Source organism: Hippoglossus stenolepis, chromosome 16, assembly GCF_022539355.2.
Source record: "Hippoglossus stenolepis isolate QCI-W04-F060 chromosome 16, HSTE1.2, whole genome shotgun sequence".
NCBI lineage: Eukaryota > Metazoa > Chordata > Actinopteri > Pleuronectiformes > Pleuronectidae > Hippoglossus > Hippoglossus stenolepis.
The window spans coordinates 18,093,813-18,165,207 of NC_061498.1; the positions used below are offsets into that span (position 1 = coordinate 18,093,813).

Consider the following 71,395-nt stretch of genomic DNA (forward strand, 5'->3'; position numbering starts at 1 on the left):
CATCCGTCCCTCTCCCCTCCTCCCTCTATAAATGGACAAGCAGCACATCCAGAAATAACCGTATCAGCCACTTGGCTTCACCTGCAGCCCTCTCTCTGTGTGTGTGTGTGTGTGTGTGTGTGTGTGTGTGTGTGTGTGTGTGTGTGTGTGTGTGTGTGTGTGTGTGTGTGTGTGTGTGTGTGTGTGTGTGTGTGTGTGTGTGTGTGTGTGTGTGTGGGCATCCGAGTGTGTGGCGGCGAGCGGAGGGATGTGAGTGCTTAATGCAGTGAGTGGGACGTGCAGATGAGCAACCCTACGCCTCGACATCTCTCACCTGGCGGCGAGTGGAGATGATGAGCAGGTAGGTGGAGAGTCCGCTGGAAAAATCTCTGAGCTGGAAGCAGTGACCGTGTCTCTGCAGAAAAGCCTGAAGTCGAGGTGGAAAACACAGAGAGAGACTGTTTCCATTTGTCATTTGGCAGAATGTGGTTTGAAGTCATTATCCGACCATATACCATAAGCATGTGTCACTTTGTTTGGTTCAGTGGGAAAAGGGAAGGATTTGGGCCCCTGAAGTGAGCTGGAATCACAAGAGTGTTGCTCTAATTTAAAGCCATATGATGCTTTAATTGAAAAACCAAGCAGATTATATTCTTTTCTTTTTTTTCTTTAGCAAGAAAACAAGAAGCTGGGTTTTATATCCAGCGCAATTAAATTGAATTAAATTATCCCTCAGTTCTGTCTCCTGCAAATACTCTCACTGCAATAAATACATTCATTGTTGTTGTAGTTTCTATCTGTCAGATGATGGTTTTTTTTTTTATCGCCTGTCTTTTCTAATCTCACATAGAATGCACCATTTGGAAAAAAAGTCAGATCTCTCTGGTTTATTTTCCACAATAGGTCTGAGACTTGCACAGTGTGCATCTTGTGCAGTTCTGTCAGAATAACAAGCATGTCTGGTTATTATGGAGTTTTCTTTCTCTTCAAACAGCTTCTGATGGAAGTGTCTGAGAGGAGATTCCGTCCCGTCCCGTCCCGTCCCGTCCCGTCCTGACTGAAACAGCGTGTGCCGGGACGGTGGAGTAGTTTCAGACTCAGGGCGCTGCTGTTCCAAAGCGAGGGATAACCGCCCGAGTCAATGTAATTGCTTCGCTAAGTGTTACGTAACATGAATGGTTTTGTTGCAGAATCAGGCTTAGAGCCTCAGTGCTGCTGGATTATTCCACTATATTTCGTCAAGCTTATTCATTTCCACTCCTCCCTCTCTTATCCCAGTTCTCGGAAAATAGAAAATTTGGTGTCCGACATCGTTTGATCTGTTTATTGCAGCAGGTCAGGGTTGTGCTTTGGGACGATATATTTCTCACACAGCTCTTATTACTCATGCCTGGACAGAATACCTGCAATGAGACCTTTGTAAAACTAAGACAAAGGAGCTTTAGTTTGATTTTTTTCTGTGTTTACTTTGTGTACTTTTGGTCTGTGGGGTTGTTTTTCCTGGCGTGGCTGCAGAAATCTTCCTGCCACAACAACAACACACTGTATTAGACGACTCTTATTTCTCCATGTTTTGTTGCAACAGTTTGCCTCTGCCTGTTTGAACATGACTCTGCCCCTGTGCACAAACACATGAGTGAAATACCAAAACAACACTCACTATCATAATAAACCCAGTAACTGAAACTAAAAGCAACTTTCCACTAATAATCACTCTGTTTGACATTTCTAGGACGTGTTTCGTTTGATTATCTTTGTATGTTTGGTGTTTGTTTTTTGAATCTTAGACTCTTGATACATTTTCATGTCATATGAATCTTTTTTATTGAAAGTGATGCTGGTTTATTGGGCTACCAGGACGAAAAAAGCAATGCGTTAAAAATGTTTAATTTGATCCTGAAAGACGTTTACACTCTTTGCACTGACCTAAATGTTGTGCAAATAACACTGTTGTTGTTTGTGTGTGTTCGTGTGTGTGTCAATGTGCCAATGCATCACCCTCATTGGAGCAGCTCAGAGCATTTTTCTGTCACGCAGCCGACTGTGCAGAAAAAAAGATTCCGTGGATAAAAGAAAATTAGAGCCAATTAAGCCGAAGGTAGATTTTTAGAAAAAGCATTTTTGTCATGTGTAAACAGTGAAGTGTGTGTAATGTCGGCTGTATGTGTCGTTTAGGTGGAGACATGTGCGCAGAGACAGTTGTGTTTGTGTGCAGGTTTTTACACATGGTCTGAATAAAACAATAGTCTGAATAAAACACTGTCCTTTAAACAGCGTCCATTGATGACATTAACCTGAATAAGGTCATACACAGAATCTGCAATAAGTTGCATTATGTAGACGTGTATACGTCTTAGTCACATGGTAACGTCCTATTGGGGTTTAACAGCATTTCGTGACATCGACATACGACAGTGAACTGCTTGACGACACATGTCCTGGGTGTGAACATGATGAAAATAAAAGAGTTGAAGCTTTTGCTAAATAAGAAAGAAATCACCCTAAGTGATATACGGTAGCATCGTACATTAAACTGTTTCAGGTTGGAGTTTAAAACTGGGAAAATAACGTCAGACTTAATGGTCTAGTGGACACAATGACGTGGGACATAATTAGGCTACGCTCTCTTACATAAACAGGAAAATTAATATCTATGGAAAATTTTAGCAACTTGTGTAAACACCTTAATCAAAATTTTTGCAACTTTGGTTTTCATGTGTCCAGGTTTCTAGATATCCAACTCTGAAAGTTGTAAGAACATCCCAACACAATGGAGGTAAAGGGAAGATATTTTTTTCTACTGAACATGCTGCCCTACATATTCACAAACAGTACTTTCCATTGGCAGATGTTTGTCTCCTGTGTAAACAACTATGCCGAGGAAGACTAATTAGTGAGCAAGCTCACACTTCTCAGTATGAGAGAGCTTTTTGTTCACTCAAGCTGCAGTTGGCTAAAAGAATAGTCTAGTTTTCTTAAAAAACACAGCTCCTAATGTTCCCTAAAAGCTCTGACAATGATATTGGGTGAAGCTTTTAGCGATATTAGCAGATGAAAACTCTTGGATAACATACCGCTAAACTTTCTTGTAACCTTCGCTATAGCAAATGTGAACATGAGCACAGGAAAATGATCGCAGCTGATCTTTATCTGGCGAGGACGTGATCTTTTATCACTTTCTTGTAGGACTTTAAAAGGCCAAGCCACCTTAAAAAATGTCCTTTATCCGCACAATTAACATGAAACAAATATGAAGGACTACCACCGACACTGAGGAGCAGTTACCTCCACACACAACTCCTTGTCTACTGTTACAGTTTGAAATCAAATTTTTTAAGTGTGGTTCAATTTCTTTGAATTTGTCTTTATGTAACCTTGACTAACCCTGTTTCAGTGATCCCGGGTCACTCTGCTCCGTTCAGCTGAGCACTCTGATACAACACATGTTTTGTTCTGTTTGTACGTCACAATTCTCTCTTTTTTTTTTCTTCATAGCTTTTTTTTTGGTCACAGTGAAAAACACTTTGCTCTCGTACTGAACAAAAGCCCCATAGCTGCAGACGGTAGAATGCTCATCAGTTCATCCGTTCACCTGCAGCTGTTTGGGATCGGTCCAACCCATCGATACATGAACTCTGACCTTTATCTGTCTTCAGCGCAGCTTCCTTTGTTCACGATATTCTTTAAATAGCCGCAGTGTCTCACATGAGTCAATCAAAACCTGAAACTCCTCAGAGTCTCATCATCCTATGAATCTGATCGTCATCTCGAGAAAGGTCACCTCACTTTAACATTTTTGCCATATATTTCTATTCAATAATAATAATAAACTGTATTGATTTAGCACAATTCATATATAAAATGCAACACAAAGTAAAAACCAATAAAAAGAAGGTAAAATTTAAATCAAATCCGATGTAAACAGCCGGTAAGTAAATATTATCAACTACCACATGATAAAAGTGAATCATGAGAAAAGACCAGACTCCAAATGTAAAGGCACAATTGCTTCATTTCTAGTAATAAACTATTAAAATTAAAAGAATAATAGCAACATTAATAATAATGATGGTAAGAAAAATAAAGACTTTCTTTATAGCACCTTTCAGAACAATTACAAGCTGCTTTACAAGTTAAAAAACAAAGAATAGAAGGCATACAATAGGAAACAATTAAAAGCTATTTGAAGACCACACAACATGATTCAACATTTGGGCAGAAATATTAGAATAAAAATGTGACATATTATTTAAATATTTAACAAAAATACTCCAAACAACATTCAGTGATTCTGAGCCTGATCACATTAGAAAATAGCTTAAAACTAATAATGGGAAGATTTAACTGTTTTACTGATATTTCTCATTTGGCTGATATTAGGAGAAGAGTTGAATCAGTACAAGTTGATATTCAGGCTGACTAGTATGATATTCACCGTAGATCAATGAGTCACACGTTTGTTGATCATTTATAATGAAAAAATGATAAAAATAAGAATCACGAAAAACTGTGTGAGAGAAAAGAACAAGAGGCTGACGACATGTGGACTAAAACAAACATGTAGGAGAATGAACTATGAATATGTGAGACAACAGAGAGGCAAAGACGGATCATGTAAGATGATAATGTCTTTGAAAGGTTCCTTGTTCTTTTACCACTGAGCCTCAGATTCTTTCCTTGACTCTTTCCGCATGTGCTGATGTCTCAGTGTCCACTCTCAGTGTATTTGTCTCCATGAAACTCATTAATTTATTTTTATTTTCCTCCTCCCTGTCCTCTAATTTGGATCCGTATCTGTTTTAATTCAGCTTTTACGCAGGATGTGAGAATAAAAGCATTATTGTGCTGTGGAGAATTATAATGATCTGTAGAAAATCTATCTACAAACCAAAGATTGTTTTTTTGTGTCCAGTTGAGATCTGGTACTTTATTGTAAAATGTGCTGAAGTGTCACTGGTAGAAGAACAGTGTCTTTGTCCAGTGATGTGTTTTTATCTTATGTAACACAATATTGAATGGTTACCTGTTTTATGATGACAAAAGGAAACGATATATTCACAAAAGTTGAGTTTTCAGATCTTGCAGAAAGAAAGTTATTATTTAGATTTAAGAAGAATTGTGGTTCGCAACTTTTATCTTTCTCCTGCCCTTACATTTTTATTAATAGTTTAATAGTTCTGTTTATTCTTAGTTATTTGAGCATAAGCTCTGGATTGTGAAAAAAAACATTTAACCATGACCACCACACAACCATGCCACGTTCAAAATCCCCTTTCTTCCCCATTCTGATGCTCGGTTTGAACTTCAGCAAGTCGTCTTCACCACGTCTAGATGCCTAAATGCATTGAGTTGCTGCCATGTGATTGGCTGATTAGCTATTTGTGTTAACAAGCAATTGAACAGGTGTGCCTAATAAAGTGGCCGGTGAGTGTATATAGTAATGGTATAATATGTTTTGTCAGGATATGAAGTATGGTTCTTTATATAAAATAATCTGACATGTCTTTGTGGAGGAAGGTGCTCCACTGAATGTTGTCCTATACCTCTACCGAGGAGGCTGTGTTTCCACCCCTGTTTGTTTGTTTGTTTGTTTGTTTGTTTGTGAGCAGGATTACACCAAAAACATCCAAATAGATTACTACAAAACGTCATGGAGGGATGTGGTGTGTGGAATTTGGTGCAGATCCACCGGGGACTGGTATGTGCTATCTGAGTACCGTTCTAATTTATCTGAGCTCAGTATGACGTCAAATACCCTGATTAGATTTGCACCCAACTAGGTGGAAGGAAGCAGCATGGACCAGGGAAGAAACCACAACATTTTTGTGGATCCATTTGAAGGTGTGGCATCCAGGACATTTTTTCAAATTTCTTAGGAAATACTGTATGAATCTCATTGTTCGGTCTTGGCAGAGATGGACGCTCTACTGAGTGTTTTTGTGTATGTGATACCAGAAGAGGCTTTAGTCTGTTTGTTTTAGGTTTTATATACAGTCACATCTTATTATACTTTTTGGTGATGGGTCTAAAATATGTGGACTACAAGTAAAAACAGAGAATGGATTGAGACAGTGAATTACAAACACCAGCGTGAAGCTGCTGGAGAGTGTCATGAAGATGCAAAATGTCAAAGGCAAAATTCTAAATAGAGCAGTGTCATGGCTTAAAAGACAAGATCTGCTGTGACATTTTCCTAGGCATGGGGACAGTTTCAGATAAAGCAGTTTGTCCTAGTTTGGTTTGCATCCATGTCTACACAATCCTGTCCTTTCATTGGCCTTTTGTTATATCCTGCACATCCTCATGCAACTCGTTTTTTCCTCAGCTTGTCATTCTTGTCGCACACTATTTTGTGTGTGTGTGTGTGTGTGTGTGTGTTTGTGTGTGTAAAATAAGTGTTTCTGATGACACAGACTCATTAATCATTGAAAACGAGGAAACGGGCAGAGTGTAGCCAGGATTTATAACTATGACTCAGCCACTACTGTTCTCAACAGCATGAGTTTGCATGTGCCAGGGCCTGCGAAGATAGAATGGCAGCCTGACAACAACTACTGGCTGAAAGTAGGTCAAGTTTAGATTCACGTCATGCTTCGCTGTGGCACTACACTGTTTGCACCTCATTGCTCATTTACAGATTTACAGCGGAGGCCATGTTTCTAACAAAGAGAAATAGTACAGTCTCTGTTTGAAATGTGTGATACCAGTGGTGTTGGAGGAACTTACATATGCAGGATTGCAACATATCTCGCATGACAGAATTTACCAGAAATCTACGCATTCCATCTATCGCTCTATCTTTCATACCATCTATCGTTCCATTTTTTGTTCCATCAATCGTTCCATCTATTGTTCCATCAATCATTCCATCAATCATTTTATCTATTGTTCCATCTATCATTCTATCTTTTGTTCTATCTATGATCCAAACACATAAAAATATGTATTTTACACACAGTAATAAATGACTAAATAAAGTTGCAAATGTTCTTGTGGGAATGAAAAAAACATTCTTTTTTTTTCAAAAATTATTGCCACCATTAATCGATTATCAAAACAGTTACAGATTGTTTTTGTCGACTAGCTCATTGACTGATTAATCGTTTCAGCTCTTCAGTAAATTTTACGACAATACAGATATATTCTCTCTTTTTAGAGTTGCTTCTGTTTACGTTGTATTGTTATACTTATTTATTACCTGTATGTATTTCACTATTTCCTTTTCGCTGCTGTAACACAGCCAATGTCCCCATCGTGGGACAAATAAACATCTACCTGCTGATTCCACAACCATCTGTCTGTCCGTCTTGATGTGTGTGGTTTGCATATCTCACACACTGTTCATCTTATCAGCTTCACACCTTGCATGTGGACTGTGGATTCCCAGAGGAAGTGCAGTAACAAGGCTGTACAAATACAATTTGATTGATAGTTTATTGATAATACCGCTACGACAAATACTAATACATATATTATCTTAACTTTTCCCTTTAGCATCTTTAATTGATCAGAAACGGATATTTCCTCCACTACCTGAAGGCAGCATGTTCCGTGCGGCCGCTCAGACCTACGAAGCTTTTTTCGCTAAGTTCCGTGAACGCGTCTCCCGCAGCGCCCCCACCCCCACCCCCACCCCCACCCCCCGCCCTCTCGCTGCCGTGACGTCAGCGGCGTCCGTCCCCGCACATGGAGGCTGGAGCCCCGCCGCGCTGCCTCCGCCCTCCCGCCGCAGATACCCGCCCGTCAGCAGCGCCCCGGCCCCACACAGCAGCCAGCCGCTCTCCGTCCTGCAGCACCGCGGAGCTCCGTCTGCTCACCGCCGGCTCGCCTCTCTTCTCACCGCGCCCCCCCCACCCCCCACCACTCTCCCAGCAGCGAGGGCGGTCGCGTCTCTCTCTCTCTCTCTCTCCGAGGCGGGGAGCGTCCGAGTCTTCGCGAGCGTTCTTCTCCATCTTGCCCTTCGAGACATATGGAGAAAATGGCCAGACCTCTCCCCGTCCACCCGGCGTTCCTGCCGCCGACCCACGGCGTGCTGAAGTCCCTGCTGGAGAACCCGCTCAAGCTGCCGTTCCACCACGAAGAAGGTGCGTGTGTTTGTTTTTCTCCCGGGCTGACGCTTGACCTGACTCGGCTTCTCTGCGCCGCTTCCTCCGCGGACAGGTAACGCGCGGTGACGGGTGAACTGAAGCAACAGGCTGTGGCTCCTCTTCACACTCTACGATCTTTGTGGAAGACGAAACAATGTAATTGTTATTGGTGTGTAGGCGGCAGAGATGAAATAAAAAGACAGATGCTGCTCGTCTCTGTTTACCGTGCTCCACTGACAGCTGGACGTGAACTTCAGCTCAAGCTAACGAGCTATTTTAGCTTCTTCTTATCAAATTAGCATCGTGCACGGCGGTTTTCATGCGTGATTATTGTGACTGCGCTGTTTTTAACTGCCAGGTGCGTTTCTAACCTTTTAAAGCCTCTAGCCTTCAATGGGATTTACATTAGCGATAGCACTAGCTACCGATAGAGGGCGTGTTTTCTGCGCGTCAGCTGTCAGTGCATGCAGTCCGCCCACTGTTTGCATTGTTGAATGTATTGAGTGTCTTTACACCGTCTGTTCATGAATGGAGACCTGATTTCTCATTCACCCAAATAACAAAATGTTTTCCCCGATTAGCCACGCAAAAAACTGTTTTATTTTGAGTGTTCTGACGAGGTGGATGTAGAGATATCACACCAGCACCTCTAAAGACATAATGAACTCATAGTTTTTCGGTATATTAAATTTAACCTTTAAGGTGAAACCACAGTTAGTCTTTCTATTTCTGCCCGTGCACTGACCCGTGATCGTCCTCTGCTTTGAGACAATGAAAATGACTGTGTGCAAAACATTCACAGGATTTGGGAAAGACAAGGAGAAAGAGAAGAAGCTGGAGGATGAGAGCAGCAGGGCCAGCAACCCACAGTCGGCCTTCCTGGGGCCGACACTCTGGGACAAGACCCTGCCCTACGATGGCAACAACTTTCAGCTGGAGTACATGGACCTGGAGGAGTTCCTGTCAGAGAACGGCATCCCCGCCAACACGGCCCAGAGCCACCAGGCTGAGCAGCGGGCGCAGCCACCGCAGGCGCCCCACCAGCAGGCCTCGCCGCCAGCCCCGCCCGCACCTTCCGTGGTGGACCTCAGCAGCCGCGCCACCACCTCGGTTCACACGGGCATGGCGCCTCAGACCAGCCTCCACAGCCCCAACACAGCAGGTAGGAAGCACATGCAGCGGAGCCTGATGTGCACCTGAAGTCACACCTGCACGCAGGAACACATGGGTTCACACACTTGTTTCACGCCCCTACGGTGGTCTACACTGCTACACACACTCACGGCTTCCATCCACCATCAGAGTAACTGTCAGCCTTGAGAGGCTAAGAGAGAGCACAGTCCTTGTGGTTTGTGTCCTGAGTCCCTGAAGGCATGAAGCTGAAAGCAGATTTTTTCTTTACAGACGTAACGTTTCAGTACAAAGTTCCAGTGTTTCTGTGATCAATCAGAGCCCTTTGCTATGGAAAATCTTATTATAGTAATGAACTGACATTAAGTGGCATTTAGACTGTACCCTTTAACTGTGTATCTGAGTTTGTTAGACTGATGCCAGAGGACGTTCAGGTTTTCAATTCACAAGACACCAGAACCATTTGAGTCATTAAAAAAGGGCAGATCTTCACGCTGAACATGAACAGAGCGAATTCGAGCGCAGCCACGCCACTGCACACAGTTCGCGTTTAACAGCCGTACTTGACACTAAACACCTCCTGACAAAAGATCTGACGATATGTAAGAGATGAGCAGATGGGGTGTTTGGATTAAGTGTGTGTGTGTGTGTGTGTGTGTGTGTGTGTGTGTGTGTGTGTGTGTGTGTGTGTGTGTGTGTGTGTGTGTGTGTGTGTGTGTGTGTGTGTGTGTGTGTGTGTGTGTGTGTGTGTGACCTGTAAACACTGAAGAGGTGGGCTCCTGGTGTAAAGCCACATGTTAAACATTCAGACCACTTCACCTCCAGTCGGATTAACCCTCTGTGCTGCTGTGTATTGACCCCAGAGACGATTAAAGACTCGACAGTTTGAATGATAATGGAGGATGAGTGGTGATTCATCACTGTCCTGTTTTCAAGGACTCATTTGGACCTGATCAGCCGCCCCCCCGCCGGTTCATTTATCATCTTAATTACATGAAATGTGACCGATCCTGTTTGCTCGTGGTTGTAGAGTCCCATAGCGTGAGCACATTTAGGTCTGTCTGTGCCAAGCGCTGTTTGTAGATCTCCACAGCTGGTGTTCCCCCACCACACTTTGTGCGATGTGTCTTTAGAGTTTCAACATTAGGAAGGAAGGAGCCTTGATAAATATGACACCCAGGCTGTGTTTATTATAGAAACCATGTCTTACTAAGCTCCATTTATTTAAAAAACATTTTTTTAAAGAATATTCAGAATATTCACCTGTGTTGAGACTGTAATTAATGAGACGTATCAAGTCAGTGTGTTGATATATCACATTTACAAGCAACAGAGTGGCTAAAAAGTATGAATAAATGATTAGATTGAAAAGTAAATAATTGAACTGCTCAATGCAAAAAACTGTTCAGGCACATTTAAGAAAAAGTCAGATTTTAAGTTCATAATGAGGAAGAAAGCAGTAAGAAAAACAATTGGTTCCTCATATAAGAGTTATCGATTGATTGGTTGGTTGTTGGCCTCTCACCTGCCCAGCTCCACCCTGCCAAAGAAAACAGTACAGTCTACAACTGAGTCTGACAAACACGTTGGTGATTAACTGCGAAAGATTGAGACAATGCCCATCGCAGGGTCTAAGAGGAAATCAGCTTTCTGAACTGCTAATTTTGTCCAAATTTGAAAGAAATGTCTTTATTCATGCGCTTCAGAGGAGCTGCATGTGTACAGTAGTGTTTATTCCAGAGCGAGTGCACATGTGGGTTACAAGCAGTGACAGGACTTCAGTGTTCTGTTTGCGTCTGTCTCCTCACATTTCACGTGAACGCGGCTGGGGTTTCCTGCAGTGTGCCCAGCCATGTGACGGACACATGCAGGAGCCTTGTGCAGCACTGAGCTTCAAACAGGAGCTTGTCACGGCATGATTCTGCCTGCCTCTCTTCTCTCCTCCCTCCCTCCCTCCCTCCTCCTCACTCTCACTTCACCCTCCCTCCCCTCCCCACCTCCTCTCCCTTTAACACTCTCCGCTTCCCATCCAGTCTTTCGCCCCTCCCTCACTAAGCTCGGCTCCGACACAGCCTGGACTCAGAGCCAAGGCACAGGCTGTACCCTGCAGAGATCACATGGACTCGGATGTGCTTTTGTCACGTGCACACAATATTGTTCCAGCTCGCTGAGCCGCGTCTCGTCTAACCAGCCACTCCACCACCACCACCACCACCACCCACAACAAGCACAATCCCTCTGTGCCTGCTCTCTGCTTGCAAGCAATACAGCAGGTAGTGTTATCACTACCAACGGACGAACGTAATTACAGGCGTTTGCAGTGTTTTCTCAATGTGACCGGCCCCCAGAGACATTCAGGGTCAGGGTCGAGTCGGGAGGTGGCTGTGTGCACTGTTGGCAGGGGCCAAAGGGGAAGTCAGGTGGAGGAGGGGTCAAAGGGCGTGTTGTGGTGTTAGTCAGGGAAAGGTGCCTCAGAGAGAAACGTAGGTCAGCACATTTTGAAGAGGTAAACATGGGGGTTTGTGTTTTTATCAACAGGTGGGAATAGTTTATTGTGTTGAAGCAGGAAAAAGCCAGAAGTTATCAGACTACTTATCAAAGCTGCACCAAAAACAACAGTATGTTCTTTAAATTCTTATCTTTACCTTTGTTGTTGAGGCAGTTTCCTCCGGAAAACCGAGTCGCCTTCCTCTCGAATGAGCGTCTGTATCAAGTGGCTCAGGATCAGCAATCCTGCTCATGATAAACTAAGAAGCTAGTTTCTAATTTCTTGTAAGGACCAAAACCAAACAAAACGAAGATGTAAATCATAAAAATGTAGATTCATATCTTAAAAAGGCTCGGCCATTTCCTGACACAGCCGGGCACTGTAGCATTAAATCAAACGTTTCTCATACAGGAGGAAATGGTGGATTTGTTGGGGACGTTTTTTTCAGCAGCAGATAAAAACACATTGGGTATTTTGGGCAGCACTTAGGGATTTAGTCAAATTCAATTCAACAATGGAGCAATATCATATGTCAATATATTTCACACAAAACGTCTGTCAGGTCAATTCATTGTTAGTCTTTTCATGGGACTTATTGACAAACACTTAATATAGAATATCTGTGATTTTCATTGTGTGAATGTGCCAGAAGTCATTCTTAAACTATTTTAAATCAATTAACCAGAGAATCCTTACGCCTCTGCGGAGACTTTGAGAGGACGATTTGGCCATTGTTGGTCCCGTGCTACACTCAGGTTAAGGTTCATCCGCTTTGTCCCCGCACACAAGATACGACCCAACAGCTCCTTTTATCACCAACTGTAACATTCCCGCTCACACGGCAGGGTGATAACACACTGCGACTTCGATGTGCTCATGTAGCGCTAACCCGGTTTGCAGCGGGCGATTTGTGCAAATAGATAAAACGCCCCCGGGGTCAGATAGAAACGGGTTCCACAGGTATTTCAATCAAGAGACCTGAGCATGATCCAGTCTCTGAGCACATCTTTGTAGGTCACCTCTGGTCTACCTCTTCTGGCCTGTTATTTTTAGATTTCCTATTTAAGAAGGCGGTTTTTCAACTATTTCCTCTTACCTGGAATGTGTTGTTCATTAGTTAAGAGGTCAAAGAACTGTCCTGTACCTTTTACTTTTAGCCCAGTGAGATCAAAATTAGTCGTAAAGGTGATTAGGGCAAGGCGGGCTATTTTCACGTTTGTGACAGATTGTCTGAGACAGCGCCCAGTTTTAGTCGGTAAGGAGATTGCAGTCTGCCAGTGCTCGGTGTGTGAATGGTGGGAGGTCAAGTTAGGATATGTGTCCTAACACATGGACTAATTTACCTCTGCAATAAAAACATGTGATACTCTTGAGCTGGCAGATCTGTGCAGGCAGTTATTTTCATCTTGGAGCTTTATCGTGACAGATCTATGAGGTGTTTCTTCTACAGAGACAGAACATTGTTGGCAAATACAGAACATCGAAAAGTCCTGTTTTTATCCAATCAACATTTCTAGAACGCAAAACATTCAGTACTCAGACTCGAGTTTCTGGATCCAAGAAAAATGTTTCATCAGCGGCAACTGACGATTATTTTCTATTATGAATTTTTCTATCTATTTGTAGTAGTTGTTTTATTCAACCAACATTCCAAAGCCCAAATGTTTAGTTAAATATTTTTTTACTAAAATGATGAATTACGTATTAAAATAGTTGCAGATTAATTATGTTGATTGATTTTAATCAATTAGGGAAATATTTGTTTCCGTTTCCAGATTTGCTGCTTTTCTCTGTTTTATATAATTTAAAAGGCAATATATTTATGTTTCAGACTGAAAACAAGACATTTGAAAATAAAAATACATTTGAAAATAGAAACTGATCCATCTAGAAAATAATAAGTAGTGGTAGATTGTTCAGTAGCACAGATAACCTTCCTTTTTCGGACCTTTTTGAACGAGTTATTTGGGTTCTGGGAAAGTGTGATGTATAATTTCCCCTGTTTTCTGACTTTAAAATGATAAAACAATTAATAATTCCATCTCAAGAATAATGGACAGATTGTTCACGTCTGAAATTAATAGCTGAGATTAAAGTTCAGCACAAAGTTCAGCACTTGATAGTTGTTTTATTGAAAATCCCTGTTGCCGTTTCTTAAAATCAAAACGTTATCAATAAAGTTATTGTTTTGTCATCTGATCGAGAAACTTCACCACAGCCGGTCCTGCTTGTGTGCAGCGAACCGTGACTTCAACATCTGTTGAAGGTGCGTGTATGAGAGAATCGTTGCAGTTGTTATGTTCTCGTTGGGGATTTTTTTGCATTTGTGCTCAGTTTTATGAGGTGATAATTGGAGGCTTTAATAGTTTGTGCATAGTTTTTTCGAAACGCACACTGTGTTCAATCTCAGCAGAGAAGTTTTCTTTACCTTGGCCTCCGTTTAAAATGTGAGGCACCGTGGCAGACAGCGTCTCCTGACGTACAGACTGTCTCGCCGTTTGTTTCTGATTTTCACACAGAAAGCGGTCAGAGCTGATTGAGACGGGTCCCTTCTCAAATCTCCACCGCAAGCCAAAAGCAAAGAGTGGCTCGGCCATGCACACTCTGAACGAAAGTCAGTGGCAGGGCTCTGATGGCAGGCTAGCAAGTTCCGAAATCTAGGTCATGATGTACAAGCTGTCTGAGGATCAGCAGTGAGGGAGAATGCCCACTGCACTCTGCTGCTCTGTCCTTTCCTCACAACGTGTGGGTTTGGGAATACGTGTTTGGTCCGAAACAAATTGGTGCGAATCTAATGAATAACAGAGTAATTTTTCCTTCTCAGCTGACAGTTAAACTCAATCACCCTCCACCAGGCGACACATTCAGTTAGTGAAGGAGATGGAGGTGAAGACGTGCAGCAGCAAAATCTGGTGGTTTGAGATCAGGGCGGCTGATACCTGCAGAGTGTGAAGATGAAATATAAGTGATTCATTGTTTACCTGTTTTTCAAGCTTGTGTGATAGCACCACCTGCTGGTCAGATTCAAGACATACCTCTCTGAACAGGTCAAATGTTGTTTTTCTAGAAAAGTTATGTCACCTGCTCTTGAGCTTTAATGTCGGTGCAGACAATCAGGCCTGACATTTCTTCAAGGATCAGCCCTCGCAAACACAAACATGTGAGCTCAGAGGGAAGAAAGGCAGCATTCAGCCCCCAGAGGCCTCTCAGCAGGAGTAACCTCTGCTGCTCCTCCTCTGTTCTCCTCTGTCCAGCTTTCACAGCGTCGCAGAATCGATTTGCAGATGCGGACTCAATCATAACGCCACCTGGAACTTTGACACAGTGCCATTAAGGTGCTCAGCGTGTGGTTTATTTAACCTGGAATCCTGTTGAGATGGACAGCAAATGAAACAAAGTCACAAAACAACATACACAGTGAATAGACTGAAGCACGGACACAGAAACGTTCAGGAAATCAATGTCAAAAATGCACAAAATAAAATAAAATGCACATGTTGAGGTTTACACCTTTTCTTCTTCTCCTCAGCAGCACTGCCCTCAGCCCGGGACAGCCCCAGCCCCATTGACCCAGAGTCCATTCAGGTGCCCATGGCCTATGAGCCTGACCCAGCGGACCTGGCGCTGTCCAGCGTGCCTGGCCAGGAAATGTTCGACCCCAGGAAACGCAAGTTCTCTGCCGAGGAGCTGAAGCCACAGCCCATGATCAAAAAGGCCCGGAAGGTCTTCATCCCAGAGGGCCTGAAGGTGACGCAGGGCGGGGAGTAGGGGAGGGGTTCATCTCACTTTGGGACCTCTGAGGCTGTTAAACCCTGAAGGCTGCGTTCTCTAACATTATGAATGGATTAAGTGTTTAAGTCACAGGAGAGATGATTTCCTTCACTTTTAGTTTCAGTCATCTCTAGAGCCTGACAGGATTTTGAAGTATAACGTTTCTGATACCATGTAATATAATATAACGTGGCAAAGATTCATAAGATGTCGTTATCAAACCCATGACAAAGAAATGTAACATTAATAACTATAACTATAAATAAAACCCAAATACAGCTTCAACTAAGAAAATATACAAGATGTTGGTAACATTTTTGTAAATATTTTATGAATTATTGTAAACATCTCAAAATGGAATAATATTGGCTCTGAAAGGTCAATAACTACGATGGTTCCGAGCCTCAGTCCTGATTGTTGGACGTCTGAGTCATTGACAAGGGGCTTGAAAACATGAGGGGCTTCTTAAAATGTCCTGACCCGTTCTGTTCTGCTCTTCAGGATGACAGGTACTGGGCTCGGCGCAGAAAGAACAACGTTGCGGCCAAGCGGTCACGGGACGCCCGCCGGCTGAAAGAGAACCAGATCGCCATTCGCGCCAGCTTCCTGGAGAAGGAGAACGCCGCCCTCCGCATGGAGGTAGCGGACTTGAGGAAGGAGCTTGGCCGCTGCAAGAACATTGTGTCCAAATACGAGGCCCGACATGGGGGCCTGTGAGCCCCCCCCCACCCCACCAAAAAAATCCACTACAAGCCCCCCTCCTCCTCCTCTCTTCCCCACACTTTACCGCCCCGTCCCATTTTTTTCCTGGAGTTTGAAGGACAATGTGTCTCTTTTGATGGCACTGCCCCTGCCCCCTCTTCCTCCCCCACCATCCGCACCTCCTCCCATTCCTCCCACAAACCCCCCACACCCCCAAAGCACCTGTATGATTCTGGTATTGTAACTGTCATTTTGACTTATTTCATAAGCTTCGACCTGTCTGTTCCTTCTTTTACCTTACACATCGTTCGACTGAATATATTTACATATACATAGATTTAAAAAAACATATATATATATACATATATATATTTACACATGCATTCTTCCCACTTTAATGTACTGTGAGGAGTCATGAGCCAACCCACCAGCTGAGTCCACCCACCCCCATCTCCCCCTTCCACTTTTGAGAAACGATTCCATGCTGTTTGTCGTTTTCATACCGATTTTATACGTGACATCAGGACTGAAAACTTTCCTGTTTCCCTTCTTCTTCTACTATTTCTTCTTCTGCTGTGTTACAACCATGTGAAGTGTCGTTGCTCGCCTCTACCTGACCCCCTCATATCTTCTTCTTTTCTTGATGTTCATGTTGTATTTCAGTTTTCGATCACAGCCCCACCCCCCCCTCTCAGCTAATCTAGAACAGCATCGTCTGTCATTTGAAATTGTCTTCGCATAGCACTTAAATTTGTCTGTGCAATCGTGGTGTAGATTTGCTTTCTTTTACGTTTTTTTAATGTATTTTTTTTTATGTATTTTTTGGGTTTTGTTTGTTTCTCTCCATCGCCCGGACACTGAGCAATAATCCCTGTCCAGAATTGAACAGACATGACGACCTACATGTTCCTGACCCACCTCCTGTGCCCCGCCACCTCCACCCCCACTGCCAGATTACTACCTAGTTGCTGTCCCCCACTCATTTTAGCTCAGCTCCAATGCGTGTCTCACAATCTGAACCGGTGCAATGTTTCAACTCGTTCAAAAAATTTTCTCTGCCTCATATTTATCTATCTTTTATTTCTCAGATGGAAGATTGTTTATATATATATATATATATAAATATATATATATACACACACACTATTGATATTATTTTTAGTATTAATACTACTCTCGACATTGTTGTCGTTTAGCCTCCTTGTTTTCAGATTTAAGCATGATTTCTCTAACAACGAAAAGCTACTCATAAATCTTTTCTTTTTTTGCAAAGTTGTTAATAATTATTTTTGCTTCTGCTTAACTTTTAGGAATCAACAGATGTCTGTAGTCTCCCTCTTTGTAGCTCTATGTTCACCCTCTTTTTAAAGATGGCTGTATGAATGTAAAAGATGTTGACAACGGAAAAAAAAAGTTGGATGGTGTTGTCCAATACTGTGGTTAACCCAATCAATTTGTTTACTGCAAACCAAACGATTCACAACAGAGATGATATATTGATTACCAGAGATATGTTTATATAAACCTTTAAGTTGTTCTTTTTGTACAGTATTTTTCCTATACATTACTGAAGTATGTATTTTAAAGGCACAACCGATTATTAAAAGATAGCATATAACTCAAAGACAAATGGATATAGTGGTATTTTAATATTCTATATAAGATAGGATGTGGTAGTTCTACAGAGAATTGTGAATATTCAGCAGCACCCCAACCTCTGGGGCATTATTATCATTATTGATATTATATTATTATGATGTTGTCATAATAATAAATCATGTCATGTTAGTCCCCATTCAACTCAAAGGAAAACTAAATGCAGTCCAGAAGAGAGAATGTACAGTTGGACCCTTTTCTAGAATCCATCAGCTCACATCCAGCAACATCACTTTGTTCATCATGTTAAGTGGCATTACCCAACCCCCGCCCACTGCCGCCGCAACCCCCGCCCCGCCATCACGTCCCGACACGGGTCGTCCAGCAGCAGCTTCTCTGTCAGAGGCAGATACCCGAAAGGTCTGAGGCTTTTTGTAACCGTGTGAGTCTTGTTTCTCTCTGATCTGCTGAGACGGGATGAAGTTACTATGAAGGAAGGGGAAACTGCTGCTGTGAGTGTGGGGGATTGATTCCCCCAGTCAATGCAGTTGTAGCGCATCCCTGAACCTGAGTGATGGACACTGGGAAGCCTTTATTATTTTTAAACAAAGGCTTACAGTGGCGTCCCCCCCCCCCCAACACAAACTTTAGTGGCGTTGTCGTGCAGAGCTTTCTTCAGTCAGGAGCTGGGACGTGACCGACTTGTTTTTAAAGGTTGATACTGACATTTCTGATCATTTGTATGGAGACTCGGGCGTGCAAACATTAAAATGAAAGACGGTTTATCAGTTAGCCATGAACAGTTTTTTTTACACTTTAGAGTAAAACCCATGAGATACAACATGTTATTTAATGAGCGTTAGAAGCACTGGTAGGTTGTGTTACCTTCGCTCAGATCCAGGGCGGCTGTCTCCTCATGTTTGCGGTCTTTGTACTTAACAAGCTTATCTAATTGTCTTATCTGCAAGGACCACGTACTTTAACCCAATAGATCATTCATTTTACATTTGTGTGCATGTAAGTAAAACATTCCACCGGCTGAATAATGGACCCCAGCAGGAAGGATTCCACCCAATAGTCGACTCTTTTTTTACAGTTCAGGCTGTCAAATTTTGGAAAAGAAACATTTTTTGAAAGATAAAAAGATAAAAAACAAAGAAATACAAAATACACATTAACAAAAATGTGTTTGTTGTGTTGATTATACATCATCTATACGTCTTTGGAAATTAAATGTGTTTGATTTAATCTTTTCAAATATCATGTGCACAAAGATAGAGAATTAAACAAATGAAATAGATTTTCTTTTTACTATTCACAGCCCTGGAATCAGAAATGTCAATATCGAACCAGTAAATCTACAAAGTGACTCGTCGGTCTGATCGCTGTCCAGACCTGGCTGAACTCAGTCGATTTGATCCAAAGCTGTGTGAAATGTAAAATCATTCTTTTCTATCCACGAACTGTAGTCCTAGTGTTTTTTGCGCTTTAGAGGGACTTTCCCCTCTCGTGTCTTTTCTGCACTGACGCTCTCGAGTGTGAACAGGGTTTGTAGAGAAGAGTGACGACTGGAACGATGCCTCCCGAATCTGTGGAGCATCTTTTTAATAAAACATAATATATATATAAATATACAGGAAAAAGCCAACAATTCATCCACACGTGTCCCAAAATGACCTCACTGTCGAGTGATTTCACTACCTCACCCGGAAACGTTAACCATAATTCTGAGTCTATTCCAGTGCCTTGAATACACTGACTGTTCCCCAGTCGCTCAGCAATGTAAAGATCTCCTCCCAGCTCCACTCGGATAGGTTCAGATCTGCACTGAAGAGCTTGCTCAGTGCATCAAAACTATATCTATATTCTATACACACCGACAACTCTTCTCATTTCTGATTTTGGACATTGCAACAGACTTGTAACCATTGTATTCATGGCAACACCAACGGACTGTTTCAGAATGTATACAAATAGGACACAAAGGAGTATTCGGTCTTGTTTGTCATGGAATGGATGCATAACATGTATTTGTGCTGTTCGGCCCTCAGCCTCTCTCTCGCTCTGTAATTTGTAGTGTCTAATAAAATCCCAATTCTTTTCTGACATCTTATTTCTCTGCTCGTCCATTAACAACAGATTATTATTTATACGCGTATATGTTTGTTTGTTTATCTTGTTTTATCTAGGATGCTTAGTCTCGATAATTACTGCTGAATATTTGAACAAAAAGTGTCTAAAACTTTATTTTTCTTTGGCTGTTTTGTGAATTACAATGTAATTTGAGAACTATTATTATAAGTGATGTTTTCACCCGTTTGTTTGTCTAGTAACCTTTATTCATACTCGAGCGATCCACAATGAGGTCGAGTGACAGGTTACAATAAAATACAGACGTAGTGAGTAAATTGACACAGTCTATGAATATGATGCAGAGAAACACAGAACTAAAAGCAATTTGAATCAAGTAAAACACACACATACAGAAGATAAAGCTAAATCGCTATCAACCATGGGTTTAATTTCCCCAATCGGTGTTTTTTCTAATGAGTTCCAGGCAGAAGGCACAAAGACACTAAAAGCAGTTCTGCGGAGCTCCGTACAAATGTGAGGGGCCTGCAACTAAAGCCATTCATCTGAACACGCTGAGGACCAGTGTAGCATTGTTGGTTTGTTTGCAAACAGGATTCAAACTACTGGTCAGATTTACATGAAACTTGGTGGAACCATGTGTTATGACTCAGGAAAGAATCCATTCAATTTTGGTGCTGATCTGGATCAGGGGGCAATTTTTTGAAATTTGAAATTTGTGGCACTTGTTGTAATGACTTGCTTGGAACAGCTTGATTTGAATTTAAAGGAAATGTTGGACGTTGGCGTTGGAGTTATGAGCTCTGCTGAATGCCAGTGCCTACTAAATATTATTTATTTTGTAGAAACATATTTTTAATTCCTCTGTTTGCCGTTTCAAGGGATTTTGAGGGCCCCAGTCAAAAGGGACCAAACCATTCATCCATCATTCCAATCTTTAAATGATTCTTTTGGTATCTCCGTTGGGGCTCCAGGCAATTGCCTGCTTTGCCTACTCTGTTATACGACCCGTCTGTATGCAAGGCAATGGAAAAATATTGGTATTATATAACAAGCCTTAACTATCACTGGCCAATTCAACAGCCAAGTCATTTAGGATTCATGTATTCTCTGTTATGAATGAGACTCCTGTGGGGCAGTAAGATTTTTATTGTCACATTAGAAAGGTGATACAGCGGAGGAGCATTCATGATCATTATTCAGCACCATTAACAGCCACTGGGACAGACAAGAAGCAGTTTGTTTCTTTTCCCTGCAAAGGCCAGGATCAGGTTCACACAACAAATCAGAATATACAAACATTACAAAACACAGTGGTTTAAGGAAATCATTACAAGGGCCACAATAACAAAACAAAAACAAAAGAATCATTCGGCTCCACTAAGAGGAAAGCAACAGAAAGATGGTTTTATCAGGAGCCGTTTAGTGAATTTACAAAACAAGAGAATGAGGTTTGTCCTCTTCAGAATAAAACAACTTTTGTCCTTGTGGTGCAAATCAAAGAGAGAATCAGTGGAAATGTAACACTGGACTACAGTACAAAGGTCGTGCACGCACACATGCACACACTCTCTCTACAGCACGCTGTTCACATTAAAAAACACAGTGGAATTATTGTGGTTCATCAAACTGAACAGATTATTTTTCTCTCATTTGGCTCATTAACATAAATCCCACCGAACCACAAGGTTTCACCTGCGCACTTCCTGAAATGTTGCATCTCACACCACTCCATCGCCAGGGGGCGCTAAATACTACCAGGATTGACTGTTCCCTGAAAACTGAGGACTGCAAGTCAGAGATGAAGCATCAGTCTTGTGTGAGAATGTGCATCAGATGGACTGAAAAATGCATAAAAAATGATTAATATACAATTTTTAAAAAATTACAGAAAATGAGAAAACAAATGACCGATGCACGCTCCTTGGTACACAACTTAGAAACAAGCGGTTTTAGGGGGCAAGTGTTGAAAAATATTTTTGGTGCGGAGAATCTAAAGCCGTCATTAACTATCTGGTCAGACTCAGACTCGTTAGTTCCCGATTTAAATTAAATTCTGCCAGTTTTAAACAATTCTCTTTTGGAAACTTCAGTTCCTTTGCAGCTGCTTGTGTTTGGAAAGAGCTTTGCTTTTTAAATGAAAGAAAATGTTCATTCTTCTAAAAAGTAAAGCATCAAAACAAAGTATTATTTGGGTAATTTATGGTTGTTTTGAGACCCAGCCAGGATTCTTAGCACCTCAAATCCCCAGTGTTTAAACCACCACCTAAAATCATGAAATCTCCAGTTTTTGACCCATAATGTGGAATGTGACTTTCATCAAGTGTTATAAAAGACGACTATCAAATACCTCAAATACTCATAAATGTGCCAAGATTAACACTAAGAGTAAAAAGTAGAAATCCCCTCCCTCGCTGTCTACATTGAGGTACAAAACAGCTTTTAAATTAGCTTTTGTTCGTAAGGGAGACGCTGAAAAAATCTGTTCTCCGTGTTAGAAAACAGTAAACAATTCACTGTCAGTATTTTCGTAAACTTTTTAAGCTGTCGCTGCAGCTTCTGTGGGCAGTTGAGGAGTCGTGTGCAAGCGCTACTGTTCGGGATAACGGGCTGCGCCGTGGTCACGAGTCGAGGAGGGCGTCGACACTGGGAGCCTTGTAGAGGTATTTCCAGATGGCGTAGTAGTGCACGGCTGCAGCCAGCGCCACGAACACGTGCCAGATGGCGTGGGCGAAGGGAATGACGCCGTCACTTTTGAAGAAGAACACGCCGAGGCAGTAGATGAGTCCTCCGCAGGCAAGTTCTTGAAGCCCATCCGTGTTGCTCTGCAGATAAATATATAAAACAAGAGACGTTATAAAAGAAAAAAAACTCTCCAGCTCTCTTTATGCACAGGCTCTATGAATTATATCCAACATGGAGGTCGTGTTTTCACCTGTCTGTTGGTTTGTTTGTCAAAGTACTGAGTGGATTTCCACAAGACTTGGCGAAAGGATGGGACATGAGCCAAGAAAGAACTCAATACATTTAGAGGACGGATATCTAAGAGTGTGTAAAATTTGTCCACACTGAGGTATTTTTGCACAAAAAAAAAACCCATTTGGCTGGACGTTTGGCCTCTCGCCCACATGCAAAAATTAAGTAACTAAAACCACCTTCCAAAGAGCAGATTTTAAAAAAGTTTCTGTGCCTCCATGTGTACATGTAAAATAGAGCGTTTGAGAAACAACGTCCCAGCTTACTGTTTATTTGTGTAATGAGCACGCACTAGAATCCATGATCTCAATAAGCTCACTCAACGTGCTCAAAATGTTCTTGTCTGGTATTTGTGGTGTAGACTTTATCGCCACCTACAGGTCCAACACGCTTGTTTGTAATTGCGTTCTAAAACTGGAAGGGAAAATATCCGTTCCACAGAATAGCCACAGTATTGTAGATGAGGCCTGAGGCAACTGTTGTGCCTTGGCGGAGTTATGTGCTCTACTACGTGACTGTGTGCTCTCATGAGCTCCCATCACATGATGAGAAGTTGAAATAGGTTTCCAGTACAATCTTTGAAAAGGCAGCTGATGAACATGTTTTACAAAGTGGTGGAAAGGCTTCAACGACAGCTTAGAAGAAAGAAAATCAATCCTTCAACCATTTCAAATGTTTACATTTTTAACTGCTACAACACAGGGGTCAAGACATACAGTTAAATATAACAGTGCAGAAGGCAACAGAACAAAAATGTGAAGTATAAAAAGTCGGTTAGTGATTTCCCACCAGACGGTTTAAATCACACATGAGCTAGACGATGTTTCACTGCAGCCTTTATTTTGAAAAACTTCCTCTGCTGACAAATGGTGTGAAACAATGAGCAAAGTTAGTTCACCATGTTTTACCCCATGTGGGGCCCAGAGCGGGACCTGAGTTCAGGATCAGTGTCTTCAACAGTTTGACACCAACTGCTCATGTGAAATGAATTCATTTGTGTACAATTAACTGTCAAACTATTGATGTTAAAAAGTTGTTATGAAGCTAAAACCACGAGAGAAAGCATTACAAATTTAGTCCATAGGCCAAACAGTCTTTGAAACCATAAATTCAATAGATCTGGATTTTTATTTGGATCTGCACCAAATTTCACACACTCATAGAAATGAGTCCCCTAAAAATGCCTGTTTTCATCAAGATCCACAAATTGTTCTCTAAGAAATCAACTTAAATGTTGGAAAGCCCCATCTAAAAAAAAAAGAAAAAATGGATCCGCCTCCTGATTCAAATCACCAACATTTTTCTTAGACCCGTACAGCATCTATCCACAGAGTAACTGGTTCAGTAGATTTGTGTGATCCTGCTAACTGGCAGTCAGACAAACGCAGACACAAACATAACCTCCTAATAGGTCATAATGAGGCTTCTTAAATTCAAAGTTATGGAGACAGAAAACTCCTGTAAAACCAGAGAGAAACAATGAGACTCTCCACTCTGTTTCAGTTTAACATCACAACGTCCTTTAAAACCTGTCGCATGGATCATTTCCTGACATGGATCACTTTCTGTTTATTCATAATACTGAGTTCAAACCCTGTTGAATAACATCTCTCATTTCACAGTGAGCTTCTAGTACAGCAACAAGGGCCCCGCGAGTTTCCTCTGCTCCACTTTGACAGAGGAAGTCAGCACACACTCAACACCTCCACCCGAATGCAAGAACCTGCTGAGCCGCTGACGCGATGATGCGGTGCATGTCAACAAACTGAGCGTGACTGTAGATAACTTACCATTGACGTCACGACCAATGCAGGAAAAAAGCCCATCGTCAGATAGAAGGCCAGCTCGACAAGTTTATACCTGGGAAGAGAAAAAATTAAAAATACATGTTTCACTGATAAAGTCCATGTGGCTTCATTTATCATTTTCAGAAAATAAAAAAATGAGTAGATTAAAAAATGCCAAGTTTAACAAAAGTAGAAACAAATTCTGTAAAAAATAAATAAACTAAAAAGGTAGGATCATATGCATGAACCTAAAGATTTGGAGAAAAGAAAGAGCTAAGTTTGGATTCTAACTCCTGAGTTGCTGCCTGTCATTTGTGTTTGACTCGAGCAAACTAAGGTGAGTATATAAAAGCTATCATTATCTCATTAAACATTGAATGTGTGCAAATATTTGTTTTAGCAACGCAACTTGGTCGTACTATATTTCCACAGACTGGAAAGATGTGTCACCAGAAAATTTGATTCTAAGTTTGAAAACATGTAGCGACACAGTATTGTGAGTACGCAGAAATAATTAAATGAAATACTGAGAAACCTGCTTCTATCATTCTACGTAAAACCGATCTGTTTAACATGACATAGGATCTGCAGTCTTTGTAGACACCTTTAAAAAAACAACTCAAAACCAATTTATTAGAAGTGTGTATGTTCAGTAGCCTCACGATTCGATTACGATTCAGCAGTCAACAATTGGATTAACAACGATGCATCTCGATGCATTACATCTATAATTTTCTATATTGCACGTGGCTGCTTTTTCATCAATTAATAGAATCAGTCAGGCAAAAATGAACTCTGTTTTTATTTAGAAAGTGCTTTAAAAATATTATCGACTGTTACTGTTATTACAAGCGTGCCGTAATTTACCAAATAAGGTTTTCAATTCAAAAATCTGACTAGAACAGTAAGTGAATGACGGTGTTCAGTGCTCTCCACACCTTTACTGTATCAAGGTGGCCCCACCTGGCCCCACCTGGCCCCACCTGGCCCCCCTCAGCAGCACCACTGCACTGAGGCACATAACTCCGCTGGTTAACAAGTGACTCGGCTCCTCTGATGTTTTCTAATCACTCACACGTAGAGCTGATCTTTATAAAAACCTGCTGAATTCAATCCTAGTACACAAGTTTTATCACCCACACATATGTTAGTTTTACTGCTGTATTTTTTGTTTCCGAATAATTTTATTGACTGATCTTATTTGCCTTCTTCCAAAAATGTTTTAATCCAGTTTCGACCAAGTGAAGCACTTTGTAACTGGGTTGTGAAAATTGCTGAGTCGACAGTTCTGTATTATTCACGTTTATCATGATATTTTGATTATAAGTTCTCTTTCTCTAACACGTACACAACCACCCGGTGAACCAACAGTAACATGAACTCACTTTTCATGATAGTTGAAGACGTAGATGGTTCCAGCAGCAGCCATGAGCCACACAAACCAGCGCATGTGAGCCGCCATAGGACCGAGTTCCCGCAGGTTTAACCTGAGAAAACAGCACACATGTATAAGATGATAGGACCCCCCGCCAGTACTCTAGAAACTGACCACTGTGCGACACTCACCAAGGTGTGTAGGAGGCAGCGATGAAGAAATAGATGACCACTCTGTCACACATATGGAAACACTGTTCCATGGACCTGAAACAACAAACAAACAGGCGGAAAGGTAACTACTTTGATACTCGAGGTCTCACGTGTTTAAATGATCATAAATAAAAATCCCTCTGGTTCACAGGAAGTCATGTTTCCACAGAAGTATGAAAATTACTGCCTGAACAAGCAATAAAAAGTGGGCAAAGGCTGCAGAGGCAAGAAGACAAAGGCAGAATGTGGCGTGGTGTTAGTGAAGCTGCTTCAAATCAGTGTAACATGAAGGCAAATATTCTGGCTTTAATAAAGTGATTACGTTACATTGCATTAGCATTGCAACTAGACTCAAAGGGGGTGCGGCGGTTAGCACTATTGCCTCACAGTTCAGCCAGGATCTTTCCATGTGGAGTTTGCATATTCTCCTCATGTCTACAGCTTCCTCCCACAGTCCAAAGACATGCCGATTGGGGTTAGTTTGACTGAACACTCTAAATTGACCATAGGAGTGAAAGTTTGTGTGAATGGTGTTTTGTCTCTGTATGTTGGCCCCCGGCGAAACCCTGACAACCCGTCCAGGGTGTACAGCGCCTCTCGCCCATTATCAGCTGGGATGAGATACAGCTCCTCCCCCATGAGCCCTCAAAGGATAAAGGTACAGATAATGAATGGATGGATGGATGGATAATCGGATTAAAAAGAGTGAGGAGAGTATCACTACTACTAATGAGAAAATGTAAACTTTTTTCTTGAAAAGGAGGGGGAAATGATCCTCAAAATAAGTTTATGTATCAATACTCGTACTTATACTTAAGTTTCTACGGAATTTTAAAATCTAAGAGTCTTTTTCGGATTTGTCAAACAAGGAAATGTAAAAGTTCTGGTCAGACTCAGTATCTGGTTTACTCATTTTTGATCACACAGATCCTCATTTTAATGGTTTTTTGCAACTTGTGGTTCAGCAACATTTAACAATTAGAACTTTGTTAACTCAACATAAATTTTCTAAAAGTGAGGAATCAAAAAAGAGCTGAAACTCCACACAATACGCAGCCCTAGTTGTCAGTGCTTGTGTCACTACAGCACAGCATCGAAACAATCACAACACACAATTAACAAAGAAACAGGAAAAGCAGGCAAACAATACTTTTGAGGAAGAGAATGGACACCAGGGGTTTCTATTTCACAAAAAGCTAAAATATATAATCAAATATGATGAAGGTGAGAGTTTAACTGTTGAACGCAGTGTGTGAGAGAGACGGCAAATGTTTGAGGTGACATTTAAAACCAAATGATGACATTCCAGTAAGAAACCAAAGCCACAGTGGAAGCTAAGGAATGCAAAAAATGAACATGTGCAACAGCGAGGCAACAGCGTGGTATCTTTTTCTGTGGGGACATACGATGTTAAACCCTACTTTCCCCACTTGAAATCAGAGACCAGTGTTACTGTTTACTATTACTCTCTTTCTACATAATAAAACGGGAATAACTGTTTGTTTGCGTCCCGTGCACGGTTGTCAGGTCTTCGTCCTCGAGCTGAACATGTCAGTTTTGGTTTTCTTGCCACTACACTGTCCCGTCATCAATCTGCTTCTCCTCACCTCATGTGGCTCTTCTTCCAGGTGATGATGTGAAACACAGTAGAGACCAGGAAGAGGGCACAGAGGCCCATTCCGTACACCCAGGCGGTGATCCTCTCCCAGCGGTTGTCCGACTGACGGTACAGCAACGCCATGCCCACAAAGGCCGGCATGATGAGGAACTATGGGGACGACAATGAAATCACAGAACCGTCAAAAGGATCCGTTTGTAGATATTGGAGGCTCCTTCAGCATCGACGTAGAGAGATAAACACAAGACACTCACTGCATGAGTGTAGCAGTTTGCAGCATGCTCATAACAGGTGGGCTGGTAGCGGCAGTTAGCAGAGGCCCGTCTGTTCATGAACCTGAAACACACAATAAAACAAGACTGAACGTAAATGCACTGTACAGCTTCTCTCATACAGGGCCTTTTATTTTGAAAGACACTTATAAGTGTAAGCCTTGATTTAAACTTGCAAACTCTAGTATTTATTAAAGATAAAGCACATAAACCATAAAAAGTGAATGTATTGTGGTTCCTGTATCAACCAGATAACCCCACTCGGTTTTCACAGGCAGAGATTGATCATGGACGGCTGACATGAAAACAGTGATGAGGAAATAACAGCAAAAAATAAAATTAATCTGATCTCAAACCACACATGTACAATAGTCATACGCTGCACATTTGATCTGATTAGTTGAGACTTTTATGACATCTATATCAGTCTTGCACAAGGTTGTGTTCATAGACAATTATAATCAACACAAAAGAAATTTGTAACTTTGGTATGTGGTGCATTACAACACATGTTAAGGAGAAAAATAGGGAGTGGAAATAAAACAAATTAAGAATCCAGTTGTTCAGGAAGAAAGATACAGACAGGAACCAGAAAGTAAAAGAGCAATAATTGAAAAGCTATACAATAAAATTATATATATATATATAAATATATATATATATATATATAAATATAAATAACAGAAAGAACTAATAACATTAGGAGTTGGAAATAACGTTTGTCATTGTTAGGTAATATGTCCTTTGTCCAAACCCAAAATATATATTAAACAATAAGCTACAATCATCCAACTTGAGAATTAGATCACCAGATAATTAACTCTTATTTAAATCAGCTAATTTGACTGTTTACTATTTCAGATGTTTCGAAAATTCCACAAGTGCTTTAGTTTGAAGTTCCCTTGCTGTGAGTCGTATAGACAAACAGGTGAAAACCATGTTTATGGTAAACATTAAGTATAATAGACTCGCTGCAGGTATTTTACATTAGAATCTGCTTTATTTGCCTGACAGATGATCGGGTGATCGAATGATCGGGTGCCACTCACCTCTGAAAGCTGTTCACTCTCTTCATTTCACTGCCTGATGAACAACAGGGAGAAAAAACCCAGCGAACAAAAGCTCAGAGCAGCAGCAGCAGCAGCTCTGGTTCACAAATCAAACAACAAGCCTGACGAACCGAGGCCTAGCATGCGCTAACGTTACAAGCTAACTTTCATGTGGGCTACCAGGCTCCGGCAGCACCTTCACAGAGGTTCCGTTTTAGCCTCTTTCTTAAAACCATTCTGCACCGAAACACTGACTCACTCCCTGTTCCTTCAGCTGCAAATAACCATGAGCAACGGGAGCAACCGGCACGCACAGTAAAAACACCCCCGCAAAGTGCAGCACCCCGCCGGTCAGTGACGAGCAGCTCCCCGCGGAGAACCTCCACTTCAGTATGCGGGGCCCGCCCAAACTGTGGTCAGATGTTGACTAGCGGCGCGTTCAGCCAATGAGCGGGTGGGTAATCAGTGCGCCGGCCAATCAGATGTCAGGTGGGCGGTGAACTGTTCATACAAACCAGGATATCAACATGTTTTTGATGATGGGAAGAGAACGAGTTAATATACGAGTAAATAAATAAGTTGCTCCAAAGCTTCTTTACTGTTGAATTGTTGTGTTATTAACTGACCGACGTTGTTATTGAACCAGTTGCACTACCCCACGTGCATTTCAAATGTTAAACCACATGTCTGTAGTCAACCCTTTGTAAAACACGTGAAAAGTCAAATAACTAAGACCACCGATATGATTGTACTGTTCTAAAACTTCTGCTTTTTCATATTTGTGCAGCACTTTCCACTGCATCTTTAATAAAGTGAGCTCGAGAAGTAAAACCTGTCTTAATTAACAGTTAAATCATGTTGTTACCGCTTTATAGGTCAGATTTAAGACATTTATATTGTCATTTTAGAATTGATGTTGCTGTTGTGAAAACATTGTATTAATGAGTTTTTCTACCTGTTACCAGCACGATGAATGACTTGTTGGAAAGTGAGAAATCTGTTAACAAGGAGGAAAACAAACCTGGCAACCTAAAAATATTGAGCTTTAACCGATCTATTAAGCATTGGTAAATGTTCTTTTATTCATCAATGAAGCCATTAGTGAGGATGGCGGATAAGAAAGTGAGGCACCTCTCACTAATCCCAAATATGCAGGGGATTAGTATCACATATCGATACAACATGTTCTTTTACACAACACATGTTGTGTCACATGTTAGGTAAGAAAGTTCCTCACAGATGGAGGAAGACACACTGTCCACACTTACCACAAAAATGAAACCAGCTGATGCTATAGCTGTCCTTCTAATTTATTCTTTTCTAACTTTGATCGATTCTCATCTTAACCATTAGACCGATTGTGCAGAGACTGAACGAGGCCACGGACGAGTCCCTGCAGCAGATTATCTCCGGACCTGTAAATGTATATTTCTGTTGAATCGGAGTGTGATGCTGTGGCAGACCCAGCCAGACAGTGAATTGCACGCGCACAGTGTCACGCTGTGGTACCAGCCCAGTTGCATAATAGCACTGTAACTTGATCAGTGACTTGTCTTTATGTAAGACCAAAGTGCAATCCTTAGGCTTAATGAAGCTCAAGCTGGACACTCTGTCATTGCTGTGAGCGTTGCTGCAAAAAACAAGGCACACATTTTGTTTTCTCTTGCTAATGTAGAGATAATAGATAATACAATAATTTTCTTGGATCACAAAGAAAGGTCCAGCACATATCAGAAAGTCACAGAAGAATGGTTGTGCTAAATCAGATAAAGGTATCTGGCCCATTGTGGTACGCGCAGAGAATGGGGTTGATCCAGATGAAGAGAAAGAGCTTATTGTCCGTGTCAGGCTTTTAAAAAGGACATTATCACAGACAAAGCCTGAATGCCAGAGGCCATATGTCAGCAGACAGCGTCTCCTTGTTTCTGGCCTCACTCTCGCTTTCCACCCCCCCCATAGTGCTTCACTAACACCTCTAATGTGATAGCAACCTGAGAGCAGCAGGTTGGCAGAGTGTCACAGCGGCTCAGGACGGCCTCCTGTCCCAGCCGTAAACAATTTGCATCTGACTTGCACTGACGTCCTTGGTGGTGGATCCAGTTCGCGTATACGTTTACACTTGACATGTCGCTTTATGTAACCGCGCACGTTGCATGCTGAGCTGTAACTCACAACTGGTCCCAAGTTGTAAGCAGCATACCTTGAATAACATCACTTCTAATTTGCATTATTCCCTAATTTTTATTTTAATAAAAGCCACTATCACTATTTCAGGGGAAATGTGAAGGTTCACATGAGGATGAATTTGTACTGATTTAAGTACAACGGTTCAAGAAAAACAATCAAAATCCACATAGCAGAACTAAAGATATGTTCTTTTTTTATGAATTCTGGTTCCTCGCCAAAACCTGGTGCCTACATTACCCATAAAGCAACTCCATCGCTCCATGGTGAGCTCTTTCTTTCTAACTACACCACAAAATGTCTTTATTTGCCATTTTCAATTCAAGCCAAAGCCGATTGAAAGCAGAAGTGTTCCTCAGCACCTGTCGTTGTGTTACACAGAGCAGAACTGATTAACACACCTTCACCAGTCTGAAGGTGCATCCGAAACATTCTGTCACTTTGCTTGTGGCTGCGTGTTGGACTGGTTCATCGTTGTATTTCCTGTTATGGTGAAATCTCCTGCATCCTGTTCACACTTAGGTTAGAGTTTCACCACACATTGCTCTTGAAATCTGCTGAAACCCTTTACACTAGACCACTTACTGAAGCAATGCTCACGTACACATTTGACATATAGTTTACACTTTAGGACTGTACTCCATTTTTACTTCCCTCATTAGACATGACATCATAACCTCTTCCGATGTGAGCAGTTTTACTGGATGGATGATTGTTGTGACTGTACCTTTAAGTCCATAGGCCTCCATCACTACAGTTACAGGCACAAAATATTCAGTTTTTTGCTGTCATTCTAAAAAAACATACTATTAAGCTGTTTACATAGCTAATGACAATTCTGATTGATGCAAAAAAAAGCCCCACGGCTTACGTTCTACATTCATTGTTCTACAAGTTTTACAAAACCGCAACTTCTTTGTACAAACTGCAGTAAAAACCCCGAAAGAGACGCATATTTCTGAATGCCCTTTAAACATGCTCAAATCATGTCCCTAAAACATGAAGTATATCAGTTTATCACACATGTTTTCATTCTAAATTACGAATAAGAACATATTCGGAATAATCAAATATAATACAGCATTTACTGGTATCAGATCCAGATTAAAGTTTCAGTATTTGGAAGTTACTGACATCTAGTGGTGAAGTTGCATGCTGCAGCTGAATACACCTCACCTCACCCTCCCCTTCCAATGACAGAGAACCTGTGGGAGCCTTCAGTTGTCATAAAAACTCAAAAGGTGTTTAGTTTGTCCAGTTTGGACTACTGTAAAAAACATGGCGGCATCCGTAGGGAGGACCCTCTCACAATGTAAATATAAAGTATTTAAATATAAAGGGACAATTCTAAGGTAAAGAAAACAATAGTTTGTACAATTTAGGTAAAACACACTAGTGAAAACATCACTAGGATCATTTTATATTCAGTTTCAGCAAAATCTTACACACTGAACCTTTAATTGTCGAGTTGTAGCATGTATGTAAATTAAGAGTCAACCCCAGTTATACACTTAAATTTACATAGAAAAGAAAAAAACAATATTTGAAAGATGCAGTTGTAATGTTGTTTTGTGTACATTGATGGAACGTGGCATTTTGACATTTATGTCTCTTTAAATTCTTTTAAAGTTGTTTCTCTAAAGCCTGAGACATTTTCTCATTTACTCTTTCCAGAAAGCACCATATTGTGTCCAACCTGGTACTAAATAATCTGGAAGGACCAGAAAAAAGCAATCAAACAAAGCTGGAAACATTCTGCAGGATATATAAACCGAGCACACCAAGCTGAGCTCTCCAGTGACAAACAAGCAATTTGCCAGTTACCTGACCCTGCTCCTCCCTGCGCACCAGTCCCTCATTTTCTCCATCAAGCCACAACTGCCCCTCGTGGAGCCCGAGCACATAAACTCCAGCCACTTTTTCCACATTGTCCTCACTGCTCATCTGCACGGCTCCATACATCTTCCTGCTGTCTGTATTTGCAATATATTTAGCTACAAGGAAAAGTCTCCTGCTCACCAGCTGTAACCCTGACAACTAACTGGTGTGAAGCGTTTAGTAATAGTGTCCTCTCTCCCTGTTGCCAAGTACCTGATATGTCACAGATAATTAAAGGAAACTACTAACAATTGAGTGTATTGGATATCATTCTGATGAGGTGTATCTGAAAACACTGCTCAAGGATTTAAACCACATATAACCTTTATTTGACTGATTCATTATTCTCATCAAAATTCATTAATTATTCTGCAAGAAATAAAAAAAAAAGGTGTGAAAACACATCTTGCTGTGTTAAAGAATGTGGGGAAAAAATCCTGGATCGGCTCCCTGATCCAGATCTGCAGCAAAATCAACTGGGTTCTTCCATGATCTGTATCGCATCCTTCCACAAAGTTGTTTGCTAATCCGTCCTTTAGTTCTTGCTTAATCTTGCCTACAAACAAACATACAAACAAACAAATGAATATAACCCTCTTAGCGGAGGTAAAAGGGGTAGAAACTAAATGCCTATGAACTTGGACAAGCTGTGATTCCTGCCAGAGGACATAACAAATCTGTAAATAAATAATTATGTTTAGGTCTAAATCCAACAATTTGATCCTAAACAAATATTTAAAATTGTGCACTTTATAATGTCATATGTTGCAGGGAGTAAAGATTTTGTACTGACCCAATGATTAAAAAAAAAAAAAAAAGAATCTTCCTGATAATTCAGGGGTCAAGGGTTAGAAACCTGCTGACCTGGTTTCTCTGACCTAAACTTTGCCTCTCAGATGAACACTCATATAATTTCATACTGAGAACACACGCAGGCACGTGCAAACACAAAAGTGTATGATCATTCCCAGATAAATAAAAGAAACTACTGAAATATATGTTCGGTAATGTACCGCTGTCAATGAAACAACTTCCACTGGTCTTGCAGGTCAGACATATACTATAGGTGCCTTAGAATAAAAGAGGCTTTATGTGCACACGTGACACAAGGTTAAACAGCTTGTAATTGGTTTACTGTTTCATGCTTAAATGTTTTGCCCATAGTTGACCTCCAGAGGAGAAAGGGAAGGTAAGCTAACGAATTCAGAGGAAGTGCATCTGATATCTCTTATTAAATAACCAATATAACACATTGATAGTGACTGTGACAGTAAAGGCACCGCATTAACCCAGGAAATGGATTTTCATGGAAAAACGTTAGAAAAATCCAATAAATCCAGAACTTGTTGTACGAAATGTTCACTCGTCATTGATTTAATGTTGAAGCATGAAATATCCACATATACACATTTAAAAGATGAGTATAGATTGTTTTTAATGATCCTGTACTAAATCAAAACCCCGGTTCATTAATGTCTGTCTTAAAGCAGACCTAATCAGCGTATTTGTTTAAGAAGTGTTGCTGCTGCAGAGTTTCGTTGTAGCCAGTCTAATGAATCCTGCAGGTAACAAGCTGAGCCTAGCGTGCTGTATAATGTACACACAGGTGCTTCTGACTGAGGATTACTGTGTGTGCATCAAAGCATCCCTGTACTCACTTTACACCTCGGTGTCACAGACAGACGTCTGGACGGTTTCGACTTTCCTGTAACAAATAATCATTTAGAGCCAGATGATACAGCAGCGTGTCCATATCTGGTTTGGTTATTTTAGCAGGAGTCATGGTTTTGTTTGTGATATTCACATCAACTAATATTGAATACAAATATTCGATGACATAAAATTTGATCTCTTAGAGAATTAGATATCCTGCATATTACTGATTTAAATTGCTACAGTTATTGTTTTGTCTCTTTGATGCCGAGGGGTCCCCTGACCCTTTGGGCCCCTGAGCCTGGTTCTGGTACACCTATCCTGCAATATCAATACAATGAATTCCTGCTAGCAGGAGTGTTATTACAATGGTACAATAGAAACAATACAAATGAGCTTGCTAAATATCTGCATTTTGGTGGCACAGCTCTGACTTTAAAATACTTTTTCCTCCTCTGTTTTGTTTTTTGCAAATGCAGCTGACGTCAATATGACTTTATCGGTTGTATCATCTAAATTTAAAGAGAAAGAATACCAATAAATCTTATATTGTGTTAGATTGTATACAATTTGTTCGAATTTTTTTATTATAATTAAACAAAAAAACGCCCATGTTCCCCCCCATCTTTGACCAAAGCGGCATCCTTGCCTGGTCACAAAATTTTAGCCGAGAAAGTTTCTGTGGTTGTTTAGACACTAAGACGCAGGGTAAATTCCAGGATCTATTCAGTCCCATCTGTACTAAAATGGCAATAATGTCAATGTCAAAGCATACAACTGGACAACATTATAGCCACTTAGGTGATGTATTTACATCTTCCCCATGGGTGATCTTCAGAAACTTTACAGAGAATACTGTGGGCGGATTTTATGAATGAGGTCCATTTATTGCACATTTCTCAGAAGCAGGATTACACAGCGCTCCATCCAGATTTCTTACTATGTTTACTGCAAGAGTTCTCAGAGCTATGAGATCTATTTGCGGTGAGTGTTGGCAGCACAAACCGAAACGCTAATCACAGTCAAATAATCAAGACCATGGAGTCGGATAGTTTCTTTGTTAAACAAAGAACTGATTGGGTAGCCTCTGTTTAACCTCTTCTTTGACGAAGATGTATGTAATTATTTCCGTCTGGAGGGCACATGGCCAAGTTTTAGAAAAAGCGAATGATGCTAAAGCTAAATCTATGATCAAGAAAATAAAACAATGATTTACAGATGTCATATTTACTTTGCTCGTGGTCACAGTGTTTGTCATTTGTTAGCATGCTAAAATAGCCTTGATACCTTGATTGATCAGATATTGTTTCAGTTTATGAGAGCTAGGCTAACTAGATAAAATTGTCACGTATTATTCAGACTATTAACTGATACACTACAATACAGTCGTACTGTACAGTATACAAGATTTCTTGAAATTAACTTCCAGATAGGGTGACTAACATCAAAACTGGCCTCTTCCACTTTGCGGAAATGGATCTCGGGCTCCACTCATTGAGTATTGCCTCTTAATATTTGTTTCCAGCTGGGGTCCTTTTTCCCAAGAGGCTGGTTCGGGGAAATATCTCCATGACTCAGTAAATCCCAGGAAAATCCGCGGTTAGTCCTGGTTTCAGATTTGACAGGCCTTGATGTTTCACTCTGCACCGTTATCCTGCCAGCTCAGTAAACCTGCGTCACGGAATGGGCCCCCCTGCTTTGACTTCAGACCCTCTGACGGCTCTGACAGGACGAGCTAATCGGTCTGACTCGCCACAGATTACAGCAAAATTCTGCACGCAATGAAAAACTGTTGATAGAGATGGAAGGAGCAAACAAGCAGATGCCATGCAGATGTTACGTTAAAGGCTAAATTTGTCATAACAACCTATCTTCATGAAATAATAGGCAGTTCATTTATTGTACACTATCAACACAACAGCAATTTCAGGTAATACAACTTCACTGTTGTTTACACAAACTTTGTTTCCATGTTTCTACAGATTTGATGCATCATATATATCTGCACTTTGAGTGACATGAGCAAGAAGAGGGAATAGGGACAACCCTTTGAGCATTCAAGCATTTCTTTATGTGGCTTATCTATTCTTCACCTTGATGAAAATCTTACAGATGAGCAATGTTTTTAGCAATAGCTGGCAGGTGAGTGGGGCACTAACTCGACCAAAGGGTTAACCCTCTCCCGCCGTGGGGGGGGATGATCGTCTCAGAATAAGAATCGAGACGTGGCAGGTCAGGACCTTGATCGTTGGAAGTTCTTTCACTCATCCATCAGCCACTTTGACAACCATATCCATGCACATCGCACTTTCTCTAGTTATGTAAGAGGTTAACTGTGCGTCCAGACTTAACCAAAAGTTGAACACTAATCCCTGAATGGCATCCAATCAAGAGCAATGCACCTTTGATTTCGATAGAGTAGTTAAAGTAGAGATAATAGTTTTATCTGCATGTAGATGAGGAACAAAGTCCAGAGAGAACAAAGTGCAACAAAGGCACTGGTTTGTTTTTGAAAAGGCTCAAAAGACAATAAGACACTAACCTGGTTTACCCTCTACGACACTTCTCTGTATGATTTCCAAACTCTTAATTCTAAACCATAACACAACAGAAATGCCCTCTTTATTCCTTGTTTTAAGTTATGACATTTCCTCTCCAGAGCAGACTGCAGTCTTTGGCTTGAGACCCTTGAGATAAAGAGGGATTTCACATGCATACACACAGCAGATACACACATCAACACATGTCACTGTCCCTTACCGTCCAAGACTGGTCGTGTGTACTTTCAATCCTAGCATTGTCCAAGCGGTGAAAAAGTGTAAAAAGAAATGTATGTACAAAAAAAGTGTCCGGTATATACAAAGGTTGAATCTTCTCGGCCTCAGTCAAACCATCGTGCTCTTCTTCTCCCTGAAGTCAGAATGCGTCGGCTCGTGAAAGGTTGTGATCATGTTGGTCGTGTCCCACCGTCCCACTGGGGCTGGAGAGCTCTGCATCACCACCAGCCTGATGGGAGACTGGGTCGGCTGCGGGTCCGGGGCGTACTCCTTGGTCGGATCTTTGCCCCGGCAGTCGTACATGATACATGATATCAGGAAGACCAAGAGCAAGATAACGTAGCTGGCGATGAGGATGCAAAGGTTCAAAGTGACAGGGTCGATCTCCTGGAAGTTTCCCAGAAAACCCATGGTGCCTGCTTCATGCTGGGAGGCCCAGAGGCCTTGAAGAACAAGAGGTGATTGTTCTTCAGCGAAGGCAGAAGGCAGAAGGTATCAGCGGCCGCCCGAGAAACACTAAACAAGCCTAGTGGAAGCAGGGCTTTCTCCCTCTCTATCCTCTTCAATCTGTCTCGCTCTACTGTCCTCCCCCCACCCTCCCTTCATCCTCTCTGCCCCGCTCCCGTCTCCCACCTCTCTGTTTCAGATGAGCACCGTGTATACGTGGCTTTGCGGTAAAAATACTTTAATCCACGCCACTCCTCCAGCCTGAATTTTCTGCGATTGATGGATCACTTTAATAACTTAAGCTTTAGCTGTAACTCAGCAACTGTGACAGACTTTTTGTTATGTCATCTGTGAGCAAGTGAACATTAATTACTGCATGTTTTGACGTATTTGAGTGCATTTCCGTGTGTGTGTGTGTTTGTGTGTGTATGTGTGTGTTCGTAGTGTAATCCTAATCTTGATTGTGAGTGGGGATTGAAGGGGGAAGCCATCTGGCTAAATAAAAGCGGCAGAGGATGGCTAAAAATGCTAACATGTTAACAGAGGACTTAATTAACCACATGACAAGGCAAATGACATTTCTTCCCAAAATGTATGATCTCATATGTTTTGTTGAACATGCGATCCAGCCAGATTACAGCAGTCTCTGTCCTCTGTCCTGCAGAATCCTGGCGGCAGGCTTCCAGGGAATCAGAGGCGGGATTACCACAGCGGACGACTAACTCCTCAGGTTTATAATCTCTGTTTGATGCGTGGCAATACAAGCCATGTATTCAGGCGTATGACTGTGTGTAGGTGGGCACAGAGCGGGGAGGGGAAAAAAAGATGCATGTGTTTCAACAAGTCCTTTTCTTAAATGCTACCGTGGGGTAGGTGGTTGAGATAGATTGAACAGATGAACAGCAGAGGGCAGCAGTTAGCAATGAGGGAGAGCAGAGCTGGAGGCCGAACTTTGACCCAATGGTTTCAGAAAGAGAGGGAAAGACCAAACACAAATAAACCACTTATAACTCAGTCAGACATGAGAAGTAAAGGCACTTTTATCATGGATTCAATGTTTTCCGAGTATTCTCTCCCCCTTTCAAAATCTTTACGTATTGTGAGAAGCTTTTCGCAAGTTTCCAAAATCAAGGCTGTGATTCTGAACAGGCTTTGAGACAAATTTAGGTAAAGTAAAAATTTAAAAAATTGACAAGTATCAATACACTTTATGTTTGAGGGATTCTGTACAAATGAAGTGGAGGTAAAAGGAAAAAAAAGTGTAGTGGATAGACGTGAGTCAGAATGAGAGTGAGAGGGATCTCAGAAATTTGTATTTTTTTATTTTATTAAAACCATTCATGTTTTTCTTTGAATCCGCAATGTTATACCCTCCTTGTTGGAGTTAATTATTTACAAACTTCCAAAATCTGTAAACAATGACAAATATAGTTGACTAGCATATCACTCAGTAGAGTTCATAACTCCACCGAGGCCGAACAGTCCCCCCAGGAAACCACATTTAAATTCACTAGATCCTAGATTTTTATTTGGTTCTGCACCAAGTTACACACTCATACATATCAGTCCTTTAAACATGCCTGACTTTTGTCATCACTGAAATGAGTGAAAATGTTGAAAGGTCACAATGTCAGAGAAAAATGTTATGTGTTCTTGACCCATACCGCATCCTTCCACTAAGTTTCATGGTAATCTGTCAAACAAATGCAGATGAAAACATAACCTGCTTATTGAATGTTTTTAATCTGTTATATTTATGAAATAAGACCCAACATTTAGGTTTCATTTTTAACCCTGATTTTCATCTTAAATATTCCTTGAGTAGTTTTCAAATATGTCCAACTTTCTCCTGAAATGTTTTACCTCAGGTAAAAATACTCATCTTCTGTTTCAACATGCTTGCTGTCTCGTTTTTCTTTCAAGTACGACTTGTAGGTGACTATGACTGCTGCCCAACAAGTGGGTCACGCTATCGACCATTTCTGAAGCTGGTTCCAACTTTGTCCGACATTTTGAATCTTAGAGAAAATTAGATTTGAAGCCTAATGAATAAATGTGAAAAAATATACATGATGATTTTATATTTAGTGTGTAGAAATGTGCATTACAAATTCTCATATTTTTACTTTTGCATAATCTGTTTTTCAATTGTCAGTATCTAAGAATAAAGTATGCAACATTTAAAGCTGGTGCCTTCCAAGGAATGGGGCAGACGGGGATTGAACCACAGACCACTGTGTTTGGTGTGTTTAGTATGTCTACACCACAAGAAGGCTTTAAATTCAAACACAAGTTTCCTCAGCTTTACTGATTGATATCATACAATAATAACTTCATTACAATACATGTTTTTCACAATTGTCACTAAATAGGAGTTATTTTCTTTATTCATTGTTTTTCTCAGATTGTATTGCACTCATACTTTTGTATTATTTCTATATTTCTGTTCTGATTAATGCATTTTCTTGGTTTCATTTATTTTTTGTGAAGCAGATGTAATTTGTTTTTAAACAAAAAAGCTGTACATTATTATTATTATAGTAAAATATTTAACTTCAGTTACTTCTCTCTCAAAAAGTACCAATACAAATCTGACTTTGTCTTCCTCTGGGATGACATACTGTACTTGTGGCGCTGAGTGCAGAGCAGGTTTGAAGAAGTTTTCTAGATAAGCGGTAGAACAACATGCGGAATACAAAACACTGTGACTTTATTTTTTAATGTGGCCTCACTGGGAGAAGAGAGTCAACAGTCTTAACGCCCAGCTACATTACTAACTAAACTTTTCATAGCTAACAACGGCTAACGTTAGCACAGACCACAGATACAGGATAAAGAAAAAAAAGAAGGTAAACTTTTGTGCTTTTGCAGTGGCTCAGCAGAAATTAGCTTCTGGATTTGATTTGATCTGTTTTGATATTTAAGCTGCGTATGAAAAAAGAGTCTATGGTATGAATGTTAGCTAACCGTGCATTGATATAGTTTTAAGTCAGTGTTTGGTTGTAGATTGAATGAGACGTTAGCTGAACAGCTAGCGCTAGCTAACCCTGAATCAACAACATGGTTTACATTAGCTAACATAGGTTGTGGTTAGCATTCACAGTACAACACTGGTAAGTCTAATGCATCATATTCATCACATTGCACGAATCGACTTTGGCTTAATCTTGCAGCACTTGGCACCTTGTAAAGGAGCCAAAGTAAACGTTTATATCTTTTAGCATCTTTGGCTAAATGTGAAGTAAACCTTCAGTTGTCTTGTTACGCGCCTCAAAACAATGTCCAACAACTTGAAAACATCATCCAGGATCAGCTTGTCTCTATAGTTATTAGCTTTAACATTTACTAACACAGTCACAGCTTGGTTTTATCGGACCTGTTTTGCGGCAGCGTGTTTCCCGCTCACCACCACGCTCAGCTCCTCACTGACAGAACATGAGGAGAGCCAGAGGAGGCACCAAGGACGACGCTGCCGGCTCCGCTGGCTGCCGCAGGAAAGTGGGCCGACCGAAAAGTAACAGGGGGGTCAGCGACTCCATTGACCTGCGAGACAACGACCTGGCCCTCAGGGGAAAGGTACAGAGCCGGCACAGAGGCCTCATCAACAACCTGCAGCGTGAGTAAGACGTACAGGTCGGGAGGTTCGGATGTCAATGTTGGTTTTCTATCTGTCTGTATATATGTATTTGCATGTGTTTTTGAATTACAGAGAACAGAGAGGATTTACTGATCCCCTCCAACGACAAGCTCACAGAAACTTTAGAGCAGGCAGACAAACTGTTTGAAGGTGGTGTGATAAGTCAATTTAAAGACATGTCAAAGTTTGTTTATAAAGCAGGTTTAAATCCAACCAGGCTTAGAATAGGAAAATGAAAGATCATAAAAATATATATAAAAGTATGAATAGTAAATACAAAAGCAATAACATGTTTAACATCATGAATATTTGAGAATTAATATATATATAGCACAGTAACAGATGTAATCAAGGGCCCAAACTAAATTTGAAATTGAAAGCCAGTGTGAAGAAGTGGTTCTTTAGCAAGTTTTTTCTAGGGTGGTGCCACACGTAGACACAGACCAAGATGTCAAGAGCTTTTGGTGATGGGGCAGACGTCAGCGTCATTGTTCTGTAAACAAAAACACACACGATCTCTGCAGCAGAATTACTATGTTACATCCTGCCTCTTGCACCCCCCCCCCCAAGTGAACGCTCTGGAGATTTCTGTGTTGTTGTGAACGTGACTGTGCCTTTAGTCAAGCATTGACAGACACTAGAGTCGTGCATTCAATTAGGTGAATGTGTCAAAGTTTGCCTTAGTGCCACGACTACAAAGCATCTGGCAGACGACGGCCAGTGGCCGAAGGCATTGTGTTTTTTCGTTACATCTGCCACAACTCACTTGAACTCAAAGATGAAGTGATGAGATTTCAGAGGTCAAAGGTAAAGGCCACAGTGACATTATATCAATCTGAAAAAGAAAAAAAATGATATTAGAAATATGTACATGGAAACTGCACTGGTTGGCGGAGGTATTCCACCGCAGTGCCAAAATTATATGTCTCAATAAGAGCATATCCTTAACACTAGCATCTGCACTGAAAAATATTTCCCCATGTCTGATTGCGTTTACCCTGGGTGCTCTGGTGTTTCACTCACAGTGTTCAAAGGCATCCGAGTATAGCTGATTGGAAAATTGGGGATTGTTTCAATTGCCCTTTATAAAAAAAATTATTTTGCATTTGTAGTATCCAGAGTAACAATCCACATAGGAATTACCACATCATCATTATCACCATGCAGTGCTGCAGCTCGTTGACTTTGATTCTGCTTTGATCTTTGGCAGTTCCCCACCTGAGGGAAGTGTCTCTCAATGCCCAGCTCGTCCTGACGGCCACTGACCTGGGGAAGGAGAAAGCCAGCCAAGTGTCTGCTGTGTGCACCGCTTTTGATCCCATCGCTATGGCTGAGCATCTTGTGAGTACATTTACTGTGTTTGCACAATATGTCTTTGTGCATGAAATGTTTCACACTTGTACACAAACATGCACGACTGAGGGAAGTGTCCTTTAACTAGAATGTCTGAGTGTCCATGTAGTCGGAGTGATGACTGCTGCAGTGGGTGAAAGACGAGGAGGCCAAATTAGCGGAAAGTGAAGTGTATAGTAGATGTGTAAACATTCAACTATAACACATCAGTTATAAGAGCTAGTAATATGTAAAAAATCCAAACGAACAACATAGACTCATCATTCAGTCATATTAAGTGCTTAGGTTGTTTCTCCTCGTACTCTTACCCTGTGTAGATGTGTAGAATTTAGTGACACCTAGTGGTGAAGTTGCATGTTGCAGCTGAATACACCTCACCTCACCCTCACTCAAAAGGTGTTTAGTTTGTCCAGTTTGGACCACTGCAAAAAACATGGCGGCTTCCCTAGAGATGACCCACCAACAATGTCTAAATATAATGTATTAAACCCATTGTAGGGTAAAGAAAACGACAATTAATACAATTTAGGTGATTACACACTAGTGAAAACATCACTATGATGTGCCAATAGATCCCTTTCACCTAAATCTTACACACTGGACCTTTTAAGTGAATAGAAGCAAATTTCACAGCAGCCATATCTGTTCTTTAAATGTATAAAATGAATATAGCTGATGTCTTATGCAGAAGATTTAAATGTAGACTTGATGCATCAAGGAGACCAGAAGGTGGAACAATATACAAACGCTAACAGAGTAACATGAGCAATTGTCCCCCCCAAGTCTGACGATGTCTCCCACAGCTTCCCAGTATATCTCCCTCTACTTGTGTCATCCATTCTAACAGCACATCCATGAATGGCTAGAATTGCTGTCACTCTATGTTACAGGTGTTCACATCCTATTAGATAGTTAAGCCTAAAGTCTTAAATCACATTGTGTCCTTATTTCTAAAATCTCAATGCTGTTGTTTTATAATGCAAGCGCCAGGGAATCATATGTAACAGTGGAAATGTTTCTGCTTCCCTGACAGTTGTCTTTCATGGATCTCAACCGACTAGAAGACGAGCAGAACTGGGGCACAGCTCAATGCTACCTGACCCCGGATGCCTGGCACACATTGGGCGGGAGAGCAGAGTGCTGTTTCAAGACCGCACCCACCTTCCACTACATGTGAGTGCCTCAACACATTATGTAACGCTCTTAATGATGAAAAGGCACAATCATGATGTCACAGTGTATCAACAAAAAACAACATATTGTATTTAAACACCGTTCAACCAGACACTATGTTTTTCGGGGTTGTCCGTTTGTCCACCCGTCCCATTCTCATGAGCGCGATATCTCTAGAATGACTCTTTCTTCAAATATGGCCCAAATATTCACTTGGAGTCAAGGATGAGTTTAAATTCTGGTACAAACATTCACTTGCAACTGATTAGACTTTAGTGGTCAAAGGTCAAGGTCACTGTAGCCTCACAGCACACTCTATTTGCTTGTGAAGGGGATATCTCTGGAACGCTGGGAAGGAATCTTTTCACATTTGGCACAAACATGCACTTGGACTCAAGGATTAACTGATTTGATTTTGGCAGTCAGAGTGGTGCCTGAAGGTCAAAGGTCAAGGTCACAGTGACCTCATGTTCCTGCGAATAATATATATAAGGACTGCCCATAGGGAGTTTCATTGCATCTGGCACAATTCACTTGGATTCATGGATGACCTGATTAGAATTTCTAAGTCAAAGTTCAAGGTCACAGTGGCCTCAGAAACATGTTTTTGGATTTTTGAATGTGATATCTCAACACCAACTTGAGGGAAATTCTTCACCTTTTGATCAGTTGTCACTTGGGCTCAAAGATGAAGTGATTAGATGTCAGAGGTCAAAGGTGAAGGCCACAGTGACATTATATGAATCTAGAAGAAAAGAAAGTGTATAAATGTGCACACTGCACCGGTTGGCGGAGGCATACAACTGCACTGCGGTAATTTTAGTAATCTATTTTTCTTGTTTCTTTCATTAGGAGGGGCTCGTTCCATGCAAAACTGCCTCCTCCACAGCAAAGGAGATTGTGGCAAACCAAGGCTTCTACCAAAGATGCCAAAAAAATAATGCCCACTCAGGTAGCCAAGCCTACCCTTCCATTGCTCCACTTACCTGCAGGCATGCAACTGTGCTTTTGCAAACAGATAACGATACACTTACTTCTTACTGCCTCGTGTTCATATTTGCTGACAGCTGGTGAAAATAAAAGAGTCTAATCAAGAGACGACCGAGACAGAGGTGAAAAGGATCTGGGGATATCTGAAGAGTTATTACCGAGACAATCGTGAGTTTAAAGTTGACCTCAAGTTGACGCCAACATTTAATCTCGGTGTAATTATTATTAACACACATGTCTCTGTTTCTTTTTCAGCGAAATCACCCATATCGTACTACGAGTTTGTCACTGACCCCAACTCCTTTTCCCAGACAATAGAGACAACTTTCTACACATCTTTTCTGATCAGGGTGCGCTGCCTGTGTTAAAGTCTGTTTAACAACTGAGCTTGTCTGCCCTCTAGTGACAGCATTGTCTGTGTGTTTCAGGACGGTTTTGCACGGATATATCTGGATGACGAAATGCCTTGTATCGGTGAGAGGATGTGACTTTTAGTTGTATTCCGGCTGGGGAATAGGAAACAGGAACATCTCAAGGGAATTCAAGGGAATAGGAAAGAAAAAGTCTCAGGCTACATTGTGTGTTTTTGTGTTTCAGCACCTGTAGAGGAGGGGGAGGGGAAGGCGGAAGCTGCAGGATCCAGCAGCTGTAACCAGTGCATTATCACTATGAGTCCAAAGATGTGGAGGGTTAGACATAATTTAGCAACAATAAAAAACCTAGTGTACACATTATTTTAAATCGTTGGTCATAAATTCATTATTGTACTGCTTGTTCTTCCCCAGGAGCTCATCGATGTCTTGGACATCAAAGACGCAATGATTGAGCCTCCTAACACACAGAATGCGTGAAGGACCAGGCCACTTTTTCTAACCTGAAACCACAAGTCTTATGTGTGTCATCGTTCTTGTTCTGTTTTAAATTTCTACATAACTGAGATGGCCATTGTTCTCTTATCTTGTTTTTGTTTTTTTTCAAGGTTTAACTTTAAAGACAAATTCTTAGACATTTTCTCAGAAATGTAGCTCACATTTTGAGATCATAAAAACGCAACTGTAGGTTTTGGTCTACTTGTTCTACCGTTTTTAGAAGTTGGAATGATAAAAGACAAAGAAAAGAAAGATCGTACTGTTTTCATTTATAAGTGTAAATACCAGGTGCCCAACATCATTGACAACAACATAATACACTTTACTGTAGATATCCCTGATACAAAGGTCCTTACATAGTTCTGTATGGTCAGTAGAAAAAGAGTGAATGATATGATTTGAATAGTTGTTAGTTAGAAGCTGAGTTAACTGGTCGGCCCATGTGCAGTAAATACAGTCTTTATATATAACAATATTTATATTGTTTGAACTCTTAAATGAAATGACTTAAGTCAATAATTAATTAGCAAACACTTTTTCGATTTTAAGATAAGAGAACAACTATTAAGTTTGTCATAATTAACTATTTTAAATTCAAACCAAAATCTTATAGTTAAAGTGTTGTGAGATAATTAACAAAACAGGAAAACAAAAAAACTAGAATGGCACTCGGCAGAGTATATACAATGTGCAATGACAATAAAGCTTTCTATTCCATTCTAAATCGCTCCTTGGTTGACCTTTAATAACACACACGTATGTGACTGGTGTCAGATGGTGACTGTGGCTTCATTTTGGGATTACAAGATTAAAATATTTTGAACCACCACCTTACCGCACCAACCAGGCACAAATTTAAACATAAGGTTGATTTAGGAATAAATGATAAAATAGTGTTTGCTTGTTTGCTCTCTTTCTCTTGAAACTGCGTCTGCATCTTTAGCCTTGTTGCTGCAAACTGCATGATATTGTGCTCAGGTTTCGACTTCACCAGGAGGGTGATGGGGAGCTGCATCTGAATCTCACAGAGGAGAGGAGAGGAGAGGGAGCGGGTGCTGTACAGAGGCTGACTGCAGCGTCGCATCACTGCCTGTCGCTCTGAGCAGGGAGAGAGAGTGTGGGAGCAGGCAGAAGAGATAACTGAGGCTTCTTCTCCCAAGGAAAGGCTGGGAGAGACAGACGGCATACGTCAGCTGGGGAAAGGAGCTGTGGAGAGCAGGGAACAGGGGGTGAGGAAGGGAGGAGCTGTGTATAAAAGGGTGAGAGTGGGATGCTGAGTGAAGTGGAGAAGGGTGGGAGGCGGGTTGACACATCCTTAAGTGTGCTAGATTCATTTGGACAAAAGCCTGTTTGGAAAAAGAAGAAACCTGCAAGGCAAACTGGGAGAAGGATGTTTACACAGTGTGCTGTGATGTCTGTCAGAGACCAAGCTGATCAAATCAGTGTTATTTATAGGGGATGATAAGTCTTGTCTCTCCACAGACGTGGCTCCGCAGCTCAGGCCTGTGATGATGGCAGATAACACCCCGTCCAACATACATTTGTAAATGTGTGTATCAACTGCTGCCCGTACACGTCAGTCACTGTAGGAGCCGGAGAGACTCGGCGCTCCCCGAGCTGTAGACGAGATGATGCATTAATGTAAATATTTGGAAGCTGCAGGTTCGCGACTTGAATCTAAAATGCAGTTGTGTGAGTTTGCACAAAGTTTGTGCACATAAAATGAGTTTGTGATGATGCACTAACGATAGGGTTTTCAGAGCCTTGTGCAATCTCTGCAATCATCATAGTCTATAATGATCTATAGTTAATCCTTACAATCATAGCAAAACTAAAAGAGCTCCATGAGAGGAGAACAGACACAGTGAGGCAGCACAGTGGATTTTATTTTTCTCTCTCTCAACGAAAATGTTCTGGTAACATAAACAAGGAGAGCATGAAATCCAGCACTAATCTGCTGCAGAACAAACTCTGACACATGTGATGTTTCCTGCCTCCTGGTACGAATCAGTGGCAGAGCAGATGTGTGCGTTATATCAGCAGAGCACAGATTGACCTCGCTCAGGCCTGTAATCCCTCTGAATGTAGGAAGCTGATGTCAGAGGCAAAACACTTGACCCCGGCCCTCAGCGACCTGCGCACAGATGAGAGCTGACGATGATGGTGGTGGTGTGCGTGTGTGAATGTGCGTGTGAATGTATGTGTGTTTGTGTGTGTGTGTGTGTGAGTGGGGGGAGGGGGGCTGAGAAGTGAAGATGACCTCTGTGCGTCACAGATCCATGTGCTGCTGCCGTTATAAAGACATTATTACCATTTGAAATTGTTAATATCTTTCATTGCATGTGTCATACTATGATCATCTTGATCGATTGATTGATTCTCAGTAACTGTCATGGTATTTACATGGACTTTTATTCTATAAATCTGGATTAAACGTCAAACTATTTCTATTTCTGTGTCTCATGGATAATAAATGCTTCATATAATTCATGACTATAAGGTTGCTTATAATAAATAGAATGTTTTTGATACACTACACAAGAGGGAAAACGCAAAAAACATGTTTTATGGTGCATTATACTCTCAAATCTGGGTAATAAAGGATCCTGCAATACAATATTTCCTCTAAATAACACTTTATGTTTCAGCAGCATTCTGCAGCGAAATTAATACGAGATTAAAGGTCCTCATGTGTCTCATTGAAGGGCCAAATCCTTCCCCCTGGTGGTGATCCTGAATCTCCTGAAGAACATTTTATGTTTTTTGTGTTTTAAAGCTGATGAGGGGGACATACAGTTAAATTGATTTATGGGTGTTTCATTTATAGGCCAATTTCAGTTTATTTTTAGCCTCCATCTATGGAAATATAAACAGTATTAAGCTAAATAAGGATAAAGGCAAATAAGCCTTTCAGCTGTTTTAATTATGAGGAGTACACTGACATTGATTCTGACCTACATATGCCAGGATCAGGATGGTGGGGACATTATCAACGAAGTGATACAGACCGTCACATCCACAATGTCCATCCAGCATGAGAATCACAAGGGAACAGGAGACGTGGAATACCCGTGTGGACCCAGAGCATGTGCCCTGCTCCTGAGGCAGATATACACCATCAAACTCAGCTATGCAAAAGAACTGAAAAACACATTTGAAGTGTTTTAAAAGATATTTCCATTGATTTTAAATTAAATTGTTCCATCAAAAGGAATTGCTCTAGTATTTTTTTACTGAAGTGAAATAAGTTTAGTTGTATAAGTGATATAAAGAAGGTGGAATTTTACTGCTTAATATTACCAAACACTTTTCATTAAAATTAAGATGCTCACCTACATTAAGCTTTTAGAGGAAAAATCTATTATGTTTGTTCTATTTGTGTTTGACAAACTAAAAAACTATCATTTGATTTCCTCGATAATGGCTGAGTTGGAGCTACTTCAAATGATCCATGCAAATTGTTACCTTCTTTTTTAAGTGTAAGGCGATCTTATCGTATTGGTGGTTGGTTTTTAGTCCTGTTTGTTACCATACAGTGGCTGGAAAAACCTACCACCTTGTGAAAATGACACACACTCATGTGTTGTCAGTTTTGTTTGTTTTCATCAAGATCCATGAATTATTCTAAGGGGAATCTGTGAAAAAGTCTTATTTCTAAGATGCTTAATGGCTGTGATGTTAATTTTTGTATTGGTCACTACGTTTATAATGTACTTTTCATTATAGGATCAATTAAATTCAACTTTACTATGATTAAAAATGTATTTTTTTTTATGTATCTGTGTGCTGTTTGTTTATCTCATCAGTGTTTGCACTGTATCTATAACTTGTCAGAGCACATTGCCCATTGCAATAATAATGTATTTTTTGGGTTAAGATTACTTTTTGCTCAGAATATTTTATTTAATAAATAAAGTTGGCAGAGTGTGTTGTTATTGTATATATGGTATGATGTCCACAATAATAATTTCGTAAAAATCAATCAATCCAAAAAAACAAGACATCAGAGAACAATAGTTTTGCTATGAACAAAGAAAAGACGTGTTTGGTGTCAGTTTCAGCAAAGATTTAAAGCTCTAAAAACAGCAGCAGGTCGGAGGAGAAGTGTTTCTGTCCTGGGAATGTTTGTGTTGTTGTGGCGTCAGGGAATGATTGGCTCAGAGGATGTATCTGTGCGCACGTGTGTGTGTGTGTGTGTGTGTGTGTGTGTGTGTGTGTGTGTGTGTGTGTGTGGGCTTCTAGGGTGGAGTTTCTCCTGCTCATATCTTGGAGATATAGATCTTCCCCAGCGCCAGACCCTGGTGCCAGTGAGTCCGGCAGCCCGACTGGGACCAGGGGGACAGAGACAGAGACAGAGGCAGGGAGTGATGTGGAAGGATATGTTGACAAATCGTGCGGGAGGACTTCAGCTGTTTGTGGCTGAGAGCTGAGAATGTTAAGAGTCTGTGTTCGCCCTCCGTTTCCCAGGCATGAAGCCTCAACATGCTGTTTGCTCATTTTCACAGTGTGAAGCTGAGTCTGTCTGTGGTGGATCAGAGGCATCCTGCCCTCAACCTCTGCTCTCCCACCATCAACCATCCAAAACAAATGAGGAGCAAGAAACAAGCCGCGGTGCCCCGCTGTGAACTCCCACTGAGATATCATCTTTCTCTTGGAGCCTGGAGGATGCTGACTGACTGATCAATGACCCGTGTAGAGATATGGTTTCATAACGTATCCTCAACACGTGCTGTCATACGTTGGTCAGTTTGTTGTTGTTTGAGAAAATCTCTGAGAAACAATTCATACTAAATAAATGCAAAAAGTAACACTTTTCGGAAATAGACCTGATTAAATAAGATAAACTCTTTCACAACCGCATTGTTTGGTCTGGACCTTCAGACGTTTCAGTTTAGTCTGAACCAAAACAACATGTGTGAAAGGTGCCTCGGACCGTGGTCCAGACCAGAAGAGGTGGAATCGGTCCAGATCAATGTTCATCAACCGTGTTTTGGATCATTTGCAGTTGGATAGAAGAAAAAGAAGAGGACGCAACTTGCAGGATTGTCTGTAGTCTTCACCTCTGATGTAAACAATGGGGACGTTCATTTTGCCGAAAGTAAAACCTTAATGCTATTACTGTGGCAACCAAATGAACCAAATGGACCGGTTCATTCATTTTCTTGATTCAAACAGAAAGAATACTACCTGTCCAACTGACAACACGCTGACGTCAGACGCACGTCCACAAACCAATCAATGTCAAGTATGGACGCAGCCCACGTAGGTGATAACGTCAGGACGTACAAATGTCATGCTCCCTAAATTAAAATGTGTAACCAAACTAACCAGATCAAATTTAAACAATGTAACAAAGTTGATGAAGCTCGGTTTAGACTTTCAGGTGTGAGGTAGTTAGTTAGTTAGTTGGAGTTAGTTGGTTAGTTGGTTAGTTGGTTAGTTGGTTAGTTAGTTAGTTAGTTAGTTAGTTAGTTAGTTAGTTAGTTAGTTAGTTAGTTACTTTTTGTTTGTAGTTTATTTTGTCTTCATAAAACAACATATGAAAAGGTCCAGTGTGTAGGATTTAGGAAGATATCAGCAGAAATAGAAAGTATTATAAATATAATTGTATGTTTTCATTACCCTAGAATGAGCCACTCTCACGTTTCTACAGATATCATCAATCTGTAAATATGCCAATTAATCCTACACACTGGTCCTTTAAATTACATTAAAAAATACTGTCTGGGTGCTAAACAGGTTTTCTTGTATGCAACGTTGTACTTCCATTGAACAACCTCCAGCATATTTTCCTTTGCAACTTCTTGTCTGCAGCGCCCCCATGAGGGTAAAACTCTGAGAAGGAGCACAAAGAGCAGGAACAAGGACACATGCCCTCGCTCTTTGTATTAAATTCATATTTTTATCTCTAACACATGTTCAAGTTTCCTGCTTATAAACTGAAATAATGTTTTCAAGATTTCTTAGAAATATTGTTCTCTGGTTGCCTTCAGTGAACGTTCCCATAAAACTACAGGGGGTCCATTAGTTAATTTATGGTTAACCAGAATCCTGAATTTGTGAACTTCGTTTTCCTCAAATGGAAATAAAATGTGACACTGAAAGAGAAGCTAAGATCACACACTTAAAAAACACAGAGCACCTCTGTTTCCATCAACCATCAACGTTGTTTTAAATGTGACTCGAGTCAGTCTCTGACCAATGGGGGAATATTTATTTCAGTCTGAACCAGCCTGTGCAGGGCAGAGGGCGGTGAGGAGGGGTGAGGAGGGGTGAGGGGCTGTGGACATGGTTAACGTGATCCTCCGTCTCCTTTGTGTCTTCAGACTGTTTGAGTTACTGAGACGTTCCATGAGGTCAGCAAGGAGGTGCTGTTACACAACCAGGAGACAGCTGAGGGACACTCAGAAACTGTTTGGAACTCACGGCTGTTACTGTGAAACAACTCGTTCCACTTGCTTAAAGGAAAATAAATTAAAATCGGTTTGAGTGAGAAAATGAAGTCAGGTTCTTCTTCTTCTCTGCAAAACAACAAAGAAAGTGGATGGAAAATGTTTTTACATTGAAAACATTTAATTAGAAGATTGGCATAACATGAAAACAAATCATCGGCATTAACAACTGATACTTCAGTCTGTACCATAGACTAGGACAGGTCTCCACTTCCTCCCTCTGGGCAAAAATCAAGCCAAAATAACCTGGATACAAACGCTGCAGTCTTACTCTTGTGGAGCCAGAGTCTGAGCAGTAGTGATCATTGGATGGAGCCGCAGTGTCGAGGTCCTGACAATACACACGTATCGTGGACCAATCCCAAGTCTCAGTTGACGTTTCACCCTCTTTTGATTTGTTTTGTCCAAGTTCCTTCTGATACCATGGAGGAGGCTGGATTTATGACTATACTCCAGCCAGCCCCCAGGGGGCGATAAAGACACTTTGGCTTCACTTTTTTTCCATCTCCGATTTTTAATATTTGGGAAACTCCCAAGACAGATCATTCGAAAACAATAAGAACGAGCCTGCTACAAGTTTCCACGAAATGAAAAGTTACAGAAATCCTATGAGTCTGAGTGACACATACATTACACAACATTTTTAAAGGAAACGACGGGGGGAGAAATATTTTCCAAACAAGGCACAGAAGGAGACAGATACACAATGAGTGCAACATCAGGTGAAGATTCTTTCTCTATTCAGTACTCCAGCACTGTGGGTCTGACATACATGAAGAAGAAGAAGAAGAAGAAGAAGAAGAAGAAGACTGGAAGAGGGTGGGTGGGGTCTCCACTTCTCGGACAGCAGCGTGTGATGGACGGGCCGAGGATCTTGCAGATCTGATAAATAAAGGCCCAAAGAGAGCCCTTTCCTTCCTGAGTGTCGGACTGTTTGTGTTAGAGCGATGTGAGTCTCTTCTTCTGGGTGTGGGAACCTGCTCCTCCCAGAACTCATGGTTTCCTCTCGCCAAGGACCCGCCACCAGTCTGCATGAACTATCTATCTATTTATCTATCTCTCTGTCTGTCTCTCTGTCTGTCTGTCTATCTATCTCTCTATCTGTCTGTCTGTCTGTCTGTCTGTCTATCTATCTCTCTGTCTGTCTATCTGTCTATCTATCTATCTATCTATCTATCTATCTATCTATCTATCTATCTATCTATCTATCTATCTATCTATCTATCTATCTATCTATCTATCTGTCTGTCTGTCTGTCTGTCTGTCTGTCTGTCTGTCTGTCTATCTGTCTGTCTGTCTGTCTGTTTGTCTATCTATCTATCTATCTATCTCTGCTTCAGTTTTACTTGTGGTAAAATCAAATGTGAACAATATGCACGCTCACACGAAAGCCGGCTTGTGTGTCCCGGACATGAAACTGTGATTATTGTAATTTATTTGTTTGTTATGATGATCTCACCAGCACCAAGCGACAGGCACGCTCACCGTCTTTCAACATTCTCCTTCCATTCAACAACTTCCTGTTGGACAACATATTTTCCAATTATTATCCTCTCACACTTCCACTGTGGCTCTCTGAGGGTTTTTCTTTCTCCTGTTAAAGGTTTTTTTTGGGTTGTTTTTCTCACTCTTGTCGAGGGTTAAGGGCAGAGGATGTCGCATGAAGCGAATCGTAATTTATGAATATGGGCAATACAGATCAAATGTGATGTTTGATTTATTGATTGATTGATTGAATAGTTACACATATGATTTATGTTGGATTAAGTTCTGTACTTTTTATTATACTGAGGCTCTATAAATTGCAATATACAAAATGTTTTTATTGGAAATATTAAGATGACAGTTCGGTACAGATGAGCAGTCCAACTCATTTTTGACTGTGAGAGTTTCTGCTGTAAATGCAACAAACTATTGACAGACTTAGATAAAGTGTTCGGCCGGAAAGGAAAAACACAGTTGAATCAATATATTCACTTTTACCATCGTCTTTTGGTGTCGTCTTTAGCAGCATGTTTCACAGCCAAAACAATCATTACAAAGTATCAAATCCTCCCAATGACACAAACTCAACAAGCTTCCAAACCACAGATCCACATTTAAAATCAGTTTGATTTAGTGCAAATGATTCAGTTCCCTCTGGTGAATAAGAGGACCATATATCTCACAGATTAATGGCACATGTTTTTCTCTGGGCCTTCTCTTCCAGCTTTGTCTCAGTTTAAATGCCTCGGCTCTTTTGTGCTGCGGCCCACATTCACACCCAGTTTGAATCAGCAGGGGGGCCGGAGAACTGACTCCGCACCATTGTCTCCTGTACGTCATCGCAGCAGCTTGTGTGCTCCTTCCCCATGCAGCACTCGGAGGAATGTCCACAGCTGATAAACACCACAGAAGCACCCCGAGGTCTCATCCAAACACACCTCCCCCTCTGGGGCTCACACTGACGCTGTTTACACTCGGGAGGGAGGGTGAGACTGGGGGAGGGCGGGGGAGGAATCCAGGGTGGTGGCCTGCTGGTTTCTGTTTTACCACGAAACTACATTTTCACATTTGTTCATTTGCACCGTTGCTGAAAATGTCAAATAGATTCTAGATGTATGATCATGCGGCTCATATATGATGTTTTCTCATCCGTGTCAGGAGAAGGCTGCATGAAGTCACATGTTTTGGTTTAGGGAAGACAAGCGTGTGTTTGTTCAACACTTTTCAAGCATAAAACCAGTTTCAAAAGAAAAATCAACCGTGACAGGTCTAAAGTTGGACTTATACTTCATGTAAGGGGTTAACAGGATCCCCAGTGGGGATAACTACAGCTCTGGACTTGGTTTATAGTTCAGCGTCAGGTTTCCATCATTGACATCATCCGTTGATATCACCACTGCAACACTAGAAGGATGTAGCCTTTGGCCTTTCATATAGCCTGAATAATTTGGACATTTTCCTGTTGTTGTGGGTGCGTCTGACCCAGACAATCTCCTGCTGGCTCCTCATATGTAAAAGGTAATCTCCGGAAAGTGTAGGTCTCATGTTAGAAACGTCATCAACTTGCCCACTCAGTCGCATTAAATCCTTCAGACAGTCTCATGGGCTCATTTAGACATTATCCAGACTTTTCACTTGGACGCTGGCGAAAGAAACACTGCAGCAACTAACTTGGACATTTGCATTCTCACTTACAGGATAATTTCAGGAGATTATCTGAAATTCAGTGCAGTCTGAAAGACATGTTCACTGCAGAGCCACTGAAGCAGGGCTATAATCAAGTGTTTTCTATTTCTGTGCAGCACAGGAGCTAAATTCAGCTGCATGAGTCCAAACAACCTATATCCACAACAACATAATGTATCACGGTTCCCATGAAAAACAGGAAATCTGTGATTACATATATACAAAACACAAAATAAGTGATGGCTAACTTGATTTGAGTTTATAAGACGAGGCCTGAATTTAATTAGATGAGCAAAGCTTCACGTTGTAACTGAAACTTGTTGGAAACAGATGTATGGATTGTTTAATGTCATACTTTCTCAGATACGTGTGGAAAAATTAAGAATTATCCAAAGCCTCTAACAAGAGCAGGTCCTATAACCTTACTCCTGCTGACAGCAACAATAACTTAGTTATAATGATTTGTTACAAACTGCACGTGAAGAGGTGGAACAGACAATGGAAACAGTTTGGGAGTTTTGTGGGTTTATGAGACTCGGGCAGGAAAGTTTCAGCTCCCCAAAGTAGCTCAGCTGTTCAGATGAATAGGAAACTGAGTGCTGTGAAGACGCTACTTCCCATGACATCATTGTGTTTGTTATATGACCTCTGCGGGCATGTCAGACACACCTTCTTATTTCCTCCCTGAGCCGTTCAAATTATTTACTTAATTCACTGAAGGGAGGGAAAGCGCTTTAGACACAAAACAAGACTCAATTAGAAACTGATGCTTTTTGACTTTAAGTGGTTTATGGTGAATAAATGATATCATCACATTCCTGTAAATTATTTCCAATTATTAAATAAAGAACACTGTAAAACATACCGTAAAAGCGTCTTCATTACCAATCTTTTTTGTGTGTCATTCACCTGAAAACAATATTCACATTGTTGTAGCTGCAGAAGGATAATGCAACAAGTTCATCAAATTACACAACAATATATCACATTGAAGCATTTTCACTTGAGGTGGTTGAGGTGGTTTAGGTAAAAAGAACAACTTTGTTTTTGGTTTGCGGACCTTTGCCATCAAAGTTGGAATAATAAACATGATATCATTGTCCTGCTTGCATATTATTCCTTACTTATCTGGGCTGGTACCACAAAGAGCTGTTCACCTGTTCATTCAAAGTTTAGTAAAGCTCAACTCACTACATAAAACCCAGAACTGGAGAATCAGTTGTCGTCCTACACTTTTTTGGGCCCTTAACAATCCACATGCCAATTGGCATTCATGTGAAGTTGAAAAGATAAACAGTCCTTGAGATAACAGACTGACATTTCTGGAGTTATTACATAGATAGATTTTCCCCTCTTTTAACTTTTTCCCTTTCAAAAATCCATAAATAAAAAGTACACACAATCATTAGGATTTACAATAAAAGATAGATTGAGTCATTATCATTTATCCAGCCCATCCCAAACCTTCTTAACCTGCTTTGCTAAAACTGCATCATATGTGACTGATGACAGAGTTTCCAGTTGCTTCGTGTGCGCTCGTCAGACCAGATTTATGCAACAGGCCTCTGAGAGATTTGATTCATCAAAGCAGGAGCAAAAATCTTCGATTAACCCTTAATAACCCTTTGATAAACAAGCTATGCAAACCCCTTCTGATGCACGACATGGGTCAAAAATGACCCGTATTCATTTCCTGCGTTATTTCATGCATGGCTGGTTGTTTCTTTGCTATTATTATTCTTCCTTCTTCATTTAGGGGAGCTGGATTCCAAGACACACCCACAACTCCAGCTTGATCCCGTGGAACAAAGTCTCGGCCCTCAGCATCAGAGATTACAGACTCAGAATCTTCTTCCTCCAGTTCTTCATACAGCATCTTTGTGAACATGTCAACCAGCCGTACTAACACTCTGGATACAAAAAATCAAAAGCATATTTTCAAATGCATATCAATCAGTCTAATAAGTATATACTGTTATATTTCGAGTTTTATTTTGTTGATCTAGCTATGGTAAGCTAGCCAGAAAAGAAGCTAGCTAGCTAACAGCTAGTTAGTATTGTGCATATTTCTCTTTCTCACTAGTAATGGATTGTAAAATAAGACTTACATGCATCAGATGTGCAAAAGCAGCTGTGTGAAATGAATGGTAGGTGTTCCGTAGTGAATACATATGCTTTATGGGTTATTTTTGACCCATTTGTGTAAAAGTGATGTTTGTTTATAAAATAAGAAAGGAAAAAGCAAAATAATGATTTGTGGTAATCAAAAACAAGATATTTAATGATTGCTTAGAATATTAAATGATAAAATACATTTATTTCAAACATATAGGAAAGAAATACTCAATCATGCATGAAATAACACAGGAAATGAATACGGTCGTTTTTGACCCATGTTGTGCATTAGAAGGGTAGTGATACAAAAATGATTTTTATTCAAAAAGTAACAAAGGAAAACATTTAAATAAGGATTTGTGATGATCAAAAACAAGTTAATTGGGGAATACCTGAAAAGCTGAATGATGAAATGTATTCACTGCAAAGATATAGAAAATAAAACCACTTTTGACCCACGTTGTGAATCAAAGGGTTAACAAATTCTCCAATGACTCTATTTCTCAAGAAGCACCTCTTCCAGAAATCTTAGTGTCACAATAACAACAGGTTTTGCCATCTACAGTGTGTTATCGCTCTCTGGGACGATGAGTAAGAGGCTGACACACACACTTTTCCCATCTTTTGCTGAAGCATGTGCGTCAGAGGAGGCAACATCAAGTACAGTCCTGGGAAATGCTAAACAAACTCTTGAGTTTTCCCCCGCACATATGGACTTAATCATCCGTGATAAGTGATGGGACTGACTACAGGGTGTTAACTTTCCTTTTGTTCTGTCAGTTTTCTTTTTGTTCGAGACCTTCGTGTTCCTCTGGCGTTGAATTGAGGAAAGAGGATTCAGATGTGGCAAAGCATTTAATTAAATAATCGTATTAAACTATGACATCCAACTGCTGTTATAACACACAGACCTCTACGAAGCTACTTTTGTGTTCCTACAAGCCCTATTGTGTTCTTCTTAACGTGATATGTGCAGGACATTTCTGTGATTAAAACCTCATTACTTTTAAACTGTCATAATTACTGCAGCCACTAAAGGGCTTTATAGTTTTCAGAAAAACATGTTTTACTGAAAAACTGATACAGACATGTATTGTTATATATGGGTCATAAAAGGTTGCTTGCAGAGTCATATTTTTATCGAAGGGCAGTCTTGAATGTACCGCAGCTTGTTGTCCAAATCGTAATTGACAGAAGTTGGTGACAAGCATCAACATCAGCATCGGGCCTTATTGCCAAAAACTCTCGAATCTTGTCATCTTTCGGCATTATCTACGTGTATGGCTCCTCTTTTTCATCCTGAGATATGTGTATTATTTCCGTTCTGTGCCCATCGCACATTAGAAACATCAACACGTCCACTCGCTCGTTGAGAATTGTACAGACATTCTCCTGCTGTATTCTCGCATGGGCTCACTCAGACATTCTCTGGGCATTTTTAACAGTTCCGGAAAAGTTGCGAAAAATGTCTGGAGCAACTGACATTGGCATCCTCACATACATTTCAGGAAAATGTCAGGACCGCATGTCTGAAAGCAGTCATACAAAGACTAACAGTTTTTTTCAGGAAATTAAGGGTAGTACTGTTTCTTGTTGGGTTTTTGATTTCGTAAATCTTTTAAGGAAAATGTTTTTGTAGATGGCACTATAGTTCTGCTGAGGTGAGATTTACTGTTAAAAAAATGGGAGGAACTGTCAGGAAGAGCAGTCTCTTTATTATGGAATGAGGGCGAACCCTGTGGGAGTGCGGGCAGCCAACACATCAGACACTCCAAGAACCACTGGCAGCACATGAAAGAACCACAGACAGAGCCTGTCACGCCAGAGCCACTTTCACACTCTAAAATACTGCCGCCTCTTATTCTGTTCAGAGAAGAGGGTTTGCACTTTGGTCCAAAACTATAAACTGTGTCCTTTTGCACTGACATTTCGGTTCTCATGGGTTTCTCAATAAAGAACAACCCAAAAGAAAGTAGGTATAAAGGATACTGGCTCACAGCCAGACATTGTTATGCATGTAGGACAGAAAGTGAATTGACCTGCAGCCTGTTGAATGTATTGGTCATGTTGGAAGTTGTGGTACCTCGCAACCACTTCTGCATTATACTTTACAAAAGCTGCAACACCTCCACCCACTACATTTGAAATTGAAATAGCTTTTCCGTTAAGTCTTTGTCTGCCCATTCATGATGCATGGATGGATTAAGATAGCATAATTATGCCTTCATACATTGTGTTCCATTCATTCCAGTAAAATGATGCACAAGTTTGGAGCCTCGTGCCAGCTCGTACTCATGAAAGCTGTTTTTGGTGAGTTCTTCTGTGCCCAGCTGTGTCATGTGACATCGGAGCTTTTCAGTAGCTAGGCATGCCAAAGGAAACATAATACGTTTTTTTACATTACATTACATTTCATTTAGCTGACGCTTTTATCCAAAGCGACTTACAATAAGTTTTGTAAGTCACAATGCTCCACATTTGCGTGAAGCACACCTGTTGGCTAGTCCGGCTAGTTTTTGGGGGGTATTTGGCTAATGCTACTCTTGCTAACGAAGAGCAAACTTAAATCAGATCACTCTGTCCGCACTATATGGTCTTTTCTTTTGACCAATTGGTACTAATTAGAGGGTTCACTCAATGAAGTAGTTCTAGTTGTAGTCTGTCAGATTTAGCATGTTGATGAAAACAGAATAACTCATTATTGTCATTTTCTTTTCTGCATTTGTCATATTCCTGCATTGTGCTCTAAAACTGCCTCTGTTCAATCCAAAACAAACCAAGCGATCGTGGAACAGACGCACCTCTCCTGTCAGGAAGGAGCTGAGCTGATGCGTGAGACTGAGAAGCGTTTCATTGATGTCGTTTGGCTCACCTTTATGCTCCGACTCCGGAGTTTAACTTCCTTCCAGTGGGCGCTGTCCTCTCCTATATGGAGGTTTGGTCCAGAATGTAGCAGCAGAGACATCCACAGATCCCCAAACAGCTGCTGTTCACGTGTACAGACTCCAGAGCAGATCCATGTGATCCACGGCTCATATACTGCACAGTACTGTGCAAATGGTATTGTCAGTCAATGTAAAGGGAGCATTCAAGGTGCAGTAAACACGAGGAATCAAAGCATTTGCTATGAGTTCCCTTTGGCTTTAAAACAGCACTAATTCACATCAGATTTACAAGATATAAGACACGTGGGTTGTTCCAAGCATTGTGGAGATCCTCCTACAGTCGTTCTGTGGATTTAAACAGTCTCTAGTGTCTTCACATGATCCCAGACTGACGCCAGACTGAAGAAAGCCTTTGGTGATGCTTTTTAAATCTTTAACATATTATCAGAACCTGTCTAAAGAGAGCCTGTGTTTTTCCTATAATTTCCCTGGAGTTTAGTCGCCAGGTAATCCTCAATGAATTAGGGTGAATGCAGACAAATGGAAAAAATAACTATTTTGTCCACATTTTCTTTAATTTTGGCTGATAGACTGTTGATTGTTTATTAGAATTAAAATGAAAAAATACTTATTACCATTCGGTTTTCATACAGGGAGGACGATTTTTACCCATATCACATTAGCATTATGACTTAAAGGGATAGTTCGGACAAAAATTTAAATTCACTACAGAGAGTGGAAGTTCTACCCAAATTAGAAATTCTCGAGTAATCGTGTGGATGTGGCCTCTTGTCCTCTGCGCTAATTTGCTAAACACGAGCATGTTGTAGGCTTGTTAGCATGCTGTTGTTAGCATTAGGCTCAGTCTAAACGCATTTTACACCTGAAAGCCTCATGTCTTTGTTATATTGTTTAAATTTGATCTGGTTAGTTTTGGTTTCACATTGTAATTTAGGGAGCGCTCTTAGGAATTTTGTATGACATGCATCCTGTTGTCATCACCTACGTGGGCTACATCTACCTGTACTTGACTGGTTTGTAGACGTAGACGTGTATTTGATGTTGGTGTGTTGTCAGTTGGACAGGTTGTACTCCACACTAGTTCAAATGCATCAAATGTCTTTCAAGCAATCCTGTGAGCCACTTCCTCTTCTTTTTCTTCTTCTATTATTTAATGATGTCTCAACTTCCTGAAATTGGTCAGAAAGTCTGAACTGGACAGAAAAAGTATGTTCACACTCCATGGTTCAGTCTTAACCAGGCCGAGATCACCTCTCTACGTTTTGGTCCGTTCATCCAGACCGTGGTCCGAAGCACTTTTTTCGCGCCTTTGGTTCAGAGTAAACTGAAAAGTCCGAAGGTGCAGACCAAACAAGGTGTGAAAGCTGCCTAAGTTGTGGTTTTTGGGCTGTCTGAGAGAGGCCTCACGGAGCCTCTGAGAATTGCAAAAACAACATAACTTAAAATTGAAGAAATATCCAACAGAAATAAGACTTTTGTGAAGTATGAGCCAAACGGAAACATGAGCAACAATGAAATCTAATGAAAATAGTTACATGAAATCTCTCAAGTTTAGTTTTGATATGTCATCTTAGTCTCCTGACACCCAAAAAACCTCTTTCTCTGTTTTTGGAACAGATCTTATCCACACAATATTTGTTCTTTGTCCAGCAACAGAGCAAAAAATGAGTAATGTCAACATCCAGACGAGCTGAGTCGGGTCAAATAAAACAAGCCTCTACAAACATCTGGCTTCTCTGCGTTCCAGGTTGTTCGAGAAAATAACCAAGATGTCAGCTCGGTCCAGTCAGCTGGTCAGCGAGCTGTCGGGTCACGTCTGTCTCAGTGTGTTCACGCTACGTCTGCAGCTGTTTTAATAGACTGAAGTGAAGTGAACAGGATCCCTGTGATGCTGAACTCATTAGGTTTAATTGTGTTAGATTTGAACCGAGTGCAGTCAGTTGTGCTGAAGTCTGGAATTTCAGATGAAAGTTTTGTTGAGTGTTTTGTTCCAGACTAGAAAGAGGAACTGTACTTATTGTATTTATCATAATCACGCGCTGCAGTGTTTCCATTCTAGAAACTGTTAATCCACTGTTTTTCAATGGGAAATTCACTTTTAATCCATTTAAATCTTAAGTTAGAAAGCATGTGGTAGAGGTTTAGATTTAATCATTTCATTAGTCATTTCCCTTCTCTTACTTTGCTTGTTTCCTTCAGGTCATTTTAGTCTTTAATTCTTTCTTAACAATCTTTTTAAATCTCTCTATCCCCCTCTTTCTTTCTTTCTTTCTTCTCTTTTCTTCTTTCATTTTTCTTCTTGACACTTTTCTTTTCCTCCATTCCACCTCTTCAGCTTTCTCCTTCTTCATGTGCTTCCTTACTATGGACGCTCTTCCTTCCTTCCTCTCTCCCTTGTTTTATTTCTCCCCTTCTTTCCATCTCAGCTCATTCAGCTCTCCTTTTTCTTCTTCCCCTCCATCTTTCCCAGTTTCTGTCTTTGCTCTCCTTTGTATTCACTTCTTCCTTCCTTCCTTGATTTCCTCATGTCTTTTCTTTACTAATTCCACTTAAATGACTTGAGTTTTGTTGCTGCTTATCAGTTTGCTAACCCGGCAGCGTGGCTCTGAGTGAAGTGAAACCACGTGACGCACAAAACGTGACGCACACACTCTGTGCATGAGTTGCCAGCCGTGGGTAAAGAGGCTAAAGACACTGGCGGAGAGCACCTGTCAAACTTCATATCAAGTCACCCGTTTTTTCCAGCTTCAGTCTGCCTCCCTCTAACCTGACAAGGGGAGGTGACGCCTCGCCGTGTCGTGTGTCTCGTAAATGTGTTGCGGACCTGATCCCCAGAGTCCACACGGCACCAGTCTATAGCCGACTGCGTGTGTGGGGGTGATCTCCCATAAGTGACAAAGTGTGTTGTAGGTTCTCCTCTGACGCAAGGAAACCATTTAGTTGTAGTGTCTGGTGTCACACGGACGCATAGCAATGCAAATGCTGCCTAAAAATATATTTCCACGTCCGGGCTATTTTAAACTTAACAGGGTCAAACAGGAGAGTTCAGCTTCTTTTTTCCCACTGAGAATTTAAATCCTGGAAGGGGAAATATATAAATAAGACTCTCTGACTACAATGTGACTTTTAAAAGGTGACAGACTGAAAACAGGCCTGAAGGGTCAGTTAACTTCTCTGCAGTGTGAGCATCAGGTGCAACGAGTGCTTCTTTTGTCTTGTGTACAGTGCTTCACGGTGGAAGACGACCAGCAGAGCATCCGTTGTGCTTCCCAGCATCCGGACAAAATGTGTAAATGCGGAGAAAAGAAGGAGGAAAGATGTTGTTGGTGACAGAACAGAGGAGTAGGTTGCTGTGGCCGATCGCCTGTAGGTGACAACACAAGATGACAACGTAGGATTTGTCAGGATCAATCAGGCCTGATGCCTTTATTGTTTAGAAATGTAACCAAATGTAACACCCAATCATTTTATGAGTCGAGTGATTCCCTGTCTCCAGTGCTCTCTCTCATCTCCTCTCAGTGGTCAATTCTCGTCGTCTCTTAGCCAAGTCTCACACGAGTCGGAGGCGAGTCACAGATTTTTGTGGAGGAAGAGGAGCTTCAGGTTACACCGCCAAATATCTGGCGACAATTTGACAGGACCCACCTATTTATTTAACTGCAAGATATTTCACCCACGTTCGGTTGAGGCGGAGTCAGTATATTTGTGTGTGCAGACCCAGGCACACCCATACACCCCGTCCCGCGCTCTGATTGGCTGGAGGTGGCCAGCATTGTTGCAGATTCTGACTAGATTTCCAGCAGCATGGAAAGAGTCTGAGTCTTGTCAGGGACGTGTCCTCTCTTATCGCTTTGTTCAAGAGTTCACACATAGCGATCAACGACTGCCGTTTCCATGCCGATCAGGGGCTTTTGTCTGCGAATTGCAAAACTTGTTGGGTTGAAAATGGAGAAGCTTGAACTGGGCTTCACCCTTAAAATATCTGTTTCCCTCTTATAAACCTTCACAATCGTTCTTCACACTTTCACATGTTTGAGTGTTAATGAGTTTATTGAACCTCATGACGTCCTGTTAACAGTTAATACATGCAAACGATTACATCAAAACAAAACATGTGTTACATGTTATATCTTTTTTACATCTTGGAAGTTTCACTGTGGACAATGAGACCATCGCCTCAACACAATAAAAGAATTCACCATATTAAGCCATTATAAGCCATACTACTTATATTTTTAACGTAAGATGTTGTTTAATACTGAATATGATGATTATGAGGAATCAAAGTGCTTTAAGTGAATACATATTTAAGGTTAAAAAGAGAATATATTGGCAGATTTTTAAGAAAATCAAGTACCATTCTTCCATAAAAGGCAATTCCCAATCATTCCCTATAAGATGAACAATGAGACGTTATAAACAGATATGTGCAAGTTGAAGTGTAGAAAATTAGGCATGATTCATTGTTCTGGATTTTTCCCTCTCCCTTCTCGGACTCTTCAAACCACAATCTGTCCCATTACAATCAAAGCCGCCACATCCAATGGCAGATTAATGGGAGACTTCCTCTACATCGCTTCGCACAGTGGTAATTCATCTTAATTGTGATACATTCCTCCTGGCTGCATTCCCAGCTCGCCAGATGCTCAACGTCTGTCTGACAAATAAATCCCTCACGGTGCCTTCAAAGCTTTAAGTTCTGGGCCTTGAGAGTCGGCGCTCGAAGCGTTTACAGATTGGAAATGCAATGCGTGCTGGACAACATCTGCTGACGGTTGAGTTCTCCGGCCTTTTCACACTCTGGGAATCTGGATTCAAGAAAAAATACTCCTCTGGTTGGTGACCAGGGTGGTCTGGCTCTCCCGCCGCCTCTCCTTCTTCCTCTCCAGTCTCACCCTCCAGCAGACGGCGCTGGACGCTAAGAGCACCACTCCGGCCGAGAGGAGCACCAGGCCAAAGTAGGAGATGGTGGATCCATGCGAGTTGAAGCTGTATGCCACAGCGGTGACCACGATGCCCGCGATGAGCACCACCACTCCGAACGGGATGGTGCAGCGATAGCAGGACAGCTCCGCCCCGCCGGTGGCTGCAGTCAGCTGGATTTCATTGAGCCGCGGGATGTTTACTGTGGTCACCATAGGGTGCTCGTTGTGGCTGGGCTTCTCTGGGGTCGCAGGGGTTTTCATGGCGTCCTTATGAGCGTCCTCAGGCATCGCAGGGTTCTGCAGCCTCTTGTTCAACCAACCACAGATGGTTCCTCAGCGTCGCCTTTTTACCCCTTTTCCTCGCTAGGGTCTCCCCGTCTGCGAGGAGAGAGAAACCTTTCATTAGAGGGAGTCAAACTTGTTGCTCAACCCTGGACACAGCTTTTTGAGAAGGGAAAACAAAGACCTTACAGATCCTTTTTGTTGGAATTCAACCCCAACATTTCACAATTAACCACCTCTCCCTGACCGCCACATGCTGCTTTAATAAACCCTTGTAACCTCCCTGCGCAGCCGCCTCCTGACCCGGGCGAGAGGAGTTGTCTGAATGACGCAGGACAAGTCGGCCCAGCACGAGCTGAGACATTCCCTGGAGAACGCAGGATATGACATTACAAACTGCTCCGTGAAATGCGAGGAGCTTCGCAATCACCAGCAATTTCACAAGCACTCGTTCTTTACAGCCCCCCCGGTGTGGTGCATGGAAAGCTGTGATTCAGATGCTGAGTGACAATAAAGGGGAAGTACGGTTTCAGTTGGACTTTCCATCAATGTCAGGGCTTTAAACACGGGTTTGTTCATCTTTGTGTGTTAAGAGATGAGTATTTTTTATTGTGTCAAATGGTGAAATGTGTTATGCACTACTCATGCTCCCAATCCTCTGTACTTTGGAGGGTGATTGGTGGGATGATGGGAATTTAATTGGCAGTATATTGATATTTTTACTGGTTTAAAGGTTACGTTTTCTCATTATTTCTCAATCACAATTGTATCCTGACTGTGCTGAGAAGATTTTTGCCTTTTATTTGGTCAATTTTATTTGAAAATAACATTCTGATATATTTTTAGAAACACTGACATTCTCAGAGGAAGAGCCATTAAATTCTCGACGTATCGTCCTGAGTGTTCACATTTTCCATCAATGTTCAGGAAGACTGAGAAAGTCATTCAATGTCATTCAAATCAAGCTTCGACAATCGCCATGGTAACCAGCGTCCAAATTTGAATGGTGTGTTTTAGCTTTTTATTTTTATTTTATATGCATCACTGCAGAAAAACAAAACAGAACAAAACATTGTTCATTCTGCATTGACATGAATGATTATAAGGTATTCTCAGTCTTTTAGAGCCAGTTTTGCGCATCACAGCTCTGAGCTGATGTTACCAGCGAAGACACTGGGACAATGACATGTGATCACTTGACAGGAAACAAGTTTCAACAAACAAGAAGTTGAAAAAGGCAAGTGTCTGGGATGAATTAACTTTCAGATTTTTAGAAGCTAATCCCCCAAAAAGTCGAGTTGCAAATCACAAATCTACCACTGAAAACAAAATGTAACAAATATCGATGAAGCTTCGAAACTCTAAACATGGTTTTCAGGACAGTGATATATATATATAAAAAAGAAGTAGAAGTGGAATGACATTTTTAGAAAGCAGAAAAGGTAAAAAGTATAAAAGTCCCCCAAATAAGAAACGTCATTAAAGACGGTTGTCTTTTCTGTTTTGACACAACATGTGGGCTTTTGAGCCAAGAAAAAAAACCTTCAAAGACATTTAGAAACTTTAACTTTATCTGTTTTCTGTTTTCAGCTCCAAACATCTTTATCTTTAATTTCTAATTGTGAAACCAAAAAAAGGTAAAAGTGGTTGAAGTGCTCGCAGGACCAAAATGTGATGAGGGTCCTTCTGTACTTTGACATGACTTTACTGAAAATGTGTGAAGATGCTGAGATTCTCATTTTATAAATAAGCTTGTTTTCCTTTGACATCCACTGAAGAGCAGTTGTTTTCTGTCTCTCAGTTGGAAACAAAAAGCTTTAAATTTGCAGAAGTAAGGTTAACTCATCTGATGTTAGTTTTATGTGACTTTACTTCCCTTTAATTTGTAATTATCATTACATCACTTTGTGGATGAAATTGAACATTTCTATTATTGGTTCACCTGTCAATTAATTGATACGTGATTTCATTTGTAAAAAGTCAGTAAAATTGTGAAAAATCCCCAAAGCAATGTTTTCTTTTCTTTCTACCAAATATCCAAAATATCTTCTTTTTTAAATGCTAAATTAATACATAAACAGTAAAGCAATGCATTTGTTCGAAGGCACAAGGACAGACTGAAGAAATTAACTGAGAAAAAATAAAAGGGAGAATGAAGAAAAATCCGCAACAGGGGAGGATGAGCTCTGTTGAACTCTGGATCTTTAGATAAAACATTCAATGGTTCAATATGTGGTTATAAAGCTAATTAATCTACAACATGTAAACTCTGCACAAATAACAGTACTTTATGGAGCCTATAATAATAATAATAATAATAATTCCCAGTGAATGAACTTGACATGTTTGCTCTGAGCTGTGCAGAGAGAAGAACAGTGAGTTGTTACCTCAGAGCAGCAGCTGTCCATGTCCATGCTCCTCTGCTGCACTGAAACTTGTCCAGCATCAAATATTCACTTTATTCTTCTAAGCACAAACTTTCTTCTCTGAGCTGAAGTCGAAAACCAATTTTCTCTTCTCGTCCCTCTCAGGCTTCCGTTCACTGGAGACGTCCTCAGGTTGAGTGGCTGAGGGTCGGACTGTGCCATCCTCAGTCAGAGCTGCTGTGTCTAGTATCCATGACTGTGAAGCTCAGGCAGACGAGTGGAAAATACCTGTTCTGGTCGCGTATTTCAAAATAAATCCCACGATGATTTTAGATGAATTAATTAAATGACTCTCAGTTTACTGGCTGTATTTATTTTGAAGTACAAATTTCCTATATTTCCGTTACTATTCATAATATTGATTAGCAAATGGAGCTTGACATCTTTTTTTATCAATTCATTACATCAATGATTTAAAACGACACCTGCAGAGTAGAGTAGATACACTGTTATTTTTTCATCAGTACAAACATGTGACAACACTTTAAACCAACTTTTTTATACAGTGAATGCAACAAAAATCTCCACTGAAAATGGCACTCCTGTAAAATTAAAGCAAAATGTACTTTGAATACAACACTCATGTTAGTGTCGATATATATACTTTATATTATAAAAAACACTGCAAACATACGATAAAATGAATAATAAAGTGACATTTATCTTGATAATCATCGATATCTACTGGAAGGAATTATTTATCTTGATTACATTTTGTTCACATCGAGTGTGCACCTCCCATCTATGAGGCAACAGCACAACGCGCGTGTGCAACTCTTTTATTGTGAAAGTAGTGAGCGGAAGCGCGGTGTGTGAGCCGCTGACAGCTGTGTGTGTTGTGTGTAGTGTTGTGTAGTGTCGCGTGTGTAGGTGCAGGAGCAGCAGTCCGCCGTCATGTCGCAGCGCTTCACCGATGAGGACTTCCAGAGAGCGTGGCTGGAGCTGGACGAGCCGCAGCTGGAGGGAGGATGGGAGCTCTTCACTGAGACCATGGGAGTGAAGATCCACCGCCTCTACGACAAGGTCCAGAAACCCCCAGAAACCCCCAGAAACCCGCACCACATCCAGGTCCTCACTGCAGGACCCCCTCTGACTCCACGAATGAATGTCTGCCTGATGCGTTTCTACTGTCATTATTCTTTACCGTAGTGACGTCACCTTGTTACCTTTATCATAATTCACTAAAGACAACATTCATAATACACCTCAGCAGTGGTGTCCTAGCGGTGGTAGAGGGAAATACCAGGAAATGGAGCGAGAGTCTGGGATTTCTTTTTCTTGAGTCACAAACCGGCTCTACCCGTTCCACCAAACTCCTTTCAGAAACTTTGTCTTATTTTTTAATTTTTTTGCAGATATGCACATCTGGTAAAACTCTGCTAAATACTTTTAGGAAAGGATGCAAAAATATAGAGGACACCTCACAAGTCCAGCATCTTAAACTGAATTTAAATAAAAGTCTAACATTGAATCAAATCCTATAGCTTAAAAAGGCACAGAGGTAATGATGTCTGATCTACTGAGTGGGTCACATGGTTTTCATAGTGCTGCCATACAAGCCAGTAGCCAGTCAGATTTACCTTTAGCCTCAGGGTACCCTCAAGTTCGGCCTGTATCGTTGATTACGAGGCCAAAACACTTGATGACGCTAAGGTGCACAACTGAAGTTATCTCCCTAACATCTGCTGGAGGCCACTAAAACCTGCTAGCATCCACTGGTAGTTTGTAAATTAAATTGTGCAGAAGACCTGCAAACGTACAAGGGATATTCACCATCTAGTCCTATATTCTAAAATAAAAGATAAAAAGTTGTTTTGAGAATCACTTGCGTGATGAATAACGCAAAGACTCTATCCAGTGCATCAGATTCTTTCATTGAAAAATTAGCAAATAAAAGGTATACAAATATGTTGTGTGCTTTTTGAAACACCTATTGGCACCTTCAGTTTATTGTAATGTGCAAAAACTGTCCTTCAGATTAAATAGCTGATATTTTATATGAAGCTCCGTCAACAATTAAATCATCAAATCATTCAATTTCATTTCATTCTGCACACACTGGAATATGTTTGTGACATTGTCCAAATAAGATTTTTCATATTCAACTTAAAACATTAGAATTAAGTGATAAGGCACAGAAAATCTTCATGATCAATTATTCAATTTTAAAAATCCATTTGGTTAGAGGTATTGATGTGCTGTCCACAGCTAAGGGGAAAGTGAAGCGACCTTGAATTGATGTTTTTGTGAATGGAGTTGGTTTGACTTTCCTATCTATTCAAGCTCAGCCACAGAATCTGCACAAATCTGACTCCGTGTTCCGTTTGTTTATTGCACTTAAGGGAGTTAACAGTGTTTGAACTTCAGAGTCAAATCCAACACATTTCCTCAGTGTGGAGTGAGAGAGGGTGTAACGGTGAGCGGCTCTAATCAGAGTCGTGTGCTCTGGGATTAGTTACATACTGTGGGGTGTGGTGTGGAGCCTGAGCAGAACTTTCATGTGCTGTTTGCAGGAAACGGGACTTTATGAGTACAAAGTCTTCGGCGTGCTGAGCGGCTGCACCCCAGAGCTGTGTGCGGACGTCTACATGGACTTGTCCTATCGGAAACATTGGGATGCATATGTGAAAGGTAAAATATAACGACATTTGAAAGAGTAAGGCGAGGCTCAGACAATCATTGTCCTTAAAATCAGCTTTCATTCATGTTTCTCGTGCCGAAGAAATCATCTTTATTTTCAAAATTTCCCATTAGTCTCAACAGTTGCTTAAAGGGATAGTTCACCAACAAATTGAAATTCCCTCATTATCTACTCACCACTACACTTCTGGAGTTTCAGGGGTAAACAGAGCTGCAGCCAAATCCAATAGAATTGAGATAACTGGCGACCACTTCTTCAAACATAAAAGAACAACAGAAAAAAACCCTGAAAATTCCTCCATACTGCTCGTGTGGTGTCATCCAAGTGTCCGTAAGGCCCGACATTCATATTCCACTTGAAGCAGCGTCATTTACACCATGTT

The 71,395-nt window shown here is 41.0% G+C and overlaps 5 protein-coding genes across 7 annotated transcripts in view; 3 read left to right on the top strand and 2 right to left on the bottom strand.

Moving 5' to 3' along the window:
• Positions 1-7,666: 7,666 nt before the first annotated feature.
• hlfa (HLF transcription factor, PAR bZIP family member a) lies at positions 7,667-19,860 on the top strand. 2 transcript variants are annotated; one of them, XM_035179881.2, is made up of 4 exons: positions 7,667-8,063; positions 8,869-9,228; positions 15,218-15,432; positions 15,958-19,860. In XM_035179881.2, the coding sequence occupies exons 1-4, from the start codon at positions 7,949-7,951 to the stop codon at positions 16,171-16,173; spliced, it is 906 nt and encodes a 301-aa protein (XP_035035772.1). In that variant the 5' UTR covers positions 7,667-7,948; the 3' UTR covers positions 16,174-19,860. The 2 variants fall into 2 exon arrangements, with proteins under 2 accessions (XP_035035772.1, XP_035035771.1); XM_035179880.2 differs by having other exon boundaries at positions 7,668-8,063; positions 15,215-15,432.
• A 1,116-nt stretch (positions 19,861-20,976) lies between these two features.
• On the bottom strand, positions 20,977-37,798 carry mmd (monocyte to macrophage differentiation-associated). 2 transcript variants are annotated; one of them, XM_035179883.2, is made up of 7 exons: positions 37,610-37,798; positions 28,068-28,149; positions 27,803-27,963; positions 26,175-26,249; positions 25,994-26,095; positions 24,612-24,681; positions 20,977-22,670 (listed from the first exon to the last, which is right to left on the bottom strand). In XM_035179883.2, the coding sequence occupies exons 1-7, from the start codon at positions 37,645-37,647 to the stop codon at positions 22,467-22,469; spliced, it is 732 nt and encodes a 243-aa protein (XP_035035774.1). In that variant the 5' UTR covers positions 37,648-37,798; the 3' UTR covers positions 20,977-22,466. The 2 variants fall into 2 exon arrangements, with proteins under 2 accessions (XP_035035774.1, XP_035035775.1); XM_035179884.2 differs by lacking the exon at positions 37,610-37,798 and adding an exon at positions 29,135-29,542.
• A 3,645-nt stretch (positions 37,799-41,443) lies between these two features.
• On the top strand, positions 41,444-46,009 carry LOC118123682 (EP300-interacting inhibitor of differentiation 3). The gene is made up of 8 exons (XM_035181204.2): positions 41,444-41,689; positions 42,921-43,051; positions 44,097-44,236; positions 45,089-45,188; positions 45,304-45,394; positions 45,482-45,576; positions 45,655-45,700; positions 45,824-46,009. The coding sequence occupies exons 1-8, from the start codon at positions 41,509-41,511 to the stop codon at positions 45,964-45,966; spliced, it is 927 nt and encodes a 308-aa protein (XP_035037095.2). The 5' UTR covers positions 41,444-41,508; the 3' UTR covers positions 45,967-46,009.
• Positions 46,010-64,770: 18,761 nt separating this feature from the next.
• tmem100a (transmembrane protein 100a) lies at positions 64,771-68,558 on the bottom strand. The gene is made up of 2 exons (XM_035181653.1): positions 68,334-68,558; positions 64,771-66,042 (listed from the first exon to the last, which is right to left on the bottom strand). The coding sequence occupies exon 2, from the start codon at positions 65,950-65,952 to the stop codon at positions 65,554-65,556; it is 399 nt and encodes a 132-aa protein (XP_035037544.1). The 5' UTR covers positions 65,953-66,042; positions 68,334-68,558; the 3' UTR covers positions 64,771-65,553.
• A 616-nt stretch (positions 68,559-69,174) lies between these two features.
• The window catches only part of LOC118123794 (phosphatidylcholine transfer protein), a 6,763-nt gene continuing 4,542 nt past the window's right edge, over positions 69,175-71,395 (top strand). The window contains exons 1-2 of the mRNA XM_035181395.2: positions 69,175-69,395; positions 70,886-71,003. Coding sequence (XP_035037286.1) covers positions 69,267-69,395; positions 70,886-71,003 — 247 coding nt within the window. The 5' untranslated portion in view covers positions 69,175-69,266. The remainder of the gene's footprint in view (positions 69,396-70,885; positions 71,004-71,395) is intronic.

Excerpts from the sequence above, each read along its gene's own strand:
- hlfa (XM_035179880.2), top strand. The coding sequence starts at position 7,949 with ATGGAGAAAATGGCCAGACCTCTCCCCGTCCACCCGGCGTTCCTGCCG. Across the intron at positions 8,064-8,868 it reads GCCGTTCCACCACGAAGAAG|GATTTGGGAAAGACAAGGAG; the intron begins GTGCGTGTGTTT and ends AAACATTCACAG. Across the intron at positions 15,433-15,957 it reads TCATCCCAGAGGGCCTGAAG|GATGACAGGTACTGGGCTCG; the intron begins GTGACGCAGGGC and ends TCTGCTCTTCAG.
- mmd (XM_035179883.2), bottom strand. The coding sequence starts at position 37,647 with ATGCTAGGATTGAAAGTACACACGACCAGTCTTGGACG. Across the intron at positions 26,096-26,174 it reads GCTGCCTCCTACACACCTTG|GTTAAACCTGCGGGAACTCG; the intron begins GTGAGTGTCGCA and ends CTGTTTTCTCAG. Across the intron at positions 22,671-24,611 it reads CATTGGTCGTGACGTCAATG|AGCAACACGGATGGGCTTCA; the intron begins GTAAGTTATCTA and ends ATTTATCTGCAG.
- LOC118123682 (XM_035181204.2), top strand. The coding sequence starts at position 41,509 with ATGAGGAGAGCCAGAGGAGGCACCAAGGACGACGCTGCCGGCTCCGCT. Across the intron at positions 44,237-45,088 it reads GCACCCACCTTCCACTACAT|GAGGGGCTCGTTCCATGCAA; the intron begins GTGAGTGCCTCA and ends TTCTTTCATTAG. Across the intron at positions 45,395-45,481 it reads GAGTTATTACCGAGACAATC|CGAAATCACCCATATCGTAC; the intron begins GTGAGTTTAAAG and ends TTTCTTTTTCAG.
- tmem100a (XM_035181653.1), bottom strand. The coding sequence starts at position 65,952 with ATGCCTGAGGACGCTCATAAGGACGCCATGAAAACCCCTGCGACCCCA.